General features: G+C 44.7%; 2 protein-coding genes across 2 annotated transcripts in view; one reads left to right on the top strand and one right to left on the bottom strand.

Moving 5' to 3' along the window:
- Window positions 1-3,193, top strand: part of LOC309553944 (sulfotransferase 6B1-like) — a gene marked incomplete at its 5' end in the record, with an annotated part of 15,727 nt that extends 12,534 nt beyond the window's left edge. Inside the window, one exon of the mRNA XM_082255450.1 lies at window positions 2,808-3,193. Within this exon, the coding sequence (XP_082111576.1) occupies window positions 2,808-2,926 (119 nt within the window). The 3' untranslated portion in view covers window positions 2,927-3,193. The remainder of the gene's footprint in view (window positions 1-2,807) is intronic.
- Window positions 3,194-39,361: 36,168 nt separating this feature from the next.
- On the bottom strand, window positions 39,362-70,541 carry CMAS (cytidine monophosphate N-acetylneuraminic acid synthetase). The gene is made up of 8 exons (XM_082254776.1): window positions 70,263-70,541; window positions 61,523-61,665; window positions 60,997-61,149; window positions 55,974-56,104; window positions 55,659-55,753; window positions 44,974-45,139; window positions 41,614-41,770; window positions 39,362-39,644 (listed from the first exon to the last, which is right to left on the bottom strand). The coding sequence occupies exons 1-8, from the start codon at window positions 70,451-70,453 to the stop codon at window positions 39,469-39,471; spliced, it is 1,212 nt and encodes a 403-aa protein (XP_082110902.1). The 5' UTR covers window positions 70,454-70,541; the 3' UTR covers window positions 39,362-39,468.
- Window positions 70,542-72,089: the final 1,548 nt, after the last annotated feature.

Here is a 72,089-nt window from a genome sequence, read left to right as displayed (position 1 = left end):
CAAGTCGCCTGGCAAGTCGTAATAGTGTGAACCGGCTCTTATAGAGAGCTGATAAGAGGAACATTTTTCTGGCCACTTGTTATGAATTTGTATTTCAAACACTTCTTCTTTCTTTGATTTGAAGGAATCCTTTCCATCCTCCTATGTCCATTATTAAACTGGCTAATAAATCTAGTGTTAGGTAAGGTTTATTATCCTTAACACCCTTTTCTTTCGTTGTTGGAACTAAATAGGTTTGATAAGCATCCTTAAATACTAAAAAGGAAGGTCATATAAAAGGTTTACTCAGGTGAAGGTATTAAGGATGCTTACCAAACCTATTTAGTTCCATCAATGAAAGGTGTTAAGTATGAGAACCACAGTAACACCTGATTTATTAACTAGGTTCATAATGGATACAGGCGGATAGAAAGTATTTTATAAAAACACTAGGCCATCCTATTGCAGGATCCACAATTAGGACCCATTCTTCCCCCAAAACCAAAATGTGCCTACTTTAGTATTAATAATTATTAACTTAATTTTCAAAGCCTTATAGTCTATAGCAAAATTAAGAAAAAAAAATAATGTGGGGTGAATTTATTTGGAAATCTTTAAGGTACCTTTTAATGTGAAAAAAAAAAAGTGTTTGAAATGCAAATTTATAACACATGGCCAAAAAATATCTACCAACAACGGTAAAGCGCTCCCCATATAAGCTCTCTAGAACGGTTATTACTGACCTGTCAATGTGGTCTCCTTTACATGGGGCGAAACATTCGCATTGTGAGTTAAGTTTGGGGGAACAATTTTAGGCTTAAAAAACAGGACAACATAGAACAGGGGGGTGGATTTACTTAAACTGGAGAGTGCAAAATCTGGCACAGCTCTGGATAGAAACCAATCAGCTTCCATTTTTTTTTCAAAACTTATTTGAACAATGTGAATTTAGAAACGGATTTGGTATAATGCACAGCTGCATCAGAGTTTGCACTCTCCAGTTTTAGTAAATCAACCCCAAAGTGCCCCCAGACATGTCACCGACAAACACAAGTCCACTGAGGGTCTGCAGGTGTGAGTTATTGAGGCAATATCCAACAATTAGCCCAAAGCTTTAAAAAAAAAACTCTGCGAATGTGAAACATTCTTGATATTCACTTTAAATACGCTATCCACAGCAGGGAGATAGAAGTGAACACAGTGATCTGCGTAGCCATGGGAATATAACATTTGTTTCTGTTTTCATACTATATCCTAAGTTGCTACAGTTATTAACATAACAATAACCTTGACATTTCAATAAAGATTGCTTTTTAAATTCTTAGTAACTTTTATACAACTAAATAGGTCAGTTAGACTTTACACTCCCCCTGCTGATTAAATTCACATATTGTTCAACTCATCAGTTACTTTTTTTTTTTTTTTAATCTTTCAAAATGAATTGCTTAATTCTTAATTGAATTATTGCAATAACAAAAAATATTTTTTAAACACATAATAGTCTTAAAAAAAAAAAAAAAAACCTTATCTTGCTGATTTTAATTCATTTATTGCATAGTTTTTATACCGGTATCCTAATAATAGTTTTCTTTTTTCGATTTTTAAGAAACAGTGTTGTGCGGTAAAGATAAATGTTTTGTGTTATTCATAAGATCCCCTGCGTCTTGTGCATTGACACCTGTATAGTAGTATAGGGACCATTTATTCCCTTCCCTTCTTCTAAAGTATGACCAGGCTTGAGAAAGGGCCTGACATATGGCGTCATCCTCAGTAGTCATGCCATGATTCACTTGCTGCTCTGCTGAGAATTGATGCGATTACACCAGTGGCGGCTGGTGCTCCATCTCCATGGTCTGGGCAGCAGACGGACCACACCCTACCCCCCCACCCCCGGACCACACCAGCTCCAGCCCTCAAAGTCCCCCACCAGCTCCAGCCCGCATTGTCCCCCACCAGCTCCAGCCCGCCGGTCCCCGGTCCCCCACTAGCCCCAGCCCACACTGTCCCCCCCCCCCGGTCACCGGCTCACTCACCCTGGGCAGGCAGCAGTGGCAGCTTCACCCCAGTCTCCTCCCTCCTCCTCCTTTGCTTCTTGGCCAATAGCATTGCTTTTCCTTTCGGCCAATCGGGAAACGGGTCTCAGGACCTGCTTCCTGATTGGCCAGGAGGAGAATCATTGTGGCATTAGTGACATCATCCCGCGCCAATAAAGAGGCGTAAAAAACAGCACACAGGAGAGGATGCAAGCACTGGAGGGACCTTTGGAAAGGTGAGTGTGACAGACCCAACCAGGACAGGGGCTTTTGTAGTAGACTGAAAGGTAACCTCTTGCCTACTGACTATGGGCCCCTGGCTTTTGAGGGGGCTATATTTTTGGGATGTGTATGCCTGGGTGACCCTTGGAGTGGTCTTGCTTCAGACTCAAGTCCATGTCCCTTGTTAAGTGCTAAGCCTAACCTAAGCTAGTGTCGTCTAGTCCTCTAGCTACAAAACCTGGTTCCTGGGTCCAGACCAGAGGAAGCTGTATTTTGACAAAGGCACCCAAACTGGTGTCAAGTGGTCGGATGCTTCCTGCAATCTGGGACTTCCAAACCACCACAGTCAGTATCTCTGCCTTCATTTCTGCTTTACGTCTAGTGATTACTTGTACACATCTCCGTGTAAATCCAATGCGAGGGAGAACAATGGAAATCATGGCGAAACAATCTAACTTCTTGAGTTTTAAAAGACAGAAGGCTCAAAAGACGCCACCTGTAATTGAAATATAATATTTTGTTGGAGCAACCTTTTATTATTTTGTGTAACCCCTGATTTCTCTCCTGTCACAGGCACTGTCGGGGACTGGAAACAATATTTCTCCACCAAGCAGAACAGGTTGTTTGATGAGCTCTACAACACCAAGATGAATGCCAGCTGTGTTGCCAAACACATCCACTACGAGAACTGAAAACCTCTCTGACAGATCAAACTGTATTGTTACTGAGACACTTGCTCCATTACTTCATACCAGGCAGACTGGCACAGGAAAGGTCAAAAACAAGGCATATGCATTTACAATTTTTAAAGGATTCCTTCAGCTTATAGTGGGACTCCCGGGGGGTTTACCAGTTAACAATGGCGGCCACAGCCCTGAGATGTAACAGTAGGGTGACCACATGAAACTTCTGAGCTCTGAGTGGCGACTTAGGGTAAACCCTGGGGCCTCTTTATAAACATGGACAACTGTCTCACCACTTCAGTTCTGATGTTACATTTCCCCTAATGTGTGACAATGTTCAAAAAGGAAACCTTGACATCAAAAAGCTATCCAAAATTAGCTAAAAAACTCACAAAATGTAAAGGAAAGAAAAAAGAATGCCACCTTGCAAAAATACCACTTATCCACTGATTTTACTGAATTACAGCTGGTTTAGGATGCTGCAAATTGGCAGACAGAACCTTATCATAAATTACCAAAATCTTTCTACGTTTGGGTTATTTTCATTGCTGATGTAAAAAGGGTGAACATGAGCAGAAAGGCTGCTCGATGAATGATAATTAGATGAATCTGGCAGAATATGGACAGTTTATAAACAGGCCTCCTGCTGTCCTATCACTCTTGGTGGATTTAGTGCATTCTCCACTGAATCCACAGGGTGGCACTATATGTCTGCCCAGAGGCGAGTCATTCATGTCCTCTAAATTAAAATCTATCAATAGTATTTAACACTTTGTCTTAACATTTCTATCATTTCCCTTCTAGAATATTCTCAGGAAGTATGACATAAATGACACTGCAGATGTTTAGAATATTAATTGAATATTTATAGAGTACATAGGAATATTTTAAGTAACCCTTTGCTAAATCTCTGCTGTAATTTGGCAACCAGAAACAGGTTCTTATCATGTAAAGCGATTTCCACCCTTTGTATGCTTTTGGGGTTTTATAATCACCTTTGGAGGTACCACAGAGACGTCATATGCATGTCTTCCTCTGACGCAGATCACATGATCTCTGCTAAAGTGGCTCAAATAGTCAGGAAAGAGACAGCCAATAAGCAGTTCTGCCTAAATAGCGCTCATTCCCTTCTGCAGTGACCACATGATCAATGACGTGACATCAATCACATGGCCAATGAGACACATTCAGAAAGCGGATGACTTCTCTAAGGCTGCATTCACACCTTCATGCATGTTTCTGTATTTCTGGAAATGCATGAAAAATGCAGCAAACACGCATCACACTTGCTGTGCCATTATTTCTTATTGTCACCACAAACATATCAGTTGCAGTCTGGCGCTTTGTTGTACAATTACTGTGCAACATACACGCATTGCAAAATGTGGCTCACTGTCAAAAAAAGGTACATGAGCTACTTTGATCTGTTTGTTGTGCGCAAGTGAATGGGCTTTCCTATAATGTTGTGATAAATGCACCAAAAAAGCAATAGAAAAAAAAAAAAAATGACACATCGCACAGGGGTGAAAGCAGCCTTTCTAATTCTTTATAAGGTGATTTCAATACTTAAAAATCATATAGTTTATGGAGGACACGTGCTTAGCGCAGATTTTAGCACGTGACAATATAAGCTGAGCTGTTTCCTCTGATATTTTGATGTGCCTTTTTGGTCTGCTAAATATACCATTGACTGCGCTTTGTTATATTTGTTCAATAAATACTTGTTGGTCCTGTAGGAAAATCTTTTGAGCTAAAAACGTATCGTTCTTAACTTTTAACAATTACATTGCTTCCTGCTAGTTCTGGATTACAAACACCTTCCCAATATGTCATGGGATGGGGGAGATGTTCTGTGGTTCCATCCCAGGGTGACAATGCTGCCCCTCTATAGTCTAGGGTTGCCACTTCATCCCTTTAAACCAGGACACATATTAATTACACAGGTTCTGAGGCTAATATAATGCACATAAGGCACTAAGTGAGTTTAATTACCACTTTAATTAGCCACAAAGCCTGTGTAATTAATGTGTGTCCTGGTTTGAAGGGATGTGGTGGAAACCGTACTATAGACACAGTACAATGAGAGGGCATTGTCACCCTAGGACAGGAAGTGTGTTATTGGCAGAATCACCAGGTGAAAGTAAAGGGGGAAAAAATGGCAAAAAAAAAAAAAAAAATGGAAGATTGACACTTGTTGATTGCTGTAGGTTGCTGCACCCTTATTTTAAAGAGATGCTGTCACTGTCAATTACTATTCTAACCAACACATGAAGTTAGTAAGGTGTACCACAAGGTGGCAGCAGATTCTGATTGGTGACTGATAGTCTGCACTTTTCTGATTGTGAGATGACCATGACAGATTCAAGCACTTCAGTTGCATTGTAAATAGGAAGGATTGAGATACAATTATCTGAGCGACATTCCTAGGGTTGCAGAACTGAGACATCTCTGATCATCATCTGTTCTCCTATAGAAGGATCTGCAGATAGGTGAATGGCCTCAGGGGAGAAACTTTTTTCTGCATTCTCTGCTGTGTAGTTTGTATCTTTCATGGCAATTTATGTTTTATTTCTTTCAATAAACTATTTTATGTTCTTTCAGTATTGCTTTGACTAGTCCATTATTTAACATACCCGAGGGAGATGGAATTCTCCACTACAAGGAATGGAGAGGGGTTACAAGAAAATTAGTTTTAATCTTGGGATGGAGCTAAAAACAACAACACTTTTGTATTACATTATCCTCTATGGTACCCCTAATACCTCTTTTAAATGATTCACTATGGTACTTTTCATTCATGCTTTACATCAGTGTTTCTCAACCTTTTTTCAGTCAAGGCACCCTTTAAAAGTTATGGACAGTCTTGAGGCACCCCAATCTAAAATGTAAAAAACTATTCTAATAGTTTTACATATTTCAGCAACATCCACACGTAGGACACACAACGTTAGAGGTGATTTATTCTTCCAAAGCAAATACACTTTTGCAAACTGGTACTGACTAGTGTTCCAATGTTTCTCATTTCTCCATCACTCAGCTAATGTGACCCCAAAGCTGATGGAGTGGGAGAGGGACAGGGGAGGGTCAAACAAGGATGATATACAAGCGACTGACTTCCTCCTTATCAACTGATGATGTCATTGGTCGTTGGAATGCTGGCTAGAAGGTTGTAATGGTGCACAATGAAAACCAGTGGCTTTGTGTAACTAAAAGTTGGCCTTCATCCACACGCCGGCTTGTATGCAATTTTTTGGGAAATTTTTAGACATTTTGCCAAGGCACCCCTGAAGAAACCTCAAGGCACCCCAGTGTGCCTGGGCACCCTGGTTGAAAAAGACTGCTTTACATTATCCACTGTTACTGCTATGCTTGCTTTACATTGGCCACTATGTTTCTACTTGTACCTACTTTACATTATCCACTATGTTACTCCTCATACCTGCTTTAAATCATGTTCTGTTACTCCTCGTACTTGCCTTACTTGCTTCCACAGTGGTTCTCCTAATTCCTAACTTTAATTTATCAACTATGTTACTCCTTGTACCTCCTTTACATTATCCACTATATTATTCCTCATACCCACTTTTTGTTATCCACTGTTACTTTTCATACTCCTCGGACCCACTTTACTTAATCTACTATGTTACTCCTCGTGCCTGCTTTAATGCTATGTACGATGCTAGTAATCCTACTCCTGTAACTTGTGAATGGGAATTTAAATATGCCCACCCAAGGATAAACTCAAGCTCATAGTTATCACAAACATATAAGATAAAAGTTATATAAATAATTGCATTCACAACATAAAAAAAATAATCCTCCCAAAAGATTTTTTGTGAGGAGATTGGACCTTACAATTATAGTATGAGCAAATATACTGAATATTTAAAGACACAAAAAAACTAAGTACAAAACAGTCACGTTTCACAGATTTCTTTCTGCCTCCTCAGGACTGGGAAATACGTTTTCTTGTATTAGTTCAAGAAAGATAAGGGTCCATTTCATATCACACAAAATCCCACACATACAGTCAGGTCCATAAATATTGGGACATGGACACAATTCTAATCTTTTTGGCTCTATACACCACCACAATGGATTTGAAATGAAACAAACAAGATATGCTTTAACTGCAGACTTCCAGCTTTAATTTGAGGGTATTTACATCCAAATCAGGTGAACGGTGTAGGAATTACAACAGTTTGTATATGTGCCTCCCACTTTTTAAGGGACCATAAGTAATGGGACAGATTAACAATCATAAATCAAACTTTCCCTTTTTAATACTTGGTTGCAAATCCTTTGCAGTCAATTACAGCCTGAAGTCTGGAATGCATAGACATCACCAGACACTGGGTTTCATCCCAGGTGATGCTCTGCCAGGCCTCTACTGCAACTGTCTTCAGTTCCTGCTTGTTCTTGGGGCATTTTCCCTTCAGTTTTGTCTTCAGCAAGTGAAATGCATGCTCAATCGGATTCAGGTCAGGTGATTGACTTGGCCATTGCATAACATTCCATTTCTTTCCCTTAAAAAACTCTTTGGTTGCTTTCGCAGTATGCTTCGAGTCATTGTCCATCTGCACTGTGAAGCGCCGTCCAATGAGTTCTGGAGCATTTGGCTGAATATGAGCAGATAATATTGCCCGAAACACTTCAGAATTCATCCTGCTGCTTTTGTCAGCAGTCACATCATCAATGAATACAAGAGAACCAGTTCCATTGGTAGCCATACATGCCCTCGCCATGACACTACCACCACCATGCTTCACTGATGAGGTGGTATGCTTTGGATCATGAGCAGTTCCTTTCCTTCTCCATACTCTTCTCTTCCCATCACTCTGGTGCAAGTTGATCTTGGTCTCATCTGTCCATAGGATGTTGTTCCAGAACTGTGAAGACTTTTTTAGATGTTGTTTGGCAAACTCTAATCTGGCCTTCCTGTTTTTGAGGCTCACCAATGGTTTACATCTTGTGATGAACCCTCTGTATTCACTCTGGTGACGTCTTCTCTTGATTGTTGACTTTGACACACATACACATACCTCCTGGAGAGTGTTCTTGATCTGGCCAACTGTTGTGAAGGGGGTTTTCTTCACCAGGGAAAGAATTCTTCGGTCATCCTCCACAGTTGTTTTCCATGGTCTTCCGGGTCTTTTGGTGTTGCTGAGCTCACCGGTGCGTTCTTTCTTTTTAAGGATGTTCCAAACAGTTAATTTGGCCACATCTAATGTTTTTGCTATCTCTCTGATGGGTTTGTTTTGTTTTTTTCAGCCTAATGATGGCTTGCTTCACTGATAGTGACAGCTCTTTGGATCTCATATTGAGAGTTGACAGAAACAGATTTGAAAATTCAAATAGCACACTTGAAATTAACTCTGGACCTTTTATCTGCTCCTTGTAAATGGGATAATGAGGGAATAACACACACCTGGCCATGGAACAGCTGAGCAGCCAATTGTTCCATTACTTATGGTCCCTTAAAAAGTGGGAGGCACACATACAAACTGTTGTAATTCCTACACCGTTCACCTGATTTGGATGTAATGCAGTTAAAGCACATCTTGTTTGTTTCATTTCAAATCCATTGTGGTGGTGTATAGAGCCAAAAAGATTAGAATTGTGTCGATGTCCCAATATTTATGGACCTGACTGTATAATAGCAAGTGATGTGCCTGGACTCTACTGTACCCCTCCCCTGGCCTGGGGGAGAAAATGAATGCTCAAAGGAAAAGCAAACAGATTGATCCCCAGTTTGCAAGTTAAACACAGTATGGAGCAATATATTTATCTTAGTTCAGATAAGGGGATTAGGAAATTCCAAGAAGAAGCTGCATCTTCACAAACACTGTCACTCCAAAAGGCCCAGTCACCTCCCAGGTAGTTGGTTTAGGACTGCACACGTAAGCCAGCCATCAGTATATTTGTTCATACTCACGTGTTACATGAGTAGGATTAGTATATACAGTATCTCACAAAAGTGAGTACACCCCTTAGATTTTTGTAAATATTTTATTATATCTTTTCATGTGACAACACGAAAGTAGTGAGTGTACAGCTTGTATAACAGTGTAAATTTGCTGTTCCCTCAAAATAACTCAACACACAGTCATTAATGTCTAAACAGCTGGCAACAAAAGAGAGTACACCCCTAAGTGAAAATGTCCAACTTGGGACCAAAGTGTCAATATTTTGTTTGGCCACCATTATTTTCCAGCACTGCCTTAACCCTCTTGGGCATGGAGTTCACCAGAGCTTCACAGGTTGCCACTGGAGTCCTCTTCCACTCCTAAATGACAACATCACGGAGCTGGTGGATGTTAGAGACCTTGCGCTCCTCCACCTTCTCTTTGAGGATGCCCTACAGATGCTCAATAGGGTTTAGGTCTGGAGACATGCTTGGTCAGTCCATCACTTTTACCCTTAGCATGGCAGTGGTCATTATGGAGGTGTGTTTGGGGTCGTTATCATATTGGAATACTGGCCTGCGGCCCAGTCTCTCCGAAGGGAGAGGATCATGCTCTGCTTCTGTATGTCACAGTTCATGTTGGCATTCATGGTTCCCTCAATGAACTGTACCTACCCAGTGCCAGAAGCACTCATGCAGCCCCAGGCCATGACACTCCCACCACCATGCTTGACTGTAGGCAAGACACACTTGTCTTTGTACTCCTCACCTGGTTGCTGCCACACATGCTTGACACCATCTGAACCAAATAAATTAATCTTGGTCTCATCAGACCACAGGACATGGTTCTGTAATCCATGTCCTTAGCCTGCTTGTCTTCAGCAAACTGTTTGCGGCCTTTCTTGTGCACCATCTTTAGAAGAGGCTTCCTTCTGGGACGACAGCCATGCAGACTAATTTGATGTAGTGTGTGGCGTATGGTCTGAGCACTGACAGGCTGAGCCCCCACCCCTTTAACCTCTGCAGCAATGCTGGCAGCACTCATTCATCTATTTCCCAAAGACAACCTCTGGATATGACTCTGAGCATGTGCACTCAACCTCTTTGGTCGACCCTGGCGAGGCCTGTTCTGAGTGGAACCTGTCCTGTTAAACCGCTGTATGGCCTTTACCACCATGCTGCAGCTCCCTTTCAGGGTCTTGGCAAACTTCTTATAGCCTAGGCCATCTTTATGTAAAGCAACAATTCTTTTTTTTCAGATTCTCAGAGAGTTCTTTGCCATGAGGTGCCATGTTGAACTTCCAGTGACCAGTATGAGAGAGTGAGAGCGATAACACCAAATTTAATACCTGCTTCCCAACCACACCTGAGACCTTGTAACACCAATGAGTCACATGACACCAGGGAGGAAAGATGGCTATTTGGGCCCAATTTGGACACTTCCACTTAGGGGTGTACTCACTTTTGTTGTCAGCGGTTTAGACGTTAATGGCTGTGTATTGCGTTATTTTGAGGGGGGACGGCAAATTTACACTGTTATACAAGCTGTACCCTCACTACTTTACATTGTAGCAAAGTGTCATTTCTTCAGTGTTGTCACATGAAAAGATACAATAAAATATTTATAAAAATGTGAGGGGTGTACTTTCTTTTGTGAGATACTGTATATCAGGAAGATGTATATTAAAAAAGAATAGCGCGCAAATACAAAAGAAATTACTACCAAATCTGAAGACAATCCATAAATAAAAATGGGGATTTGGTCCCACCATATGGCCATATCGTGATCAAGCCCACTACTGCGTCAAAGTACCCCATTATCAGTGGGTCCTACACTATCCATGAAAAAGAGATGAATCCAGCCCTTCTAACCCTTGGAGATAATACTCCTTGCTGGGAAAGATGTGCAAATGCACTACAGGGGACTCCTCTTATATCCACTTGATGGGGGACACTGATTGAGTACAGGTGTGTGTGGGGGGTGGGGAGGGTTGCTCAACCTCGGTGGTCTGGTCCGACCGAATACATAATAAACAGGCAAAAACTTTGGGGGAGCATACCCATGTATTTCTAAAGCTGCTGCAGCTATGAACCAAAAGACATGTATATTAAAAAAGAATAGCGCGCAAATACAAAAGAAATTACTACCAAATCTGAAGACAATCCATAAATAAAAATGGGGATTTGGTCCCACCATATGGCCATATCGTGCTCAAGCCCACTACTGCATCAAAGTACCCCATTATCAGTGGGTAATGGGAAAAAAAAAAGAAAGAAATGGGAATGGGAAATGGGTAATGGGTAATGGGAAATGGGTAATGGGAAAGAAAAAAAATTGGGAAAAAAAAAAAAAATATTCTACATTCACATAGCCATAAACAAAATGCATATAAAAGTACAGTGCCTTGCAAAAGTATTCGGCCCTCTTGAACTTTGCGACCTTTTGCCACATTTCAGGCTTCAAACATAAAGATATAAAACTGTAATTTTTTGTCAAGAATCAACAACAAGTGGGACACAGTCATGAAGTGGAACAAAATTTATTGGATATTTCAAACTTTTTTAACAAATAAAAAACTGAAAAATTGGGCGTGCAAAATTATTCAGCCCCCTTAAGTTAATACTTTGTTGCGCCACCTTTTGCTGCGATTACAGCTGTAAGTCGCTTGGGGTATGTCTCTATCAGTTTTGCACATCGAAAGACTGACATTTTTGCCCATTCCTCCTTGCAAAACAGCTCGAGCTCAGTGAGGTTGGATGGAGAGCGTTTGTGAACAGCAGTTTTCAGTTCTTTCAGCAGATTCTCGATTGGATTCAGGTCTGGACTTTGACTTGGCCATTCTAACCCCTGGATATGTTTATTTGTGAACCATTCCATTGTAGATTTTGCTTTATGTTTTGGATCATTATCTTGTTGGAAGACAAATCTCCGTCCCTGTCTTAGGTCTTTTGCAGACTCCATCAGGTTTTCTTCCAGAATGGTCCTGTATTTGGCTCCATCCATCTTCCCATCAATTTTAACCATCTTCCCTGTCCCTGCTGAAGAAAATGAGGCCCAAACCATGATGCTGCCCCCACCATGTTTGACAGTGGGGATGGTGTGTTCAGGGTGATGAGCTGTGTTGCTTTTACGCTGAACATAACGTTTTGCATTGTTGCCAAAAAGTTCGATTTTGTTTTCATCTGACCAGAGCACCTTCTTCCACATGTTTGGTGTGTCTCCCAGGTGGCTTGTGGCAAACTTTAAACAACACTTTTTATGGATATCTTTAAGAAATGGCTTTCTTCTTGCCACTCTTCCATAAAGGCGAGATTTGTGCAGTATACGACTGATTGTTGTCCTATGGACAGAGTCTCCCACCTCAGCTGTAGATCTCTGCAGTTCATCTAGAGTGATCATGGGCCTCTTGGCTGCATCTCTGATCAGTCTTCTCCTTGTATGAGCTGAAAGTTTAGAGGGACGGCCAGGTCTTCGTAGATTTGCAGTGGTCTGATACTCCTTCCATTTCAATATTATCGCTTGCACAGTGCTCCTTGGGATGTTTAAAGCTTGGGAAATCTTTTTGTATCCAAATCCGGCTTTAAACTTCTCCACAACAGTATCTCGGACCTGCCTGGTGTGTTCCTTGTTCTTCATGATGCTCTCTGCGCTTTAACCACTTGCCGACTGCCGCACGACTATTTACGTCGGCAGTCAGCCCCTCACAGGCAAAGCGACGTAGGGCTACGTCGCTAGCCTGTAAGGGTTTTGGGAGCGAGCGTGCGCCGCCGGATGCGCGCTCCCACTCGGTCACGGACCCCCCCGCGCGTGTGCCCGGCGGACCCAATGTCAGCCGGGCACTCGCGATCGTCCGTGACAGCGGGAGAAAGGCAGGCGGCTAGTGTAAACAAAGCCGCATGTCAGTCTCCCCTGTGTAAGAATCGTGATCAAATGGTTCTACTATGTAGGACCATTGATCATTGTTCTTACAAATCAAGCCATAGCCAATCACAGTTAGAATCACTCCCCTAGGACACACTTAACCCCTCCCTCTCCAATACAGTTAACTCCTTCACTGCCAGTGTCATTTTTACAGTAACAGTGCATATGTATAGCACTGATTACTGTAGTAATGTCACTGGTAACCCCAAAAGTGTCAAAAATGTCAGTCAAGGGTCCGATCTGTCCGCCCCAATGTCGCAGTCCCGAAAAAAAATCGCAGATCGCCGCCATTACGCGTTAAAAAAAACAACAAAAATTACAAAAATCTTTCCCTTTGTTAGTAAACGCAATAATTTTTGCGCAAACAAATCAAAATACGCTTTTTGCGATTTTTTTTACCAAACATATGGTTAAAAAAAAAATTTGCCCAAAATGTTAAAAAATTTCGATTTTTACTTTTTTTTGGGGGGGAATTTCATATAAAAAAATGTGAAAAATATTGTTATTTTTGCAAAATTGACGCCCTTTTTCTGTTTATAGCGCATGATCAAAAATTCACACAGGTGATCAAATGCCACCAAAAGAAAGCTCTGTTTGTGGGATAAAAAGATCGCCAAATTCGTTTAGGTACAGTGTCGCATGACCACGCAATTTTCCATTAAAGCCACGCAGTGCCGAATCGCAAAATAGGCCCTGGTCAGGAAGGGGGTAAAATCTTCTGGGGCTTAAGTGGTTAAACGGACCTCTGAGACTATCACAGTGCAGGTGCATTTATACGGAGACTTGATTACACACAGGTGGTTTCTGTTTATCATCATTAGTCATTTAGGTCAACATTGGATCATTCAGAGATCCTCACTGAACTTCTGGAGAGAGTTTGCTGCACTGAAAGTAAAGGGGCTGAATAATTTTGCACGCCCAATTTTTCAGTTTTTTATTTGTTAACAAAGTTTGAAATATCCAATAAGTTTCGTTCCACTTCATGATTGTGTCCCACTTGTTGATTCTTCACAAAAAATTACAGTTTTATATCTGTATGTTTGAAGCCTGAAATGTGGCAAAAGGTCGCAAAGTTCAAGGGGGCCGAATACTTTCGCAAGGCACTGTACATGGAACTGGTTTTGAATAGACATTTCAATGTTCTATTTCAGTGGCGGCCGGTGCGTTGGGGGCGCAGGGGCGTCCCCCCATTCGTGCGTCCTGCCCCTAATCTGCATGCGGGGCGTCGGACCCATGGAGTTGAATGGGGATTTTTTTTTCAGTCACCTGATTAGAGCCAAAGGCTCTAATAGGCTTCAGCAAAGGGTGGACCCGGGGCGCAGAGCAGTGCGCCCCGAGCCCACCCATTGTGTGACAATAGCAAATTTTCATTCGCTATTGTCACACAGATCCTCCTCCTGGCCAATCAGGAAGCGGGTCCAATACGCGCTTCCTGATTGGCCGAAAGGCAAACCCCATGCCATTTGCTGAGGAGGAGCCGCGAGGACTGAGGACTAGAGGAGACGCCGGGGGACTGAAGAGAAGCCGCCACTACAGGTAAGTGCACTGGCCCGGGGGGGGGGGGGCTTGGCACGCTGTTCACTCTGCATCGAAAGGGGGCACGCTGGTATCTCTGCATCGAAAGGGGGCACGCTGGTATCTCTGCATTGAAAGGGGGCACGCTGGTATCTCTGCATTGAATGGGGGCACGCTTGTATCTCTGTATTGAATGGGGGCACGCTGGCATCTCTGCATTGAATGGGGGCACGCTGGCATCTCTGCATTGAATGGAGGCACGCTGGTATCTCTGCATTAAATGGGGGAACGCTGGCATCTCTGCATTGAAAGGGGGCACGCTGGTATCTCTGCATTGAATGGGGGCACGCTGGCATCTCTGCATTGAATGGGGGCAAGCTGGCATCTCTGCATAGAATGGGGGCACGCTGGTATCTCTGCATTGAATGGGGGCACGCTGGTATCTCTGCATTGAATGGGGGCATGCTGATCTCTGTGCATTGAATGGGGGCACGCTGGCATCTCTGCATTGAATGGGGGCACGCTGGCATCTCTGCATTGAATGGGGGCACGCTGGCATCTCTGCATTAAATGGGGGCACGCTGGTATCTCTGCTTTGAAAGGGGGCACGCTGATATCTCTGCATTGAAAGGGGGCACGCTGGCATCTGTGCCTCAAAGTCATGCAATTTTTTACAGCATTTTTTCTAGTTTTATGTATGTGTGGACCCCTTTTGGGGTATACATTCCAAACTACACTTTGTAACCTGCTGTTTGCTGTATGTTTTGAAAACTTTTCATTAAAAAAGAATTGAAAAAAATATATATTTTATCCACAGATATAATAAGGCTCCCAGACCCAACGTTTTCAGTTATTTAATTACAATTATTTATAAACCCGTTTATACAGATTAATGCAATTAAATGCTGAAGTTGACAAACAGCATCCTAAAGTAGGCATTCTAATTATCTAGATGGCAAAAGGTAAAGATGGTGGAATAAGCACGTTGGAATTTTGATGGAAGATTTTTGTGAACAGTCCAGCAAGCTAATCAGCACACATAAATAATAAATAGTAGGTTAGAGCAATAAAATTGTCTGGTGGTGGCATACACACATTAGGTGTTGTTTCATGTAACTAAACCAACAGCATACCAAGAAAATGAGTTACTTCCTGGTACTATTTGGGCAAATATCCAGACTCAGCACACACCCTCAGTACCTGACCTGCCACTCCATCAAGTCCTGTTGCATTATTACAATTATTAGGCCTCATTCACACAATCATAAAAAAAAAAAAATGCATATACAAGTGTTTTTTAACCAATTCAATACAGGGCACGTTTACCCTTTTCCTGCTCAGGCCAATTTCTTAGCTTTCAGTATTGTCGCATGAATGACAATTGCACATATATAACACTACTGTATACCCAAACTACATTTTTATCAATTTGTTCACACAAATAGAGCTTTCTTTTTGTGGTAATTATTCACCACTGTTTTTTTTTTTTTATTTTATTTTGCTAAATAAATGAAAAAAGACTGTAAAGTTTGAAAAAAAGTGTTTTTCTTTGTTTCTGTTATAAAAATTTGAAAATAAATAACTGTTCTTCATAAATTTAGCCCAAAATGTATTCTGCTACACTTCTTTAACCACTTTACCACCGGAGGATTTTCCTGCTAAAAGACCAGGGGTTATTTTGCGATTTTTTACTGCGTGACTTTAACGGACAATCGCGCGGTCGTGCGACGCTGTACCTAAACGAATTTCACGTCCTTTTTTTCCCCACAAACAGAGCTTTCTTTTGGTGGTATTTGATCACCTGTGCGATTTTTTGATCACGCGCTATAAACAAAAAAAGAGCGTAATTTTTGCAAAAACAACAATATTTTTCACTTTTTTTTATATGAAATTCCCCCAAAAAAAAATGTAAAAATCAAAATTTTTTAAAATTTTCGGCCAATTTGTTTTACGCTACCTATGTTTGGTAAAAAAAATCGCAAAAAGCGTATTTTGATTGGTTTGCGCAAAAGTTATCGCGTTTACTAACAAAGGGAAAGATTTTTGTCATTTTTGGTGTTTTTTTTTTTAACGAGTAATGGCGGCGATCTGCGATTTTTTTTGCGGTACTGCGACATTGCGGCGGACAGATCGGACCCTTGACTGACATTTTTGACACTTTTGGGGGTACCAGTGACATTACTGCAGTAATCAGTGCTATATATATGCACTGTTACTGCAAAAATGACACTGGCAGGGAAGGGGTTAACAGTATTGGACAGGGAGGGGTTAAGTGTGTCCTAGGGGCGTGATTCTAACTGTGTAGGGACATGGCTACTAGTGTAAAAACAAAGATCAACAGTTCTACATAGTAGAACTGTTTGATCTTCACTTTTACACAGGGAGAACTGACAGGTGGCTTGTTTACACAAGCCGCTCTGTCTTTCTCCCGCTGTAGCGGCGATCGTAGTGTGACCGGCGGACATCGGGTCCGCCAGTCACACTCCCGCACTCCTCCGTGAACGAGCCGAGGCGGGCGCGCGCCTCGGCGGGCGCGCGCCCGCCCGCTATTGGCTCTGGAAGGAGTGACAGGCGAGCGACGTAGACCTACGTCACTCTGCCTGGCCGGGGCCGACTGCCGCAGTAAATATACTGTGCGCAGTCGGCAAGCGGTTAAAGATAAAATAACCCAGATCAGAGTATATTATTTAGTCTGTGTGAAAGTTAAAGAGTCCACAAACTATGGTATATATCTGAAAATTGATAAATTCTAACCAAAATGTATACTGCTACATTTCTTTGGTAAAAAAATAACCCAAATCAGTGTATATTATTTGGTCTGTGTGAAAGTTATAGATTCTACAAGCTATGGTACCAATCATTGAAAATGTATCTCACCTGATGTACTGACGGCTTTTCCCATTTCATGAGGCCCTAAAATGCCAGAACAGTACTAATACCCCCCAAATGACCTCTTTTTGTAAAGATGACAGTCCAAGGTATTTAGTAAGAGGCATGGCGGGTTTTTACATTGTAATTTTTTTTTCTTTTTTTTGGAAAATTAAGAAATTAAAAAAAAAAGTTTTTTTTTTTTTGTTTTTTTTTTTTACATACTGTCACCAGAGCAGTACTGCATCATCATATAACTAGTGTGGTGGTGATCAGGGACACTGACTGGTGACAGTTTTAACCACTTTCCGCCTGCCCCTCGCATGTATACTGCGGCAGGCTGGCTTGGCTGCGCGGATTGCCGTACCTGTACGGCGATCCGTGACAGCGCTCCGGCAGGCGAGCGCGTGCCGCAGGCGGTGTGCTCTCGCCCCCACTAGGCAGTGGGGGTGCCGATCCACGGGACTGGCGATTGCCGTCGGCCATCCGCGATCACTCCTCGCTCCCCGCTGAGAGAGAAGGACGGTCAGCTGTTGTAAACACAGCTGACCGTTGTTCTCTCTGAAATGATCACAGAGCGCCTGTGATCCTTCTATATAGGATCACAGGTCTCCATGATCATTTCACAAGTCCCTCCCCCCACAGTTAGAAAACACTCCCCTAGGCTCACAATTAACCCTTTGATCACCCCTAGGTTAGCCCCTTCCCTTCCAGTGTCATCATTACAGTAACAGTGCATATTTTTAGCACTGATTACTGCAGTAATGTCACTGGTCCCCGCAAAAGTGTCAAAAATGTCAGTTAGGGGTTCGATCTGTCCGCTGCAATGTCGCAGTCCCGCTAAAAATCGCAGATTGCTGCTATTACTAGTAATAAATAAATAAATAAATAAATAAATAAATAAAAACAACATAAATCTTTCCCCTAGTTTATAGACACAATAACTTTTGTGCAAACCAATCAAAATATGCTTATTGCAATTTTTTTAACCAAAAATATGTAGCAGAATACAAATTGGCCAAAAGGCAGTGGCATAGCGTGGGGGGTGCTGGGGGGGGGGGCACTGGCACCGGGCGCAACATTTAGGGGGGCGCATCCCACGCCCGCCATCCGCGGGATCATAGTGTCCAACGCTCCCCCTGCCCGCCCGCACTCCTCTTGGCTCCGTGACTAATTTTGTGCAGGACGAGCAGGGGGCTGGTCATGGGTGAAGATGCTCTGTGGCTCGGTGCATGTGCAGCACCGCTTCCGGAGTCTCCCCCTGCTGTCCGGGCCAGCCCGCTATCTCTCCCCTTCGCTCCAGATCGCCTCCTCGAGTCGCCAGTGTTTTTACACAGAACACGGTAAGTGATGTGCTGCCTGCCCCCGGGAGCCCAGGGAAGCTGACATGGGAGGTGAGGAGGTGGGTCAGTGTAGGGGCTGTCACTATAGGTGTCAGTGTAGGGGGGTTCAGTGTAGGGGGGTCAGTGGTCAGTGTAGGTGTCAGTGTATGGGGGGTCAGTGTAGGGGGTGTTATTGTAGGGGGGTCAGTGTAGGGGTTCAGTGTATATGGAAATGTAGGGGGGGTTCAGTGTAGGGGGTCAGTGTAGGGGGGTCAGTGTAGGTGTCTGTGTATGAGGGGGGTCAGTGTAGAGGGTGTCATTGTAGGGGGGTCAGTGTAGGTGGGTCAGTGTATGTGAAAATGTAGGGGGGGTCAGTGTATGTGTCAGTATAGGGGGTTCAGTGTAGGGGGGTCAGTGTATGTGGGGGTCAGTGTAGGGAGGTCAGTGTAGGGGGGATCAGTGTATGTGGGAATATAGGGGGGGTCAGTATAGGTGTCAGTGTATGGGGGGGGGTCAGTGTAGGGGGTGTCAGTATAGGTTTCATTGTGGGGGGGTCAGCATATGTGGAAATGTATGGGGGGTCAGTGTAGGGGGATCAGTGTATGAGGGGTCAGTGTATGGGGGGGTAAGTGTAGGGGGGTCAGTAAAGGTGTCAGTGTAGGTCTCAGTGTATGGGGAGGTCAGTGTAGGTGTCAGTGTATGGGGAGGTCAGTGTAGGGGGGGGTCAGTGTATGTGGAAATGTAAGGGGGGGTCAGTGTAGGGGTCAGTGTATGGGGGGTCAGTGTATGTGTTAGTGTAGGGGGGTTAGTGAAGGGGGTCAGTGTAGGTGTCAGTGTAGAGGGGTCAGTGTAGGTGTCAGTGTATGGGGGGGGTCAGTGTAGGTGTCAGTGTATGGGGTGGTCAGTGTAGGGGGGTCAGTATAGGTGTCAAAGTAGGGGTCAGTGTATGGGGGGTCAGTGTATGAGAGAGTCAGTGTTGGTGTCAGTATAGGGGGGTCAGTGTAGGGGGGTCAGTGTATGGGGGGTCAGTATAGGTGTCAGTGTAGGGGTCAGTGTATGGGGGGGTCAGTGTCGGTGTCAGTGTAGGGGGTCAGTATAGGGGGGTATGTGTAGGGGGGTCAGTGTATGTGGGAATGTAGAGGGGGTCAGCGTAGGGGTGTCAGTGTAGGGGGGTCAGTGTAGATGTCAGTCTATGGGGGGTCAATGTAGGGGGAGGTCAGTGGAGGGGGGTCAGTATAGGGGGTGTCAGTGTAGGGAGTTCAGTGTATTTGTCAGTGAAGGTGTCACTGTAGGGGGTCAGTGGGTGGAATTAGTGTAGGTGTCAGTGAAGGGGTCAGTGTAGGTGTCAATGTATGGGGGGGGGTCAGTGTAGGTGTCAGTGTATGGGGGGGTAAGTGTAGGTGGTAGTGTATGGGGCAGGTCAGGGTAGGGGGTCAGTGCATGGGGGTATCAGTGAAGGGGTCAGTGTAGGGGGGAGTCAGTGTACGGGGTTCATTGTAGGGGTCATTTTAGGGCTCAGTGTAGGGGGGTCAGTGTAGAAGTCAGTGTAGGGAGGGTGTCAGTGTAGGGGGGGTGTCAGTGTAGGGGGGGGTGTCAGTGAAGGGGGTTCAGTGAAGGTGTCAGGTAGGTCAGTGTAGTGATCAGGTCTGTTAGTGCAGGAATCAGGTAGGTCAATGTATCGATCAGGTCTGTTAGTGCAGGAATTAGGTAGGTCTGTGTAGTGATCAGATAGGTCTCTGTAGGTGTCAGTATAGTAATCAGGTAGGTTAGTGTATGAATCAGGTAGGTCTCTGTAGGTGTCAGTATACTGATCAGGTAGATCAGTGTAGTGGGCAGTGTATTGATCAGGTAGGTCTGTGTAGTGGTCAGGTAGGTCAGTGTAGGTGTCAGTATAGAAATTAGATAGGTCAGTGTAGGTGTCAGTATAGAAATTAGGTAGGTCAGTGTAGTGATCAGGTTGGTTAGTGCAGGAATAAGGTAGGTCAGTGTAGGAAGAGGGTAGGTCAGAGTAGGTTTCTGTGTAGTGGTCAGGTAGGTCTGTGTCGGTGTCAGTATAGTAATTAGGTAGGTCAGTGTAGGAATAAGGTAGGTCTCTGTAGTGGTCAGGTAGGTCAGTGTAGGCAGGGCCGCTGTTAGAAATCATGGGGCCCCGTACAGCCTACCTGACAGGGCCCCCCCTCCCCCCCCCGCCCGCCGCAGTGTCCTGCCAATCATAAGTGGTCGAGGTATTCCCTGCTCCACGAATAGTTCTGGCATGTTCAGATTAGGATCCAAACACACCTGAGCTCATCCCTCCTAATGAAAATGCTGTAGCTGCCTGCCAGTTTTTAAGGCGGACCCAATGGGACCCTCCATTGTCATTTTAGGTCTGGAGATTATGTAAATGGTGGTAGTTCTGTTTTTTTTTTTATGTCACCCGATATCAGTGCAACATTTTATGAAACACAACTTTATTTAAAAAAATACAATAAAGTTAGTTAAATGGCATATATATATATATATATATATATATATATATATATATATATATACACATACATACATACATACATACATACACACACATGGTAGAAAAGCAATTTATTACCCAATTATTTTGGTAAAATGTAATAGATCAGGTTGTGCAGAGTATATAGATACCCAACATGTCAAGCCTTAAAATACCTTGAGTATACATGTAACTTTCTCTTGTGTATATACAGTTTCTTTGTTGTTTTTAATACTGTATAATACACCAAGCATGTACCATGTCAGTATGTATAATTATTGCTATCCCAATACCAATAAAGCACTTCTGTTCTGTTGAGAATTATTGCTCTCACTCCGCCATGCGCAATGTTATGTAACATGTCTAGTGCAATGGACAATTTTCATAAGCACCCTTGACGCATGCATTTATGTCCCTATGTGAGGGGGCAGGGGGGTTTGTTGGGGAATTTTAGGTACTTGTGTATAACTTTATTTTATTTTTTCTTTATGTTTTTAACATTTTATTTTTTCTAAACGTTTTTTTTTTCATCACATATGGGACAAAAAGTCCCCTATGTGATGCATTTTTTGGTGACAGGTTCTCTTTTTTGAGGCATCAGAGGTCTAAAGATCAGCTGCAGCGTGTTTTACACAACACTTCACTACTACTGCAGCACAATGGTAGCAGTGCCTTTGCAGCATAAGGGGTGGAGCGGTTGGAGGATGGTAAAACTGTGGCACAGTTACACTTTTTTTTTTACTGCCCCCCACCCCTCAACACAAAAGTAAACAGTTAGCAAAAAAGCACAAAAAAAACAGCATCCCACTGTGCTTATGTGATCACCATCATTATCGTGATGATGATCACACAGTACAGAAGCTGTTGTATGCCTGTCTGTATACAGTATGGATGTGTCTCTGTACCTTTACCTTGTAAAATTGTGAGTCTGCCTGTGCATCGGGATCCCTGCATTGCCTGCACTCTCAGCCACTTCTCTATTGAATCATCTCCCGCCGCCCGGCTGCAGTCCAGGCTTCTGCTCTCCTTAGTACTTACTGAGGGAGGAAGGGAGAATCACTCCGCCAGAGATAGGCTGTCTTCAGCCGCGGCCAGCAGGAACTTTACAAAAATGCGGCGCCGGCTGTAGACACTTATGACCCGAAATGTAAAAAAGAGTCCCCCTCTGTTAATTGCTTCCTGGGCCCCTCTGCTGCACTGATGGGGCCCAGGTAAAATATATATAATGTTACAGGAAGCCTAGGAGCATTGTCAAATGCTTTTGTCTGGGCAAATGCTTTGACCATCGTTTAAGGATAAAGCTGCCCGGGCCCCCCTGCTGAGCCGAAATGGCCGGGCCCGGTACAGAAGGGCTGGCTGTACTGCCCTATCAGCGGCCCTGAGTGTAGGAATAAGGTAGGTCTCTGTAGTGGTCAGGTAGGTCAGTGTAGGAATAAGGTAGGTCTCTGTAGTGGTCAGGTGTGTCAGTGTAGTAATCAGGTAGGTCAGTGTAGGAATAAGGTAGGTCTCTGTAGTGGTCAGCTAGGTCAGTGTAGGTGTCAGTATAGTAATCAGGTAGGTTAGTGCAGGAAACAAGTAGGTCTGTATAGTGGTCAGTGTAATTGTCAGGTAGGTTTGTGTAGTGGTCATGTAGGTTTGTGTAGTGGTCAGGTAGGTCTGTGTAGGTGTCAGTATAGTAATCAGGTAGGTCAGTGTAGGAATAAGGTAGGTCTCTGTAGTGGTCAGCTAGGTCAGTGTAGGTGTCAGTGTAGTGGTCTGTGTAATGGTCTAGTAGGTTTGTGTAGGGGGCGCAAATTACTTACCTTGCCCCGGGCGCTGACAACCCACGCTACGCCACTGCTAAAAGGATGAGAAAAATTGATTTGAAAAAAAATTTCTTGGGAATGTCATATAGCATAAAGTGAAAACTATTGGTTTTTTTTTTTTTCAGAATTGTTGCTCTTTTTTTGTTTATAAGGTGATCAAATACCACCGAAAGAAATCTTTATTTGTGGGGAAAAAAGGATATATGACATATGACATCCAGTCATGATGGGAAAGCCAGCACCTAGCCGTCATTTGTCTATAGACCTGGCGGGACGGGCTTAATTATGGGTCTGAACGCAGCAGCATTGTTTTCAATGCAGTCATTCACACAGTTGCATAAATGGTGACACAGACACAAAATCAGTTTATACAGATCAATGCAATTAAATGCTAAAGTTGACAAACAGGTTGCTCAAGTTAACATTCTTATCATACAGATGAGTAAGAGCTAAATTTAGGTGTAAAATATAACATGCTGCAAAAGGTGGAAAAAGCACGCTGGAATTTTGATTTGATGCAATGACTAATGGAAACTTTTTGTAAACAATCCAACAAGCTAATCGGCACATGCCCTCACTACCTGACCTGGCACAACATTGGACCCATTTTGTTTAGAGTATGTGGGGGAAAGGATGGATTGTCCGCTGGATCGGGCGCTGGAGCTGGGCCCACTTGTTTGGGCACAGGACACTGTCATCACATTCCTTGACAAGCGCACCTCCAGTGCCCAGGGGTCACGAGACTGCACCGGCTCCCCCTGGGCCGGCTTGTGACGTCTGGGCATGCACACTCATTTTAGAGGTGGCCGTATTGGTGGGCAGCTTCTGGCTGGGTCATGACGTCAAGTGTGGCTCATTACGTGGACCCTTCTTATGTGAGGCGGTGCCAGGATGGTGTCCTCTCTCTTCCTCATTTGGCTTGATCCTAGGATCGAGTGGTAGCAAAGGTGATGAGCTGCTTTCAGAGCTGCTGTTAGAAATCACGGGGCCCAGTACAGCCAGGGGAGGACTGGGCCAGGGGGCGGGGGGGCAATTGCCCCCTGGGCCACTCTGATTCCACTGTAAAAAGGCTGCACCGCTTCTGCCACAGACATGCCTAACGGATTCCTGGTGAAGAGAAGTAAAAAGTCTCTGCGGGATGAAGACAATGACAGAGCACAGGCCCCCCTCCCAGCATGGATGGTGTAAACTGTGTCTGAGCAGAGGCTGGTTCCATGCCCCACTTGGGGCTCTCCTCCTCTGGCCAGCCCCAACCGAGCTGTCCCAGCTCCCCCCAACCGCCCCCTGCTGGCCAGGTTGGGAACCCAGATTTAGCCGGTGAGTAGAGAGTACATGGAGCAGGGCTTCAGCCTGGAATGGGGGTCAGGAGGAGGATGAGAAGAGGGAGAGCGGGAGGGGGGCTGAGTCGCTGCACCATGGGCCTCTGCTTTTTGTACTTGCCCCCTGGGCTGAAAGTTGCCAGTCTGCCCCTGAGTACAGCCTACCTGGCAGCCTCCCCCGAATATGTTAAGACAGTATTTTCACTAAAAATACACTAAAATCATTATTAGCGGATGCAAACATACCAGAGAACCTGTTAAAATGTGAAAACATTTTACAATTATTTTATTTTACAATTTTTTTAAATATCTATTACAATGTTTAATTATTATTTTTTTTTTACAATTTGTTATTTTTTTACAGGACAGGGAATCCTTCAGTGCTGCGGGAGGGAGGGGGGGGGGCACAGTGAAAGGGGGGTACACGAGGAGGGGGGATCAGAAGCAGGCAGAACGGAAGGGGGATCTGTGTTCGAGAAGCAATAACAGGAATGATGCCCTGTGTCTGTGTCACTCCCTGCAGCAGCTGAAAGCTGGCAGGAGAGGTAGAAACTGGCTTTCAGCTGCTGCAGAGAGTCGCACAGGGCTTCCTTTTGTAGTTGCCCCTCCACTCGACCGCACCAATTCCCCATGCTGTTGGGGCCCCCCTGTGTGCCCGGGCTCCCTACAGGAGGATGGGTGGTTACGCCCTATCAGCGGCCCTGGCTGCTTTAGGTATGTTTCTTTTAATGATTGCCTATGGTCCTTTGTTGTCCTTTGATGACATATCAGTGAATAAAAAAAAGAGAAGACAGAAAAGCGGGACTATATCGGCATCAAACAAAATGAAGGGATGCATACAAATGTTCACACTTTAGTTAAAAAATATACAGCTTAATTAAGAACTAAAAAAGACAGAAAACATGACACCACATATTATATAAACATATACATAAAAATTAGATCCATAATTTCCACCTTGGGTGGTTAGTACAGTATACCAAATTATTAGGATCTAAACATGTGTGCAGTTTGACGGTCCCCGGTAAGCCAACGCGTTTCGCAGTTTGTAGCTTCCTCAGGGCACCACAAAGACCAGAAAGACACTGCACTAAAGAGGTGTGAAAAGAAAAATCATGTATTATAATCACATCATATGCTCCATGTAAGCAATCATTTATAGCTTTACATAATGCTGACCTGATAAAAGCCTGGCAGAGGGCTTAGGGCAGGCTGGAGAACTGTATTCCTGGGTAGGCATCGGGATCCCTTATATATCAGTGAACAATGTGTGGGGATTTTTATGGTTTACAGATACTCTGAGAGACTTTTTAGTCTACCTGCCTGATATATAGGAAACACCAGGCTATTGATTTGGAATCTGTAGAGCCATGAGCATGTGTTCGATGTTCAAGGTATGCTTTGATTTAAAGGCTGCGACTGTCCTTTGTAACTGCATACATAAGCCTGTAGGTGTGCTGATTACATTTTGTGTTCTATGTTGCTGTGTTTACAGATCTCATGGAGAGGACTATAGTGCTTGGGCCTTTTGGCGTTTTGATATATGGTGTATTATACATTTGAGCGGCTATGTACTGCATTGTTTTCACACTCTCTACATATTGACAATTTTATAACAGCAGGTAAATATAAGCTCATTTAAACAACCAAAGTATAGTCCGCATATTTTATTGTAGGTATATTCTTGTGCTCTATTGTAAACTTATTTCATGCTATATCTTTTATAGATTCTATAAAATCCTACTTTGTGGATGAAGTGGAAAATATCTATTCCCATATTAAAAAGCAGCATAGGGGTTTTGCCACACAGGGGTAACAGGGGTAAGATCTATGCATATATACAGTATCTCACAAAAGTGAGTACACCCGTCACATTTTTGTAAATATTTTATTATATCTTTTCACTGAACAACACTGAAGAAATGACACTTTGCTACAATGTAAAGTGGTGAGTGTACAGCTTGTATAACAGTGTCTCAACATACAGCCATTAATGTCTAAACCGCTGTCAACAAAAGTGAGTACACAATAAGTGAAAATGTCCAAATTGAGCCCAAAGTGTCAATATTTTGTGTGGCCACCATTATTTTCCAGCACTGCCTTGACACTATTGGGCATGGAGTTCACCAGAGCTTTACAGGTATCCACTGGAGTCCTCTTCCACTCCTCCCTGACCACATCACGGAGCTGATGGATGTCAGAGACCTTGCGCTCCTCCCTCCTTCCATTTGAGAATGCCCCACGACGCTCAATAGGTTTTAGGTCTTAAGACATGATTGGCCAGTCCATCACCTTTATCCTCAGCTGCTTTAGTAAGGCAGTGGTCGTCTTGGAGGTGTGTTTGGGGTCGTTATCATGTTTGAATACTGCCCTGCGGCCCAGTCTCTGAAGGGAGAGGATCATGCTCTGCTTCAGTATGTCACAGTACATGTGGGAATTCATGCTTCCCTCAATGAACTGTAGCTCCCCAGCGCCGGCTGCACTCATGCAGCCCCAGACCATGACACTCCCACCACCATGCTTGACTGTAGGCAATACACACTTGTCTTTGTACTCCTCACCTGATTGCCGCCACACACGCTTGACATCATCTGAACCAAATAAGTTTATCTTGGTCTCATTAGACCACAGGACATAGTTCCAGTAATCCATGTCCTTAGACTGCTTGTCTTCAGCAAACTGTTTGCGGGCTTTCTTGTGCATCATCTTTAGAAGAGGCTTCCTTCTGGGACGACAGCCATGCAAACCAATTTGATGCAGTGTGCGGCGTATGGTGTGAGCACTGACAGGCTGACCCCCTACCCCTTCAACCTCTGCAGAAATACTGGCAGCACTCATACATCTAGTTCCCAAAGACAACCTCTGGATATGACGCTGAGCTTGTGCACTCAACTCCTTTGGTTGACCATGGCAAGGCCTGTTCTGAGTGGAACCTGTCCTGCTAAACCGCTGTATGGTCTTGTCCACCGTGCTGAAGCTCAACTTCAGGGTCTTGGCACACTTCTTATAGCCTATGCCATCTTTATGTAGAGCAACAATACTTTTTTCAGATCCTCAGAGAGTTCCTTGCCATGAGGTGCCGTATTGAACTTCCAGTGAGCAGTATAAGAGAGTGAGAGCGATAACACCAAATTTAACACACCTGCTCCCCATTCAGACCTGGGACCTTGTAACACTAACGAGTCACATGACACCGGGGAGGGAAAATGGCTAATTGTACCCAATTTGGACATTTTAACTTAGGGGTGTACTTACTTTTGTTGCCAGCAGTTTAGACATTAATGGCTGTGTGTTGAGTAACTTTGAGGGGACAGCAAATTTACACTGCTATACAAGCTGTACTCTCACTTCTTTACATTGTAGCAAAGTGTAATTTCTTCACTGTTGTCACATGAAAAGATATAAAAAAATATTTAAAAAAATGTGAGGGGTGTACTCACTTTTGTGTGATACTGTATATGCAAGTATTTAACTGATCATTACACAGGAACTTTTATTCTAGAAAACGTGTAAAAACATCAGTAAAAATTGTATGGCAGTGTGAATGAGGCTATACCACGTAAATCCTTTTTCTGATAACTTTGAAAAGTAAGTGATTGAGGTATCTACCTCCTCTGCCACCGGAGGCAGCCGCTACCGTCCTTCCGTCCGTCTCCGATCAATCGCTTCGGGAGCCTCGTGGGGTGAGCGTGTGAGCACGCCGGCTACGTACTACTGCTCTCACGAGACTTCGGTGTATGTGGCTGCTTCTCACTCACTGCATCATGCGGACGCCCAAACGGAGAGCGCGGATTACCACAGAGCTCCTCCTCACGGCGTCATCTTCCGGCCACCGCCCTCGTCCGTAGACCAGGTCTGTGGGGGACTAATATATGACAGCTTTATAATATTCCCCGAAAGGCTATCTTTGCCTGGTGATTTATTTTTCGGTTGTGCTTTGATGACCTTTAGGGTTTTCTCTTCTGATATTGGTTTATTAGGTGACTCTATGGTAATGGGATCTATTTCTGGTAAATTTACTTTGCTTAAAAATTCTATTTGGTTTTTAGAGGTGGGCTGTTGGGTATTTTTGTCTTCTTTGAGGTTATTAAGTGATTCATAATAATCTGAAAAGGTATCTGCAATTTCTTGAGGACTGCACATTATCTTCCCAGATGGATGAATCAATTTGTGGGTTTTATTTTTATTTTGGCGTTGATGTAGTTGGGAGGCCATTATTTTATCTGCTTTGTTGCCCTGAGAGTAGTCATTTAGTTTTAATTGTTTTTTAGGTATTTGTCACGATCTGCTATAAGGACCGATCGTAACTCAGATCTTAGATTGCTAAGATGTTGATCAAGATCTTTGTCATGAGGATTTTTTTTTTTTTTTTATGTATTACTTCTAACCGGTTGCCGACCGCCACAAGTACATATACTGCGGCGGTCAGCGCCGGCCAGGCAAAGTGACGTACCGGTACGTCACTAGCCTGGGAGCCAATAATGGGCAAGCGCGCGCCGCCGGAGGCACGCTCCTGCCCCGGCTCGTTCACAGACACATCCGTGCGTGTGGCCGGCGGACCTGATGTCTGCCGGTCATTAGCGATCGTCCGCCGTGAAGGGAGAAAGGCAGGCGGCTAATATAAACAAAGCCGTCTGTCATTCTCCCCTGTGTAAAAGCACTGATCTAACGGTCCTGCTATGTAGGACCGTTGATCTGTGCTGTTACACACACAGCCACATCCCTGCACAGTTAGAAGCACGCCCCTAGGGACACACTTAACCCCTCCCTCTCCAATAATGTTAACCCATTCCCTGCCAGTGTGATTTTTACAGTAACAGTGCATATGTATAGCACTGATTACTGTAGTAATGTCACTGGTACCCCCAAAAGTGTCAAAAATGTCAGTCAAGGGTCCGATCTGTCCGCCGTAATGTCGCAGTCCCGCAAAAAAAAAAATCGCAGATCACCGCCATTACTCGTTAAAAAAGAAAAACAACAAAAATGACAAAAATCTTTCCCTTAGTTAGTAAATGCAATAACTTTTGCGAAAACCAATCAAAATACGCTTATTGTGATTTTTTTTTACCAAACATAGGTAGCAGAAAACAAATTGGCCAAAAATTTAAAAAAAAATTGATTTTTACATTTTTTGGGGGAATTTTAAAAAAAAATGTGAAAAATATTGTTATTTTTGCAAAATTGTCGCTCTTTTTTTGATTACAGCGCATGATCAAAAAAAAAATCGCACAGGTGATCAAATACCACCAAAAGAAAGCTCTATTTGTGGGAAAAAAAGAACGTCAAATTCGTTTGGGCACGACCGCGCAATTGTCCGTTAAAATCACGCAGCGCCGAATCGCAAAATACCCCCTGGTCAGAAAGGGGGTAAAATCTTCCGGGGCTTAAGTGGTTAACTTGTATATGTCTATTAGTAATTTGTTTATAGTATTCGCTCTCTCTTTCTCCCTGGCAGCTAATTGTATAACCAGGGCCGGTGCTAGACTATTTTATGCCCTAGGCAAGACCAGCTACTTGCGCCCCCGCCCCCAACAAAAATAAAATAAAAAGGGAAGGGTTTAAAAACTCCTCTATGTCATACCCAGTGACCCTGATCTGATGGCTCCTCTATGTTATGCTGTCATACCCAGTGACCCCCATATTCCTCCATGTCACACCTGGGGACCCTAATGTCCCTCTATGACACACCAAGGGACCCCAATGATCTTCCATGTGACACCAAGGGCACCTGATGTTCCTCCATGTCATACCCAGAGACCCTGATGTTTTTCCATGTCACACCTGGGGACCCTGATGTTCCTCCATGTCACACTTGGGAACCTCAATCCCCCATGGCACACCCAGGGACCCCAATTCCTCATGGCACACCCAGGGACCCCAATTCCTCATGGCACACCTGGTGACCCCGAAACCCTGTTACACCAGATGACCCCTATCCCCCATGGCACACCTGGTGACCCTGATTCCCTTTCACACCAGGGAACCTCCATGTCACACCCAGGGACCCTGATCCCCTGTTCTGGGGACACTCACTGGGCGGTATGAAGAGAGTGGCCCGCACTCTGACCTCCTTCACCGTGATCCTGCTGATTCCTTCTCCTAGGATGCTCCTCTTCTGGACCACAGTGCTCACCACAGCTCCAACCAGCTCCTGGTGAAGGGAGAAGCAGCAGTCAGAGAACTCCGCACCTCCCTAATCCCCAACCTCCTCAGACCATTTCGGTGCCTTGTCATTTCTGCTCCAGTAAAGGTGCCGCCCTCCAGTGCCAAGCTTGGAGTCAGGTTTAGCTCTCCTCCGCTCTCTGCTTAATACCGACCAAGGGAAATGAACGGCTGGCCAGCAGCTCAGTGCAGAGAGTCACTTCCTGCCCAGGGGTTACACCACTCAGCTCCAGCCAAAGAGGATCATCATGCAGGCAGCACTCCTGTGGGCTTCCTTCCTGCCTCTTGGGCCCCCCCAACAGTGGTGGAAAGCCAGGGCCTGGTAGTTCAGCCACTGCCCCAGAAACCTGGCATCTTCCTCTGTCCATTCTTCCTCCTCCACTGCCGCCCCCTCCCCTCAGCTCACAAGGATCATTCATGATGGACAAAAAGTGCAGACTCATGGCTGCACCCCTAGGTTGCAATGCGCCCTAGGCGGCTGCCTAGTTTGCCTAGTGGAAGCACCGGCCCTGTGTATAACCACTTCCATAAAGAGCAGTTACACCCCTTTCCTGCCCAGACCAATTTTCAGCTTTCGGTGCTCTCACACTTTGAATGATAATTACTCAGTCATACAACACTGTACCTAATCAAATTTTTTATCATTGTTTTCACACAAATAGAGCTTTCTTTTGGTAGAATTTAATCACCACTGGGTTTTTTATTTTTTGCGATATAAGTGAAAAAAGAGTGAAAATTTTGAAAAAAAAAAACACATTTTGTTTTAGTTTCTAATATAAAATTTTGCAAATAAGTAATTTTTTTTCATAAATTTGGGCCAAAATTTATACTTCTACATATCTTTGGTAAAAATAACCCAAATTAGTGGTTATTATTTAGTCTTTGTGAAAGTTATAGAGTCTACAAACAATGGTGCAAATCATTGAAAATTGATCACACCTGATGTACCGACGTCCTATCTCATTTCTTGAGGCCCTGAAATGTCAGGACAGTACAAATACCCCCCAAATTACCCCTTTTTGGAAAGTAGACATTCCAGGGTATTTAGTAAGAGGCATGGTGAGTTTTTTGAAGTTGTAATTTTTTCCCCACAATTGTTGGAAAAATGAAGAAATCATTTTTTTTTTTTTTTACACAAAATTGTCATAATAACAAGTTATTTCTCACACACAGTATATGCATTCTTGCAATAACACCTTTACACAGCCTGGCCACATACAGAGGCCCAACATGCAAGGAGCACCGTCAGGTGTTCTAGGAGCATAAATTACACATAGAATTGCCTAACGACCTATCACACTTTTGAAGGCCCTGGAGCACCAGGACAAGGGAATTACCCACAAAATGACACCATTTTGGAAAGCAAACACCCCAACTTATATTCTATGAGGCATAATGAGTCTTTTGAACATGTCATTTGTTTCCACAAGTTTTTGGAAAATGTGGAAAGAAAATGAAAACGCATTTTTTTTTTTTTTTTACACAAAGTTGTCAATTCATAAGATATTTCTAACACATAGCATTTACATAGCAAAAATGACACCACAAAATACATTCTACTACTCCTCCTGAGTATGGCGATACCACATATGTGGGACTTTGTCCCAGCATAGCCACATACAGAGGCCCAACATGCAAGAAGCGTGTCAGGTGTTCTAGGGGCATAAATTACACATATCATTTCATTACAACCAATCACACTTTTGAAGGCCCTGGAACACCAAGACAATGGAAACCCCCACAAAATTATCCCATTTTGGAAAGCAAACACCCCAACACATAATCTAGGAGGCATGGGCTGCAGATAGGTACTCAGGTACTCTGATGGGCTTCAGACAGGTACTCAGGTACACAAATCGGCTTCAGAAAGGTACTCGGGTACTCAGAGTACCCGAGTACCTGTCATCAAAGTACCCGAGTACCCGTCACCAGCCCATCAGAGTACCCGAGTACCTGTCATCATAGTACCTGATGGGCTGGTGACAGGTACTCGGGTACTCCGATGACGGGAACTCAGATACTCCGATGATGGGTACTCGGGTACTCCGATGACGGGTACTTGGGTACTCCAATGACGGGTATTCCGATGACAGGTACTCAAAGTACCTGAGTACCTGTCATCAGAGTACCCGAATACCTGTCACCAGCCCATCAGAGTACCTGATGGGCTGGTGACAGGTACTCCGGTACTCTGATGGGCTGATGACAGGTACTCGGGTACTTTGATGGGCTAGTGACATGTACTTTGATAAGCTAGTGACAGGTACTTTGATAGGCTAGTGACAGGTCCTCTTTATTGGGGGGGCAATCAGTGTGTTTTGGGGTGCACTGCAATCGGTAACTAGCTGTTACCGCAATCTCCTCCTCACACAGGATCAGTGTGTGAGGAGGAGAACACGGTGACAGCTAGTTACCGTGTTCTCTGTTGACAGTCTGTGACAGCCGGTCACGTGGTAAAAAGCCAATTTCATTGGCACTTTACCTAGATCGGGGATGGGCTCTGTCCGAGGGACAAGCCTCGTCCCCGATCGCCGCACTGCTCGCCCCCGGGGGCGCGCATTGAAGAGAGAACGAGCGGCTCGCGCTGGAGCCGCTCATGTGATCGGCTGTGTTGACACAGCCAATCACGTGGTAAACAGCCAATTTCATTGGCTGTTTACCTTGATCGGGGTTGGGCTCAGTCTGAGGGACGAGCCTAACCCCCGATTGCCGCGCTGCCCCCGGAGTAGCGGCGAGAGCGGGCAGACGTCATATGACGGCCGCCCGGATCAGTAAAGACTTCCTGCCGGCGTCATTTTATAATGGCCCGGTATGGAAGTGGATAAGGAAACCCCTAGCATATGCTTTTTGAGTACACTACAGGGTAGTAGCATTCACATCATCTTTATCATTAGGAACAAAAAATGAATCAAGATTGTTCTTTATCACAGACAAATATCTATCCTGGGAAAGAATATAGGTGTTGTTCCTTCAAAGGGTTGTACTAGTGCATGGTTGGCCTGGTCTGATTTTTAGTGTGATTGGCGCGTGGTCAAACCTCGTTATATTATGGATGCGGGCATCCATAATCTTTTGTAGGAGAAATTTTTCTGTAATGAAATAATCTATTTTAGAATGGGTGTTATGAACATTTGAAAAAAGTATAGACCCTTTCCGTTGTATGGAGGCACCTTCAGGGATTGTACAGGTCTTCAGTGGAAAAGACAGTAATTAATCCGGTGTAACGTGAGAATTACCTACCCCTTGAGAAAAACCTACCCTCGTCACTTCTGGCCAGGAACAGCTGAGCAGCGCAGCACTGCGCATGCTCACAGCCCCGGATACCTAATAAAAGAGCTGAGGACCTGACTAGTGCGCATGCGCACTAGTAGGAAATGATCACGGTGTCCGTGAAAAAAACCTACCCACGCCACGCTTACATTAAAACAAGTGTGCTGCAATATAAGTCATCTCCGCTCTTGTCCCTGTCACTCTCCTGATCTTGGCTAGTAAATATAAAAGCGGGTCTCGGCTCCGTGATTTATGTTCTCATACACCCGCCGCCGCTTTTATATTTAGTAGCCGAGATGAGGGAAGTGACAGGGACAGGAGTGGAGATCACTCGTATTGCAGCCCAGCTGTTTTAATGTAAACGCCGAATTACATACAGTGCCGTGCAACCGGAAGCGACGAGGGTAGGTTTTTCTCACGGGTAGGTAATTCTCACGGAACACCGGTTCTGGATGAGTGACCCTATCAATAGTCACGTGGCTCTGGAACAAGAGGGTGACTGCTACAACTTAGACAAGATTTGGAGTCATAGTGATTTAGCAACATTCCCCAGTGACACAGTTGGAAACCGCTGTTTGCCCGAATGAATGGCTATTTATACCTGCAATGGTGTCATTAGCGCGATCCAGTGTTCATCAGACCCACTCCTGCCAATACTGCCAGGTGGATACACAATTGTCATTGTGTCTCTGATGTGTGCCTTATGCATGTTCCAGTGATTGACCTATTTACTATATACATGGGGGAGTTGCATATAAGACTATCTAGTCAATAGTGAGGGTCCCTGAGGAAGCGATATATGATCACAATATATATTTGGTGAAACGCATTGGACCTTCAGAATCCTTCCTAACTAGTTATGGAACACTATTCTTCCTCCTAGTGAGCCAATGTGACTTTGAAATGTTTACATGTACCTTTTACAGCCCATTCAGACTGGCGCGACACGACTTTGTGGGGCGACCTGTGAAGTCAATGCAAGTCGCCTCCAGGTCGCCCCAAAGTAGTACAGGACCCTTTTTCTAAGTCGGAGCGACTTGTGTCGCTCCTATTAGAACGGGTCCTGTACTCCTAAATGGCGAGCGAGCGACCGCGACTTGTCAGGCGAGTGGTCGCCTGACAAGTCGTGCTAGTGTGAATGGACCTTTACTGTGCTTTTATCATGTTTGTATAATAAAATATATCCTTTTATACAATGATTAGTTGTTTATGTGCTCACAATATTTGACAACCCCACAGCCTTAAAAATCCACACCCATTGGTGGAGGGATTCCTCCACTTTTTATTTTTTTTAATCCGCTCATATAATGACTAGAGTCCCAAGTGTAGACAGGGCCCTTCAGACCTTCGATGACTTTATGGTGGTGCACTTGCTGATTTTCTTGTGTGGAGAGAACAGAGTACATCCAAAGTGGACTTGCTAGATAGAAGGGAATTGAATGGTGTGGGTAGTCTTCAGTTAAATCAGGCAGGTACTATCACTGCCAAACAGAGTGTAATGGCATCACAGATTCTCCTAATCAAGTGAGGCAGAACAACAGCAGTTCAGTATTCTGGGTTGGGGAGGACTGGGCAAGTGCTCCCTCACCAATCCTGTAGTCAAGGCCCAAACCGAATGTCCTGGAACAGGCAGGCTCTTCTGGTAACCCAGCTGGTCACCTCACCAGGTTAACGCTTCACACACCTGATGCAGGTGCGCCTGGAAATGCGCCTGGGATCCCCCTCTCTCAGACTGGATGTCTGGAACACAGCGGTGGGCTCACTGGGAACATAGCACCTCTCTCTTGCATCCAGTCTCTTCGCCTGCCTCGTGATGAACTGAACTGCTTAGCAGACAGGATGGATGCCTCTTCTCCTCCTCTTGCCAGTGAATCCTGGGGTGTGTAGTTCTGTCCTCATATAAAGCTATGGAGCCGTTTTTGGTGGGGACTACATGCCCCAGAATTCTCTGCTGAGTGCTGCTGATTAGCTCTCTTCTCCCTGCCAATGAAGATGCAGGGGAGGGAGCTGAACAAACAGAGTCAGCGTCAGTGAGGAGAAGGGGGGGGGGGGGAAATCCCCCACAGGAGCTGACAGGCATTTTCTGTCTCAGAAAGAAAGCCTCGGTCAGCTTGGCTAATGGGCCATACACACTATAAGATTTTCTGAAGACTTTTTCCTTTAGACTTACCAAAACCATATAATATGAGTTCAGACATAAACCCTTTCAATTTGTATGCAGTCAGGCCGGCCCTTGCACTACATAGAAAAGGTAAATCTGAAGGAAATCTACCAACAAAAGTTGGATAGTGTGTATCCAGCTATAGCGTGGGAGATGCAAGGCACCCGCCATACATTCCCCCCACCAAAGAATTGTTGGTCCTCCAAAGGCAGTAACAGTCCTTAACCTGGTACATGCTTGCAAATACATGCAGAGAGAAAACAGGTTAATGCAACAAAAAACAAGTAATTATCATTTTCATGAACCCGAGCTCAGACTCAAGCAGCTCATTTCATGACAGAGTTGATAGAGGAACCTCCCAGCAATTTTTATGAGAAGGGAGGTTGTCCTGCCACAGGCCATTTTAATTGGGATGACCCAACCAGATTTGCCAGGGGGAGAGTTAGGGTCGCTCTCCACCAAATCTGCGGTGGTAAGATTTGGCACTTCAAGAGACCAGGGTGTTGCGCTGCCAAACAGATATTAAAGGGTTACTAAACCCAGGACCCTGCATTCACTATATCTGGTCTCCCACAGTACACGGAAATGCAATTATTTAGTAAATATAAACTGCTAAATACCTTTTCTCATCAGCAGTATATAAAAAATAAAATAAAAAAAAAAAAGAAACAGGCGAAGAGCCTCTAAGTGCAGTACATTTATTACGATAAAAAGGCACACAAGTAGTGGCAACTCACATAATAGTGAATGAAAATAGGCTCAATCTGGAGTCAGTCGGTGAACGTGCAGTCCAAATCCCAAGTCCGGGAGAGAAGGAGAGATGACCTTGCCGGTAGATGGAGGTGGAGGACAGGATAAAGCCGACTGCTGTCTTCCGGGACTGGTTAGAGATTAGCCGGTCCCGGAAGACAGCAGTCGGCTTTATCCTGTCCTCCACCTCCAGCAAGGTCATCTCTCCTTCTCTCCCGGACTTGGGATTTGGACTGCACGTTCACCGACTGACTCCAGATTGAGCCTATTTTCATTCACTATTATGCGAGTTGCCACTACTTGTGTGCCTTTTATCGTAATAAACGTACTGCACTTAAGAGGCGCTTCGTCTGTTTCTTTTTTTGTAATGTCCACAGAACTGTTCTTCCTGTGTGGTGGAGCTGGCCCTTTGTTTGCAGATCAAGACCCATCTTTCATTCCTATTATCTTCAGTGTCCCCTCACCTGATGGACTCACATATGCCCTTTGGCTATGCATTTTAGGTAATCTGTTTCGATCTTGTTTATTTCCTGTACCCTTATTTTGTTATACCCTCACATCGACTCTACCACATCAGACCAGAGCGCCAGCTAATCATCCATTTCATCAGCAGTATATAGCAATGTACTATGAGGCTACATGACCCCCTGACCCTTTGTCTAGACAGTGCTGAGACTCAGTTCTTCACTGGGGCACTACCCCAGACATAGGAATTTAGCTTGGCTGTAAGTTCTGATTGGTGACATGCTGCTGCCTTCTACTGGAGAATGAGTGCCAAGCTTCTGCATCTGTGTCTTTAGACCAGTGATGGCGAACCTTGGCACCCCAGATGTTTTGGAACTATATTTCCCATGATGTTCATGCACTCTGCAGTGTAGTTGAGCATCATGGGAAATGTAGTTCCAAAACATCTGGGGTGCCAAGGTTCGCCATCACTGCTTTAGACCAATAAAAAAAAAACAGCTTGCAACTTATAAACCTTAGGCCAGGTTCACATATGTGCAGACGCGGGTTCGTGCCTGGGGTCCGGTGCGGGTTTTTCTCTTTTGATGTGATTTAGGTCTGAATTTTTGCCTGAATTGCACCTGAACTTGCAGAGGAATACCCCTTAGGTTCAACAGTGAGTATAACATGCATGCTTTACTGCTGTGGGTTTAGCAACACTTGAAGCAGTTACAACAGTTTTTTCTTCATTTTTGGATAAAGGATTTATATAAAAGATAAAAAGATGATCTATGTAAGCATCTCTGTCAGTGTAAAATGGTTTGTCTCAACCTATAATCTCAACCTAATTTTTGCTGAACAGCCTGGTCTGTTAAAGGAAGTTAAAATATATCCGACTTACTGGTAGGATCAACAGGTGAGCATAAAAGCCTAAAGATAGAAACTAATAATGCAGCAACCACATCTAAGAATTGGTAAGCTGCAATATATTACATTTTTATTTTGTGTTTAATATCGCTTTAGGTTGACAAAATAGTTGAAAATCCTGGAAGGCGAGAGCAGAAGAAAGGCAAAGACTTCCATTTTCAAACTTGCTTCAATGTATTACAAGCAGTCTAAAAAAGGTAGAACGGTCAGTGCTCAGTGAAAGCATCGGTTTTGTGTGGGCTTTCCTAATGAAAAAGGTGCTTTGAGAGCCAGAGCCAACATTTCAGAAGAACAGCGCAAACACTTAACAAGGACACAAATCAGTCATGATCAGGATGGTTATTTATTATGCTGTAAAATGAAACTGTCAATGATTTCAATTATTATCAATCCCAAATGATAAAAACCTTTGTACATATAAAATGTCCATAATTACAGCGAAAACAATAATTAGAATAAATTAACAGCCAATCGCATAACTTCCCAGCACAAAGTGCCAACAATTCAGATTTTTGTAAACAAAATAATCATGGCTCAGGACCTTCTGAGATTCTGCATCCTACTTATAAAATATCAGTCAGTCAAAGTCATGTATGCCAAAAGCCTAAATCCATGTCATGTGACCACTTCCGCACCTTACATACGTCACATTTACCTTCAACAGTTCAGTGTCACCCCACAGCCGCCAAAGATGGAAAATGACAATAGCCTGAACTTAGCTGGAGGCTACATAAGCAAACCATTAACAGACACGGTCATTTGTTGGTTAGATTTGATCTGTTACAAAAAAAAGTTTACCACTGTGTAGGGTGAGGGTTTAAGTGGATGCATTTTGGGTGGGTCTATAATAGAGAATACAACCAAACTAAGGCGTGCTAAACTGCAAAAAATAAAATAAAATAAAATAAACCCAAGCAAATTTCACAAGGCGAGACAGAAAGCCTTTTCTGTGTACTTCTTTGATCCTTCACTTTGTTTCTGGACTTGCCACCCCTCACCTATAAAAAAGCTACAAGACACCTATTGGACACAGTAAAATTGATGACTTAGCATGAAAGCACGGAAAAAGGTAAGCTTTCAGCAGCAAAGTGAAGCCAGTTTCAGAAGGGTGCACTGGACTGTTCCCAACTAGCCAAAGAGATGAGTATCAGGCACCCTGCGATTCCTCCTGGGCTGGACTTTTGCTTATAAACCTTTAAAATGGACAACAAATAAACAAACAAGCACATTTGTATATAAAATCCTTCCTATGTAAAGCAGCAGGTAATTTCCATTAAAAAACAAACAAACACAAAGTAAAGATGTAAAGCAAATAGAAAATAAAATCATCCTAAAATCTGACAAAACAGATGGGAAACTAAAGTTTGTGATTTACATAGACAAATATTAAAAAAAAAACAAACAAAAAAAAAACATCAGATCCAGTATATTCTGCCACAGGGCTGGCAGCAAAAGGCAAACGGAATGAGCAGCATAAAAAGGTAATTGTGAAATTGTAAAAATGGACCATTTCTGAGGCGGAATCAATCTTCGCCCCTTAGAGAGAGAACCCCCTGTCCACTGGTCACAAGGGACAATCATTGCCATGGCACGGAGCCTGTCACTATGTAAACTTTGTTTTTTGCAGCACTGACACTTCATCTGCAGTTCCCGCTCCATAGAATCTCAGAGAACGACCCCCTCAAGGCTGCATTTATCTTCCGGTCTCCATTAGAGTGATAATGTGATCAGCAAACTCCTGAATGGCTCCATAGCCGCCTCCATGCTGGCAGACAAAGCTGTCTGTCATCCTGGCCGCTGTGCAAGCATCAGCAGGGACTCCGCAAGTCCCAGACAGCTTCAGGCACTCCACATCAGAATAACTGCAACCTGCGAGGTTGAAAAGATGGAAAAAGATAAATTAATAAGGAGGTCGACTACCTTTATGGTTCATTGTGTCATGGCATGGGAGTTCAGAACAGGCTTGCGGGAAGGGTGGAAACACAAATTGCAGAGAAATCTCACCATTGTGGGAGGGGGAAAAAACCTTGTGGGAGGAGAGAAGACACAAATAACCCCAACTTTTTTTTTTAATTTTACGAAAGTGTCCAAACTGGTTTAAAAAAGAATCTTCTATGCCCTTGGTGAACAACCTGCGGCCCTTTGACACTTTTTGTGTGGCCCTCGAGGTCCATACAGACACTAATCTATCTGTGTTGCCCTGTTATAGTTCTGATTTCCAGCAGTCTCATGTAATATGTCTCCAGTCTATAACTGTCTCTGCAACAACTCCTATAGCATGAATATAGTGTAAATCGCACTAAAATTAAAATGACACAGTAAATGCCGCTACTTCAATAAAACGAAAATAAGAATAAAGTGAAAATAACTTACATGTGCAACACCAGCAGCACAAAAACAAAACAAGTGAAAAAATATATTCGGAAGTGATGAAACGTGTCGGGGTGTGGTTACACGGCAACCGGATTGTCAGTCATGAGATTGTAAGAAGATTCCCGGAGATTCTATAGCCAGCGTGGAAGTGGTGAGAACACGGGGGATCGGATCGATCGCATATGTCTTATGTTTTAAAGCATTATTTATTGTATTACATGTGGATTGTAGCTCATTTTATTTAATGTTTGAGTGTGTAAACTTATCACACTAGTGGAGCTTTTCTTTCTACATGTTACCTATGGAGTGACTATTAGAGGAGAGGGTAGGAAAGGATTAAGCCCACCTAGAGGATTCTACATACCGCTCTAATTGTTAGTGCTTTCGCCCAACCATGCGAATGGGGGGCATTAATATATGTGGCGAGTGTCCATCTGATGGGAGTGGTGATTGATGTCACACAGCGGTGGTGGAGATTGCAGTGATTTGTGATATTTTAATTCACGGGACTTCCATATATTCAATTTATTTTTGGACTCACATATTTTATTTTACCTATTTTTTGGATTGTGCACTTTATCAAAAGGATAATAGTTTTTGGACACTGTTATTTAACTCCCATCTATATATAGTTTCACTTATTGTTTTATATTTGTGCTGTTGGTGTTGCACATGTATGTGTTATTTTCACTGCATTAACTTCTATAGCATATTCACAGTCTCTGAATATCTCCATATCAGGTCTACAATCTCTGACCATCTCTTGCATCATGTCTGTGGTCTCTCTATCATGTTGCATATGTGTGGTCTCAGATAAGTCGCTCAATTGTTTGTGTGGATCTTTGCTGGGGGCCGCACTTAAGCACCTCCCCCCTCAGGTCAAGAAAGTTTAAAATCACTGTTTCTTTATATTCTAGAAACCCTTACTGAGCCACAAAACTTCATATTTTCATAGTTCTTATAGAAAAAAAAGCCCATTTATCAAGTGCACAATAATGCTATCTTTCAGGGGTGAAGACTCGGACTATGCTAAAAGGACAAACCTGAATTCAGCTTCTTCCAGCAGTAAGAGGTTTGGAGATACATAACACTGAAGGGAAATCTCACCATTGTGGGAGGGGCAGAGACAAACTACAGTAAGTAATCTCACTATTGTGGGAGGGGCAGAGACACAAACTACAGTAAGTAAGTAGCAGGAGATATATACCTAGAGCAGCAAGTTGAAATAATCAGCTGGGTACTACTGGGACTGACTGTACATTCTAGCAGTGTTCATATTTTCAGAACGCTATGCAGGAAGTCTCCGCCTAGGGCGATGAGCAGCAATGGCTGAGACGACAGCCAGGAGAACAGATAAAGAAACTGCAGGAACCCGACAGATGTCACAAACACGGTTCTGTGTGAAGTATGCATCTTCTAAAAGGTAAAGACAAAACCATGCAGTTATGGGAGGGAGGATACTGACCCATATAGGCCACCTGGCTCCAGGAAGAGAGGCCAAACTCGCCCATCCATTTCTCCACAACCTCCTTCTTTTTTGACACGTTTCCTTCAACCAAACATGGCAGATTTAGATTTGACACCAACACTGGACTGATGTCCCGCTCGGAGAGGAGACGAACCTGAATAAAATCAGAGAGACTGTTTATAACTTTGTTTTTAAGTTTACACCATCCTTCTTTCACGAAACCATCTGTTACAAGCTACAAGGAAAAGGTTGAACAGGAGCCACAAAGACACATAATCTAATATACTCAGCCAACCGCACAAAAAATGTAAAAGAGAAATAAGTGTCCACTCAATCTAGAATGTCAGTCTTAAAGTAGTTGTAAAGCCACTGTTTTTTGGCTACAATCCACTGTGTTACATTAAATGATGTTCCCATGGTTTGTGTTTTTTAAAAAAATATGGCACGGTATGCCTTTACCATTCCCATTTCATATCGCCGCTCATGTGACTGCTCGCCACTCTCCTCTCCCAATCTGATAACTAGATGGGTTGATGAGAATCCCCCACTGACGTTAGCCAGGAGAAGGGGAGGAAAACAGTGGGTGGTCACGTAAGCGCTGAGCCACGCTATGAAGGTAGACAGTGGCATATTTAAAAAAAAAAAAAAAAACCCACACATACACTGGGAACATCATTTAATGTAACAGTGGATTGTAGCAATAACACACAGTTATGATAGCATCAGGAGGGGAGGGCCAGGAGCAGAACAGAACTGTCACAAGCTGACAGGCAGGGAGGGGAGAAGGAGAGAGGGAGCAAGGAGAGACAGCAGGATGAAGGAGGCACCTAAACTGACCATGGTAATCATGGATCAGCAGCCATGATAAATGCAGTCGTTTTTTCAGAGGGAAGGGCAGTACCAGGCAGGATCAACCAGGTTTTTTTCAATTGAACAGACAAGGAATCACTGCTCAAGGTGGTGTAATTGCCTGATGACTCACACAGGTTCATGCCCCGGCTCGCCTCCGTGAAAACTTGATAAAAGAAAAGGAATTGGCAGCACTCCAGGTTGAGTCAAAATCCAGATTTATTGACTGGACATCCAAAAATGACAATCGTGACAAGGTAGACGCGTTTCACACACTGACTGTGTGCTGATTAAGCACACAGTCAGTGTGTGAAACGCGTCTACCTTGTCACGATTGTCATATTTGGATGTCCAGTCAATAAATCTGGATTTTGACTCAACCTGGAGTGCTGCCAATTCCTTTTCTTTTATCAGGTTTTTTTCAGATGATAGAAAGGACCAAATTACACATTTAACATGCTTTAAAATGAACAGGATCATTTTTAAAAAAAATTTCTTTAGGATTACAACCGATTCAAATGCACTTTAAGTGCATTTGCGGCCAAAATAAATACAAAACACATCACCATTTTTCTAGGTCAATAGATTTCTGAAGGTGCTATTTGACATGAAATTTTCACCACTTGTCAGTAACAACCCATGCAATCCATACATACAAAGAAACCAAAACAAATAAGTTCAGAAATAAAGTTGTGTAATAAAATGGAAAGACACGGGGAAAAGTATTGAACACGCTAACTAAAATGTATTCGTACAAAATCCAATGTTGGTAATGACAGCTTCAAGACACCTCCTGTATGGAGAAACTAGTCGCATGCATTGCTCATGTGTAATTTTGGCCCATTCTTCAATGCCTTTTTGCATCCCCCTTTCTTCATGCGTTTAATACTTTTTACATGTGTGATTCCATTTTATTACACATAACCTAATTTCTGAACTTATTTGTTTTGGTTTCTTTGTATGTATGGATTGCATGGGTTGTTCCTGACGTGGTGAAAATGTCATGTCAAAAGGACCTATAGAAAAAAAATCGATTTACCTAGAAAAAAAAATGTGTTGTGTTTAAGCCCCGGTTCACACTTGTGCGTGTGCGGGGTTCGCATGTAATGTCGGAGCGCACTGCTCCGACATTACATGCGATCAGCTGTGCGGTGCGAGTTTAGCCATACAAACTGTATGGCTAAATTCGCATCGCTCCCGCAGCAAACACGCACAGGAGGCATTTTTGCAGCCGCATCAGGATCGGATCGCACAGCGGTTCACACTTGTGCGATCCGATACTGTGCGAACTGCACGATCGCACTGCGATATGCGATCAAACTGGGGGTGTCGTTAAGATTACATTGACACCCCCAGCGTATCGCATATGGCAGTGTGAACTGCCGGGGGTGCGTGTGCGATGCGGGAACAGGCTGCGAATTCACAGCCTTCCCGCATCGCATATATGTGAACCGAGCCTAATACCCATTTTACCCGCTGTGTGTGTCTCTGCATTATGTGCACATTTCTCCAAGTTTTATCGTTAAAATAAAACAAAAACAAACACTTAAAAAATAAATAAAAAACACACACACACACACACACACACAATCTGCCAGAAATCCAACAAGCTCCTAACTTTCTACAGTAAGACCCGGTTCACACTCATGCGAGTGCCGGGTTCGCATGTAATGTCGGAGCGCACTGCTCCGACATTACATGCGATCAGCTGTGCGGTGCGAGTTTAGCCATACAGTTTGTATGGCTAAATTCGCATCGCACCCGGTGCAAACACGCACAGGAGGCATTTTTGCAGCCGCATCAGGATCGGATCGCACAGCGGTTCACACTTGTGCGATCCCATCCTGTGCGAACTGCACGATCGCACTGCGATATGCGATCAAACTGGGGGTGTCGTTAAGATTACATTGACACCCCCAGCGTATCGCATATGGCAGTGTGAACTGCCGGGGGTGCGTGTGCGATGCGGGAAAAGGCTGCGAATTCGCAGCCTTCCCGCATCGCAATAGTGTGACCCGAGCCTTAGCGGTCACTCTCTTAAGCAGTGTTGCCAGTTCTCCCTTGCTGGACTTCAATACACCTCCCGTCCACTTACAGTATATCCATAATCCTTACCTGCTCATATCCCCTCCCCATTAGAGAGCAGCCGGTATGCAGAGAAGAACCAGGTAGGGCTGACAACACTGCTTCAGTACAGCAGAGTGTTGTCAACTCAAACAGGAAAACTCAAGGGTTTCTGGCAGATCTATGCATTTTTCTGTAGCAGCATTTGTAAAGGAACAAAATATGAGCATATTAAAAGCCAACTACAGTAAAAATCCTAGTAAGAATCCAGATTCGCCTGATGGAGCCTCTGATTAGCTTGTTCTAGGTATTGTAGGTCTCACTCAGAATGGGATATACAATTTGCCTCTAGAATGAGCAAATTTGATTGATTCATTCTACTGTCAACCTATACTGCATATCTTCACCTCCTCTCTTGCTCCCCCTTCTTTATGTCCGACATACCTGCACATCTTTGTCAATCAACATTCGGATTCCATCTACATCTCGCAGACTGTAGGAGATCAATTCATGTTCCTGATTCACATAGACTCGCCCGTCTGTCAGACATCCATCAACATTACACACCAACAGCTTTACCACTGTTGGATTCTTGCCAAAATAGCCATACCTACAGGACCAAAGAAAAAAAAAATGACCAAACTGTAAAGTTAAGGATAGGGATAAAACTATTTACTACTGTCAGGGGTGCTTACAATGATCAGTTAGTTATGTAAAACCTTCATCCCAAAAGGAAAAAAAAAAAAAACACACGGTTTTCGGTAACGGTTTATAACAGAATAGCTGGAGGTTGGCTTCAATTTGTTAGCGTATTTAAATCTGCTAGTTCATCTAACACTCCCTCCCCCAGACTGACAATGCAGCTGTCCAAAAGGTGCATTTTTTATCCTCGCTGATCTATTCTTCTGTTTTTGAGGTACAAGCAGTGCACATGCAATTACAGTCAGAAGCACTGCTCTATAAAGGACTAAATCTCTCAAGAGAAAATTGTGCCTGTATAGATGAGTTCACATGCATACCGATTACCATCAACGCTGCAGTCAGTTTTAACCTGGTCCCGATGTCATTCACTTGGTGTTTGTGTGGACAACGCTGTGATTAATGGGAGATTTCAGAGCTTCTATTGTACCAGTGCTGGATGGATCAGCATCCAGCATAGCAACACTCATAAAGGAAGTGGCATCACAAGATGTTTTACATTTTTACACGGACTGTCTGACAATTACAAGGTATCTAGATGAACACAAACAAGGTATGGAATATTTTTTATGGATTGGGCTTAGTCACCCCTTATTTTCACATCCACTTTAAAAGAAGAATTTCTGGTTTTAGCCCAGCTTGGACCCAATGTAACTTTGTATATACCATGCCTGTGAGATCCCTGTATAACAGCCTCAGATTTTTTTTTTTTTTAACAAAAAAAAAAAAAAAAAGAAAAAAATGCACATTGTTTTTGCAGGTAAAAAATGTTTAATGTAATATATATATATATATATATATATATATATATATATATATATATATATATATATATATATATATATATATATATTATATATATATATATATATATATATATATACATATACACACACACATACACATACAATGGAATTTTTGTAAAATCTTACCTGTAAAATTCCTTTCTCTGAGTCCTCCGACAGTCGCCGCCTCTCCATATTCGTCACTATGGGGTTATTGACCTTTGCTCCGTAGGAGTAGCTAGGCAACAGAATAGGTCAATATTAAAGCTTTTAGCATATCCCACCCCCAGGTGGTGGTCCCCTCAGTCAATACCCTCCTGCTTCCTGTATCCATACCTCAGTTTCAGTAGAATAGCAGTAGAGTACATAAACAAACCCCAAAAGAGGGGCGGGGGCGGCGACTGTCGGAGGACTCAGAGAAAGGAATTTTACAGGTAAGATTTTACAAAAATTCAGTTTTCTCTTACGTCCTCCGACAGTCGCCGCCTCTCCATATTCGTCACTATGGGGACGTCCCAAAGCAGTGCAAAAACATGAGGGGTGGGAAACGCAGCCGCGCCCAAGGCAACGCAGGACCCACATCAGAGAAAGGAACCTTACCAAAGGAAGGAAACCAACTGGGCAACATGAAAATAAAGTTTTGCTCAACAGGAGCAACAACCCAGGAAGAACAAATAACCTAGGGATAAAAAACATCCCAAACAGCCAAGGGCCCAAAAAAACAAGGGACCCTAAGGTACTGCCGCACTAAGAACCTTGCGGCCAAAGGAAGCATCTGCTGATGCCTGAACATCCACCTTGTAGAACTTTGAGAAGGTGTGAACGGACGACCAAGTCGCCGCCTTACACACCTGGGCCACAGAAGCCCGATGATGACAGGCCCAAGACGTACTCAGAGATCTTGTAGAGTGCGCCTTCACAGGCATAGGGGGAACTTTTCCCTTCAAAGCATATGCCTGTTCAATGGTCTGTCTGATCCATTTGGCGATGGTAGAAGCCGACGCCGCCAAGCCCTTCCGAGGCCCCTCAGGAAGGACAAAGAGGGAATCCGTCTTGCGAAAAGACTTAGTCGCCGACAGGTAAACCCTGATCGCCCGAACATCATCCAAGGAATGTAAGGCCACCTCCTTCGGATGCTTAGGCTTCGCGCAAAGTGAAGGCAAGACAATGTCCTCATTGAGGAGAAACTCCGAGATCCTTTTCGGAAGAAAAGAAGGATTAGGTCGCAAGACCACCTTATCCAGGTGGAGCACCAGATATGGAGACCTGCAGGACAAAGCTGCCAGCTCCGATACTCTGCGAGCCGAAGTGATCGCCACCAAAAAGGCGACCTTCATGGACAACAGAGGCAACGAGATCTCCCTGATCTTTTCAAAAGGAGCATGTTGTAACACGGACAGAACGAGGTTCAAGTCCCACGGAGGCAAAGGCTCCCTCCGAGGAGGGACCAGGTGTCGCACCCCTTGAACAAAAGTGCCAACCAGAGAATTAGACGCCACAGGGCGTTGAAAAAGAATGGCCAGCGCAGAAATCTGACCCTTAATCGTGGACAACGCCAAACGCTGGTCCACACCTGCTTGAAGGAAAGACAACACCCTAGACACCGAGTATGAGCGAGGGGAAAACCCCCTGGACTCACACCAGGCAAAATAGGCCTTCCAAGTACGGTAGTATATCTTCCCCGAAGAGGCCTTTCTAGCATTGATCAAAGAATGAATGACCTCCGGGGAGAGACCCCTATCCTTCAGGACCTCGGTTTCAACAGCCAGGCCGTCAAAGCCAGCAACTGTAAAGCAGGATGGAATATCGGTCCTTGAGACAGAAGGTCTTCTCGAAGAGGCAGACGCCACGGAGCGTCGACCGCCAGATTCACGAGGTCTGCGTACCAAGACCGGCGGGGCCAGTCCGGCGCCACCAGAATCACCGTTTTTGGTTCCGAGGACAGCCTGCGAAGGAACCGGGATAGCAACTGAATTGGTGGGAATGCATACATCAGTCGATACGGATGCCACGGAGCCACTAACGCGTCTGACGTGTCTGCCCGAGGATCGCGCGTCCTTGCCACGAACCTTCCCACCTTGTTGTTCAGACGAGACGCGAACAGGTCCACATCCGGAAGACCCCACTTCGCGCACAACATCTGGAAGACATCCGGGTGGAGCGACCATTCCCCCTGGTCCAGAGTCTGGCGGCTCAGATAATCCGCCTGCCAGTTCTCCACCCCCGGAATGTGAACTGCCGTTATCGCCGGGACGTGCGTCTCGGCCCAAGACAGAATGTCGGCTACTTCCCGAGCCTGCTCGGGCACTCCTGGTGCCCCCTTGGTGGTTGATGTAGGCCACCGCTGTGGCATTGTCCGTCTGCACCCGAACCGGACGGCCCTGAAGCCTGTCCGTCCAACGTCGAAGGCAGAGATATATCGCCCGCAATTCCAGAATGTTGATTGGAAGGGAGGACTCCCCCTCCGACCAAGTACCCTGGGCGGACAGAACGCCCAGAACACCACCCCAGCCCGACAGGCTGGCATCCGTGGTGATCACCGTCCATGAAAACGGATGAAAAGACTTGCCCCCCGACACCGCCGGGGACTGTAGCCACCACAGAAGATCCCTTCTGGTGCGAGGACTCAACGAGATCCGAAGATCCAGAGATTGTGGTCGCCCGTCCCACCTGGACAGGATCTCCACCTGGAGACCCCTCGTGTGAAACTGGGCAAAGGGAATCGCCTCGAAGGCCGAGACCAAACCTAAACACCTCATGCCCGTCCGGAGGGATGAGCACGGAGCGTCCCGAAGGGACCTGACTTCGTCCTGAAGTGTCTTGAGCTTGTCTTCCGGTAGGAAAACTTTCGCCTGAACAGAGTCCAGGATCATTCCCAGATAGGGAAGACGAACCGACGGGCACAGCGTCGATTTTGGGAAGTTTATCGTCCAACCAAACTCCTGCAGAGTCTGCATCGTGACGGACAGGTCCTTCACCAGACCCTGACTGGTTGCAGACCGAACCAGAATGTCGTCCAGATACCCCAGGATTGAGATACCCTGGGCTCTCAGTAAGGCCAGAACTGGTGCAAGCACCTTGGTGAAAACCCGCGGAGCCGAAGCGAGACCGAAGGGTAACGCCACAAATTGGTAATGATCCTCCGCAATGGCGAATCGAAGGTACCTCTGGTGACCCTCGAAAATGGGGATGTGTAGGTACGCATCCTTCAAGTCGATGGAGGCCATGAATTCTCCCGGAACTAGAGCAGCCACCACCGAGCGCAGGGATTCCATGCGGAACTTGCGAACCCGCACAAAGCGGTTCAGAGCTTTTAAGTCCAGAATTGGACGTACCTTGCCCTCCTTTCTGGGCACAGTGAACAGATTTGAATAAAACCCCCGAAATCTGTCCCGACGAGGCACCGGAACCACCACTCCCTGAGCCCGCAGGTCCTGCACTGCCAGGTGCAGATCCCGCAAACGCTCCGGAGACAGCTGTAGGTTTGAGGGAAAAAACCTGTTTGCCGGCCGAGATAGGAACTCGATCTTGTACCCGGACCGAACGATCTCCTGAACCCACCTGTCCCGAACGCGGGCCAGCCAGGGTTGAAGAAAACCGAGCAAACGTCCCCCCACCCCAGAACTGGGTGAGGGTGTCCCTTCAGGCCGCATTGTTATGGGCAGCGGACCCGGACTGGCCGGACTTCTGCTTACCTGCCCACGGCTTTTTCTGGGAGCCTTGTCCTTTGAAGGGCTTGCCCTTATAGTGCGACCGAAAGGCACGAAAGGACCCCTGAGAGGGTCTAAACGAGGTATTCTTCTTACCACAAACAAACTTAGACTTGTGAGTCTGGGGCAAAAGAGTGCTCTTACCCCCAGAAATACCCTTTATCAGTGAATCCAGGGAGTCGCCAAAAAGGCGCGATCCCGTATATGGCACTTTGGATAAAGTTTTGCGAGAAGATTGGTCCACAGACCAACATTGCAGCCAAATCAAACGGCGTGTCAACACCGCCACGCTGTGCACACGTGCAGCCAAAGGAATCGCATCTAATTCCGCATCACACAAATACATGACACCCTAATGAATCTGATCCACCATAGCCAACGTCGTCGGCGGGGCAGAATCAGCCACCAGGACACGCCTGAGCACCTGCGTCCAATCCGCGACAGCCTGAGCTGCCATAAGGGAAGCAAAAATAACTTTTAGCATGGAACCGGTAACCGAGTAAGTATGGCGGGCAAGAGACTCCAGCCTCCTGTCCGTAGGGTCCCGGAACACCGGGGTATCCTCTGCTGGAATCGCAGTGGATTTATTCAAAACCGCCACCGCGTGATCCACCGGAGGTGGTACACACCAGCGTTCGTCAGTGGCAGGCGTGAAAGGATAACGCAGCTTAAACCTACTGGGCACAGCAAAAGGCTTTTTCAGAATGCGCCATTGTTCACTAACAGCGCGCTGAAAATCCTCAGTGCAAGGGAAAACCTGCGACATTTTGAGTCTCCGCTGCGTCCCATAAGAGGCCAGGACGGCAGGAGGACATGGTTCATCCTGCAAATGCAGCGTTTGTTTGATAGAAGCAACCAATTCATCCATGATTGCAAGCTCTTCAGACGAGCCAGGGGGAGAATCATCAACCCCTTCAACCTCTGCCTCCCCTTCCGACCCTGCAAAGTCCAGGGACGAACGGGACCCCGATAAGGGGACCCCAGCCATAGCAGCCCCATCACCATCGCCCTCTGAATCAGAGGAGATTGAAACTCTGGGCCGTTTAGTGGATTGAGCAGCCACAAGCATCTGTACCTGAGCAGCCAGGTTAGCCACAATGGTGGCCAAATCACCCCCCTCAGGGGGAACAGCAGCAGCCCCTTGGCCTCCCAGCAAAGTGGGAGGAAATTTGCTTTCCTGAGAATCCATGCCCCCAGAAGTGTGCAGGAGAAAAAAAGGGTAACTGCCCCTTTAAAAGCGCGGCGAGCGCAGCCCACCGCTCACACACACCAGCATAAGCCGACCCCCACAGGGAAAATTACAAACTCAGGCAAGGAATACAGGAATAAAGAGAGTAAAAACCTGGAGAGATCACTGCTGCTGCTGTATCGATCGGTGTGCCCAGGGAAAAGGAAGTGATGCAATAGAAGCCGCTCCTATAAAGCCTATGGAAGGCTACAAAAAAATGGCCGCCGGGGGAGGAGGTAAATGCAGTGCTAACATGAGGCCGGAGCGATCGCCGCCAAAAACGCCGCTCCCAGCATACAGAAAAACCCTCATATGCCTGCAGCTATTAATAAAATGGCGGACCGCAGCAGCGGTCGCCGCATGTTGCACAAAACATGTACCACAGCATGCCCTACAACATACAGCATGTCACACAGAGAATCACACAGTTTGTAACACAGAACAGTGTATAACAGCCCCCCTCCTTGCAGCCCACAGCAGCATCCAGACAGGGAGCCCAATAGTGTGAACAGACATGCAGGGTTACACAGTCCCAGACTGACACCCACCAAACAGACAGGTCCCCACACAGAGTACACTTACCTTCTGAATGGCGTGGGGAACCCGCACAAGCGATCAAGCCACTGCACATAGGACAGGGAGAGTCGCAGCCAGGACGCAGTAGAACTGCGGTGCGAAACCGCATGGCGTCCAGTGAGGTAGCCACCTCACCACAGCATCCCTGCAGCGAACAGGGATGGGTCGTTCACATATGCCAGGAAAAAAACCTGACTGAACGCTCGATGGCAGGCTGGGAAGCCACTGGCCCACAACCTGCGACCAGGGGGGCCAGCCCGAGACCCAGCCCGCACGATCCTCTTCACCAGAAGAACTAACTAATGCTGACAAAAGTAACAGCTAAGAGAGAATAAAAAAACTCAAATAAAATCAAAAAGAAGATAAAGGCTGAGACAAAATGCCCCAGCACAGAAACAGCCAGCTAACTCCTGAAAGCTAGACAATGAAACTGAGGTATGGATACAGGAAGCAGGAGGGTATTGACTGAGGGGACCACCCCCTGGGGGTGGGATATGCTAAAAGCTTTAATCTTGACATATTCTGTTGCCTAGCTACTCCTACGGAGCAAAGGTCAATAACCCCATAGTGACGAATATGGAGAGGCGGCGACTGTCGGAGGACGTAAGAGAAATATATACAGTAAAACCTTGGATTGCGAGCATAATTCGTTCCGGAAACATGCTTGTAATCCAAAGCACTCTTATATCAAAGCGAATTTCCCCATAAGAAATAATGGAAACTCAGATGATTCGTTCCACAACCATTTATTCATAAGTCCTTCAGTTTATAGCCCATATAAAAAGATTATAGCGTTGCCATAGGTTGCATAAAATGTTCATCCACAAATAGCCGCTTCCATAAGGGGATAAGAAGCAAAATCCAGCAGGAGCATCAGAGTATAAAAGAGAAGAAAGGCGCCTCTAAGTGTAGCAATATGGTTCCATTTAATGAAGGTACAACATTTAGCAACTCACGTGGTTGATGAATAAAACAGGCACATCTAAGTATGCAGGCATCTGGGGTAAAGCTGTCCACATAGACTATCTTCTGCACCACTGGCTGCCAGTCTGTAATCCTGACCGGGAAGACCACCCTGCAGTAAAGCGATCTGAAAGCGAGGGGCAGCATGGAAGAGATGACGTAGATGGCGGTGAGGAGGACGGTCTATGTGGACAGCTTTACCCCGGATGCCTGCATACTTAGATGTGCCTGTTCCAATCATCAACCATGTGAGTTGCTAAATATTGTACCTTCATTAAATGTAACCATATTGCTACACTTAGAGGCGCCTCTCTTCTCTTTTATACTTAGCTGTGACTTGAGGCTACTTGTATATCAAGACATCGCTTGTATATCAAGTCAAATTTATTTGAAAATTTTGCTGGTCTTGCAAAGCGCTCTTAAACCAAGTTACTCTCAAACCAAGGTTTTACTGTATATATATATATATTTTTTTTTTTTTTTTATATATACATACATTTTTTTTTGGAGCCTGTAAAGCTTTGCACCTATGATCATCGTGGGATTAATGCCAGGCTCCAGACTGTCGTCTAGCTTTCTGTCTGCACTGCACCCAATAAGGGCAGGCAGTAACTGAATGACAGGATGCTCAATTAATTACCTAGAGCGTTTATCAGCGTCCTGGTAGTTCATTAAGAACTACAGGCCCTCAGCTGCAAAGGCTGACAGTACATGTCAGTACACGGCCGCACCTTATTTGAATTGTGACAGCAGCTGCGGGGAGAAGATCTCCAGCCTGCTGTCACAGGAGGGGGGGGGTGGGCGGAGATCGAGGCAAGAGCAGGCAGATGCTGAACATGTTTACACCCTAAGCTTGTCCTTCTCCAGCAAGGAGAGTAAGATAAAATGGGGATGATTTACTAAAGGTAAAAAGACTGTGCACTTTGAAAAGTGCAGTTGCTCCAGAGCTAAGTAAATCTACACTTTACAAAGAATACCCAATCACGTACAAGGAAAATTGAAAAAAAAAAAAAAAACCCCAAAACAAAAACACACACACACACACACACACACACACACACACACACACACACACACAAGTTTTGCTTGCACGTGATTGTATGACGGAAGTCAGCAGAGCTTCTGCAAATTTTCTATGCTCTGGAGCAACTGCTCTTGCAGAGTGCATAGTCTATTTGCCTTTAGTAAATCAACCTCAATGCATCTTTGGCTCCTTTCAGAAGAGAAAGTAAACACATGGGCAGATTGCACAGTGACTGATCACTGTGATAGCCAAATCAGAAGCCATCATAGCGATTAGGTGACCCAGAACCAGGAGTGCCAGGTCCCGATCATTAGTACAGGACCAGGGGCTCTGGGGCTCCCGGTAAGAGCCTGGTCTCTGTGTTGGGAGCTCACTGTGTGGGGTGTTCCCAGCACAAAGTCAGGTACACAAATATGCGGTCCGATAGATAAGGGCCCACTTCTGTGAGACCACATATCTGCACACAGTCAGCATTAAGGGGTTAAAGTTTATCCAGAATGTATATTTCCAAAGGTTCACTCAGTGCTCCAGTGACTAACATCCATAAGACAGCAACTCATCAGATTGAAATGTCTTTCTATTTCTAGATCAGCATTAAAATAATTTAACCCTTCCAGAAAGCTGGTCTTTACAGGTTGCTCTCTATCTGGCAATTGTCAGCTTTTACAGAAATTCCATAGGTAGGGCAATATGCTTAATTGGTTCAAGCTGGAAAAAAATAATAAAACACACACACACACACACACACACACACACACACACACACACACACACACACACCTCTTTACTTGGAATTTTTCAACCCTTTCCAGCCAAGCTTACACATATATGCAGCCTCACAGAAGTTGGTCCTCATATATGCACTGAAGTGTTTTTCCAGGGAGCGCATAGCATAGCACACTCCTAGCACAGAGACCAAGCTGTCAGGATCAGGATCCCAGTTCTTGATCACCGATTGCCTCTGATTGACAATGATCAGTCTCTGTACAGCCCATGCGAAAAGGGAAAGGCTGGCGCCATGAAAATCATCTAAAACATTATGGTTTATTAATGCAGGTGAAAAAACAGCCATAAAATCCAACACGTTTCATGGCATGACCCATGATTAAGGCCGGACTGCTGAAACATGTTAGCTTTTTATGGCTGCTTTTCCCCTGGATTAATAAGGAATAATGTTTTAGCCCATTTTCGTGGAGCCAGCCTTTCCTTTCTTGCATTGACGGAGTATGGAGATATGCAGAGTCTTCCCAGGCTGGGTGCACAGGAGGTAGTAGCTTGCATGCACCTGCTCAAATTCTCCTCTGTATGGCCTGCCCCTGTGTTTTCTACTCTTAAATGAAGAAAAAAAACACATTGTATATTTTTCTCCTTGAGAAAAGGGTGTAAAAAAATATAATAAGTGTCAGGGTTATTACTATACAGGTTTTATATAGCATCAACATTTGAGCTGTGCTTTACTTTATAAAGGGAGACAGTACAGTCACAATTCAAATGGGTTAGGAGGCCCCTGCTCCTGAGAGCTTACAATCTAATAGTTAGGGTCAAAGGTCATAGTCAAAGGTCACCAACATATGGCAAAGTTGCAAAACTGTTTTAATGCGAGGGATGTTTTAACCTCCATCATGAAGGGGTTAAAGTATACATCACTGGAGGTTGGGCCGTTCCATAAATGGACAGGTGGCCTACCTCTAGGCTGGCTCAGTTCTAGGATTTAAAATTCTCCCTTTATAGCATTGTATATATACGAGCTGCTCACGCTGCTAGGAAATCTAGTCCTGTGTCTGCTGCGATGAGTACTGGCTGGGAAGGAGCCCTTCAATGCTCCAAACAATAACAGATAAGAGCAGAAGATCTTGGCAGCTGCACATCAGAACAAGACCTGCTGTATGTAGCCAAGTGGCAGTCTCAGCCTGGACCATCGCTAGGCCAGCGCGTTTCACTCCGCCCACTGGAGCTTACTCATGGGGAAATGAGTAAGCTCTAGTGAGCGAAGTAAAATGCATTGGAGGGTGGGGGACCTGGCAGGGGTGCAGGCTGAGACTGCCACTTGTCTACACACAGCAGGTCTTGTTATGTGTGGCTTCGGGGATCTTTAGCTCTCCCTTTACAGCAATTAGTGAAATGATCACAAATATTAATTTCACCTTTTAACCCTTTGTTCTGCGATGGGCCAGTCGATATCAACATCAATATCCACACTGTGCTCCGGCTTCATTTCATAGTAGGCCAACTTTCCATCCTGAAAATGAGAATAAAAGGCTAGAAGTCACAGGCCAAATGGTAATACATCTAATATATGATCATGGACACTGCTGCAGTATGAAAATGCCACCTTCCCCTAATAATCTCTACTCCAGCCATCAGTGTTTGGCATCACTCATTTTCACCCAAAGGAGAGCAGCATAAACATTACAGTAACAGCTCTGCAAGTGAATTGTGAGCACAGAACAGGCTCTGACCTGTAGTAATCCCTGGGTGAGCAGTTCTCTGGTTGCAAAGTAAAAGGATCCATTCTCATACAGCTCTCCATTCCAGTCCTGGCGGCGGGGGCGACGTGCTGGGACAAAGTTCTCGGCTACTGTTGACTCTCCTACAAAAAATAAATTATTTTTTTTTGAGGAAAGCATCCAAACCTGCTTTTGAAGCAATCTGACAGATATACAGTAAAACCTTGGATTGCAAGCATAATTTGTTCTGGAAACATGCTTGTAATCCAAAGCACATTTCCCCATAAGAAATAATGGAAACTCAGAGGATTCATTCCACAACCATTTATTCATAAATACTTCAGTTTATAATCTATATAAAAAGATTATAGCAATGTGATTGTTTAACCATAAAATGTCCATCCACAAATGGCAGCCTCCACAAGGAGATTAGAATCCAGCAGGAACTACAGAGTATAAAAGAGAAGAGAGGTGTCTAAGTGTATCAGTATGGTTACATTTAATGAACGTTCAACATTTAGCAACTCACATGGTCGATGATTAAAAGAGGCACATCTAAGAATACAGGCATCTGGGGTAAAGCTGTCCACATAGACCATCCTCCACACCGCCGGCTCTCAGCGCCGTCAGTCTGCAGTCGTGACCGGGAAGACTACCCTGCAGTAGAGCGACCTGAAAGTGGGGCTTGAAGTGCCCGTAGAGTGCAGTGTGGAAAGGATGACATTGATGGCAGTGCGGAGGATGGTCTATGTGGACAGCTTTACCCCAGATACCTGCATACTTAGATGTGCCTGTTTTAATCTTCAACCATGTGGGTTGCCTAAATGTTGTACCTTCATTAACCACTTGCCGACTGGGCCATAGCCGAATGACTAAACAAATTATACTATCTTAATCAGCGCAATTATAAAAAAAAAAAAAAAAAAAAATCAATACATATGAATACTAAATAATAATTAATGGATTGTGGCCAGTGCTCTACAAGTGCCTTCACCTCACTCCAAACAATCTAAATACAAAAAGGAGTACAGCGCAATCTTCGGTTTGGAAATAGTAATCTCAGTGCACCAAAAATAACTACATGAGTGAAAAACATAACAAACATGAATCATCTGTGTTTAAATGTAACTGAGTCATAGAAAAAAAAAAAAAAAAAACCCATGATACAAATACATTAATATTACAATGTGTTTTAAAAGTGAGTCAGCATGAAAAGTCCAAAAAACAAATGTTTAGTCCTTCAATCAAACCTAAACATAAAAATCTTGCCACCTCTCTGATAACTGAAAAGCAGGTGCTCAAACAGTCCACCACCAGTGTTAGTTAGCAGCTCACCTCCAGCTTAGGTTCCTCTCCGTTTTACCAGAGAGTCTAGGTGTGCTGTTCTCCCTTAAGGAATAAAGGAGCTCTGTATGGATGGATGAATGGATGTCTCTCGATATATCAGGATCCCATGCTCGCATATTATATGGCCATATAAAAACAAAAGTCAGATGCCAGCTCCTTCCTCTATACATGTTGAATCTCAATAGACATCTTCAGTGGGGTCATAGCCAAATGATGGCTATAACAGTCGACTTATTGTGGGAGGGCGTACAATGACGTCCTCCCAGAATCGCACTACCCCTGGGATGTGCGCACATGGAAGTATCCGTGCTCGACCCGGCGCATCATGGATCATGGTAAAGGGCCAATGACAGCAGCCCTTTACCATGTGATCGCTCAGTCCAATGACGAAGCGATCATAATGCAGACAAACAGGGGTCATTCAGGGGGTTCAAGCTCTCTCCTCACATTGATACAGGGTATGTGGAGAGGAGAGATCGTGCTCAGAACCTTAAGTCCAGAAATTGTTACAGTGCCACTAAAGTGCGCATCTGTGCCACTACAGTGCTAATCCGTGCCACTACAGTGCCATTACAGTGCCCATAAGTGAGTGCTCATCAGTGCCACCCTATCAGTGGATCCTCATCAGCACCTGTCAGTGCACATCAGTGCAACCGGAAGTGCAGCCTCATTAGACCAGCCTCATCAGTACCGCCACATCTGTCCTAGAGTCCCTATCGCACCTGAGCCCAAAGTCACCAGTATGGCGAAAAGGTTTTATTTCAGTGAGGAGGCATACTAGCTGCTTAGCTTGAGTGACTAAATCAGTGGGGAGCTCTCGTAGTCCGAGTCAGATTCTGATTCGGCATTTGAACCCTGCTAAAGAATCGGAGGAAGAGGAAAATGTGCCCATGAAACGAAGGAGTTCTGGCGAGGAGCAGGCTACCACAAGTATTGCAGTGGCATCATCCAGCAGCTCCATGCCATCCACCAGTAGCATCCTCTAGTAGCACAGTGCCATCCATGAAAAATGGAGTATCACTGCAAGAAAAGCCAAAAACGAATCGGGTGTCATCTCAGCCGCAAAGGGTTAGGACCCATGCCAGCCTTCCCAATGCCCTTCAAAACCCTCTGTGGCTTCCTCCTAATTCAGGAGCAGCAAACATTCCCCCTTTTAACACCCTGCCAGGTGTTCAAGTTAATACAGAGAACTTTGCCCCTATTGATTTTTTCAAATTAATTTTTACTCAAGACCTTCTATCTTCCAACGTGGCCCAGTGCAACCTCTATGCACAAAAGTTTATCTCAAGAAACCCAGATTCAAGTTATGTCCATCCCTATGTGTGGAGAGAACTAACCATGGAGGAATTTAAAATATTTTTTGGCCATCACAAAAAAAAAAAAAATTTTACTCCTACTGGTCAACCAACCCTATCCACCACATGCCAATCTTCTCATCCATTATGCCAATATCAAGATACCAAATGATTATGCGGTTCCTTCATTACAACTACAAAACCCAGTGCCCTTCCCGAAATGACCCAGCATACGACAAATTATTTAAAATTGGGCCACCTCTAAATGTTTTACTCTTGGTAAAAAAAAAGCCTACCATATTTTCCCCCATTTTTGGGGGATTTTTTTGATGTTCAAAAGTAGTCTTATACGCCAGAAAATACAGTATTTCTTTTTTAAGTTTGGCTATGTATAATACCTATATTATTAAGCCTAAATCTACCGAGACCCCCATATCCTATCTTCATTACCAAGACGAAATTATCACCACTCTTTTGTACCCTAAAGCCCACCAGAAAGCATTCATTCAGATTCAGTGAGCAGACGCCACAAACGCCATTTTCCTGAAAAACTCCCCCCCCCCTTAAAACAGGTCAAAAACATCAAAAGAGATGCCGGGTGTGCTCCAGAGGAGGAGTTAGAAGGAACACTGCGTATTATTGCCCCCAGTGTCCTTCCCAACTAAGCCTCTGTATAGGTGACTGTTTTCGCCGTTACCATACCTCTCTACAATATTAGTGAAGTATGGTAAATGTGATTCTCAAATCCTGTCACTTACCTCCACACCCCTTATGCCACTGCACTAAATTGTACATACCTCTGTCTTCTTCTTAGCCTGTAATACTACCACGCTTCTGCCCAACGCTAAACTGTACATACCTTTGCCCGCTCTTGAACTGACCGAGTTAAAGTGTCTCGAGGATGCATATACCTGGTCATGACCTGAGTCGCAGTGTACCTCTGGCCTGCAGCACCCCTATTCCAATGGTGTGGTGGTCTGTCAGGAAATTATATGTGTAATTTATGCTCCTAGAACACCTGAAGGTGCTCCTTGCATGTTGGGCCTCTGTATATGGCCAGGCTGTGTAAAAGTCTCACACATGTGGTACAGGTGGTGCCATACTCAGGAGTAGCAGAATATATTTTGGGGTGTAATTTGTGGTATGCACATACCATGTGAGAGAAATAATCTGTTCATATGACAATTTTGTGAAAAAAATAAATAAATAAATAAAAATAAATCTTCATTTTGCAAAGAATTGTGGGAAAAATGAAAACTTCAAAAAACTCGCCATGCTCTTACTAAATAACTTGGAATGTCTACTTTCCAAAAAAAGGGGTAATTTGGATGGTATTTGTACTTTCTTGGCATGTCGGTGTCTAAAGAAATATTGGCTTTCAGTACATCAGGTGTGATCAATTTTTAATGATTGCCACCATAGCTTGTAGACTCTATAACCTTTAAAGACCAAAAAATACACCTATTTGGGTTATTTTTACCAAAGATATGTAGCAGTATAACTTTTGGCCAAAATTTATAAAGAAAAATTACCAATTTGCAAAATTTTATAACGGAACCAAAAATGCCATTTTTTTTTTTTACAAAATGTTTGCTCTTTTTTCATTTATAGCGCAAAAAATAAAAACCGCAGTGGTGATTAAATACCGCCAAAAGAAAGCTCTATTTGTGTGAAAAAAAGAACAAAAAATTCATATGGCTACAATGTTGCATGACTGAGTAATTGTCATTCAAAATGTGAGAGCACTGAAAGCTTAAGACTGGTCTGGTTAGGAAGGGGGTTTAAGTGTCCAGTGGGTAAGTGTTTAAATGTAACCAAATTGCTACACTTAGAGGCACCTCTCCTCTTTTAGTGTCGGTTCACACTATGGCGATCCGACTTCGGGGGTGACCTGTGAAGTCGCGCGCACCGCGACTTTTGCACGGACTTCACATAATGGAAGTCAATCCAAGTCGCTCTCCGATGTCGCCCCGAAGTAGTACAGAAACTATTTTTAAAGTCGGAGCGACTTGAGTCGCTCCTAATAGAACGGTTTCCGTAGCACTAAATGGACCGCGACTTGTCAGGCTGACCAGTTGCCTGACAAGTCGCGGTAGTGTGAACCGGCACTTATACTCAGGTGGGACGTGACATGACTTATATATCAAGACATTGCTTGTTTATCAAGTCAAAATTTATGAATACATTTTGCTTGTCTTGCAAAACGCTTTCAAACCAAGTTACTCTCAATCCAAGGTTTTACTGTATACCTTAAAATCCCTTTATGGGCCAAAAAACAGACCCCATCATCACAGCCCGTATAGTAAAGAACCCTTTTCAAGTGCACAATAATGATCTTTTCTTCCAGGTGAAGGGTAAAGACTGGAGTCATGATGAAAGTACAAACACCTCACCTGTCTTCACCTCCTTCCAGCGGAATAAATGATGCCGGACCACAGAGAACACCGAGTCGTAGCCTTGGTTCTGGATCATGTCCACCACCTTGATGAGGTCTGAGGGGTGCAGACACGGAGATGTGGCTTGTATGTTCCCAACTATGTCCACCTCTGTGAAGGAAAACACACTGTATCCTAATACAGCACCATATGATGATAAAGAATATATTCTATACTGCTGCACTGAGAAAGATAGCGAAATGGTTGACAAGTCTCCACGAATCATAGCAGAGGCCAAAATGGCCAAAAAGAGGCCAAAAGCCAGGATCAGCAATGGTGAAATGCTTTTAAGTCAGAGCCTGTTACGTCACCTTGCCCATTCAGGACAAAGACAGGGTCCCCTTAAAAATCCACTCTAACCCCTTATATGCATCTTACCAGCGCTTCCTCGCCCCCCCCCCCCCCCCCAATTACACCCTCATTGGTGACAGTTCAGTGTAAAATGAATAAATGGGTGTCATGTGAAACATTCTGGATGACGAACCTGGGTGATGCTGCAGGAACTCCTGTATTGTCTCCAGGGAGCTGGTCGTGTCCTTTGACACCTCAGGGCTCCTCCGATGAACCTTTGCTCCATACTGCTTAGCCACTTTCTCAATCTCATCGTGGTCTGTTGACACCCACACACTGCAAGAGAGAAAAACCCAAACCAGTGAAAAAGAGATCACACCATAACACCGATTCACCTGTAAAAGTAATTCATCCATAGGACGGAGGCAGGAACGTGGATTGGGGGGGGGGGGGTCCCACATGTCATCCTGTATGGGGCCTAGGCCAGCAGGGGGGCGGGGGGGGGTGCAGGAAACTGGGTGAATCAGATGTGAGGGAGGGACAATTACCTGAATCGATTCCATGTATGGCTCTCTGCAGTAGCTGAAAGCTAGCTTCTTCTCCTCTCCCTCCCGACATCTTTCAGCTGCTGTAGAGAGCCATACATGGGATCGATTCCAGTAAATGCGCCCCACCGCACCGATCACCCTCCTTGTGCACCATGTGTTTTCCCTATACTGCCCAAGCTAGTTTTGCGAGGATGCATTTCAGAGGCGTGCATATTTTAAATCCAGACATGTTGGATATTGATTTACTTCATGCAACCTGAGGTTTTATATATCACCAAAAACTAGGTATTTTAGGTTTGCGTACAAGTAGATTTTTCGATAAACGGGCGTGCAAATGTGTGACAATAATTACAATGGCCACCATTTTATTCTCCAGGGCCTTTGTTTTACAAAATATATAATGTTTGGGGGGGGGGGGGGGTAGCAGTTTTTTCTAGCAAAAAAAGAAATTTTGCCATGTATGTGAAAAACCTAACAATTGTCCTGGTAAGCAAGTGATGTTCTACCTTTGGAACTAGAGGCAGGAATGGGTGCTTTGAAGTGGTTGTAACCCAACCCCTCCCCCTCCCCCCCCCCCAAAAAAAAAGGGAAGATCTCCTGTCCCTTAAGGCACGAGATATAGCACAGTGAGTTTGCATTGTCAATTGTCCCTTTCTATGTTGTACAATACCTAGCTGATCCTGCCCGTTCCTGTCTTCCCCTCTGTAAACTGACCATGTTTATCATGGCTGCTGACCTCCGATAGTGTGGTCAGTTTACGCGCCTCTGCATCCTTTTTTCCTCCACAAATAGAGATTTCTTTTGGTGGTATTTGGTCACCTCTGCAATTTTTATTTTTTGTGCTATAAACAAAAAATGTGACAATTTTTTCTTTTACTTTCTGCTATAAAACATTCCTATTAAGAGAAAAATTGCATTTTTTTAATTATTAAAGGCCAATATGTAATCTGCTACATATTTTTGGTAAAAAAAATCCCAACAAGTGTATATTGATTGGTTTGCACAAAAGTTATTGCGTCTACAAACTAGGGGAAAGATTTATGTCATTTTTATTTATTTATTAGTAATGGCGGTGATCAGCGATTTTTAGCGGGACTGTGACATTTTTTGGCGGGACCAGTGACATTACTACAGTTACAATTACAGTTACTGTAATAATGACACTGGCAAAGAAGAGGTTAACACCAGGGGCGATCAAAGGGTTAAAGGTGTCCCTAGGGGGTGCTTTCTAACTGTGTGTGGGGGATGGGCTTGCTGAATGAACACAGAGACCTGTGTTCCTAAATAGGAGGAACACAGGATACCGGAGTTCATTACGGACAGAACAGCGGTCTGCCATGTTTACATTGGCAAACCACCATTGTTCTGTCTCCACGAAGAGCGATCGTGGGTGCCCATTGGACATTGCTGCTGCCGGACCCGCCGATTGGCTCCCCCTGGGGCCAATCGGCGCATGCACGCTCCACTAGCTGTCCCACAAAACGATGTACAGGTACGTCGTTGGCGGGACAGAGACGACCTGCTGCAGTATAAGTCGGCAAGCGGTTAAATCAATGTTTGTTTTCAGCCACAGTGACGAGTCAAAAAGAACTGGATGGAAAATCTTCTCCAACAAATTAATTTCTAACAATATACCGTATGTGGTTTTAATTCCAAAATCAAATGGTGAATGCAAACAAAATCTTACAAATGACATTCAAACTTTGAGAATTTTTGTATGAGTTTTCATTTTAAAAATTCTACTACTTTATACCCAGCGCCCATTTTGTGGCTGCATTCATTTTATTCCAAGCATTTTCCTTTTATTTTCACCTGGTGATACTGCCAGTAACATACTTCCTGCCCCAAGGTGACAACATTCACTCACTGTCCTGTATTTATGAAGAAGCAGTGTTGTCACAATACTAAAAATGGAGAGTACAAAATCAGGTGCAGCTCTGCAAAGGAACCAATCAGATTCTAGATTTTTTGTCAACACCTAATTGAACAAACTGAAGATAGAAGCTGATTGGCTACCATGCAGAGCAGCACCAAATTTTTTACTCTCAAGTTTTAGTAAATCAACCCCACTTGGACTGGACTAAAGAACATCTCCCCCCTCTCCTCATCTGTAGTCCACAGACATACCTAGATGGGAACAATATAACTGATAATAGTGCAGCACGGGAGTAGAAAGAGTACAGGAAGGTACCTCCTCAAAAGATTTCTGGCAGGAGCAACACAATTTTTTTTTTTTTTGCACTTATTAACCACATCCCGCCCGCCCTATAGCAAATTGATGGCGGGATTGTGGTTGTATTATCCTGACCGGACGTCATATGACGGCGGCAGGATAATACAGCTCTGCGCTCCCCCCGGGGGCACGCAGAGCGGCGATCGGTGATGCGAGATGTCAGCCTGACTCCCTGCATCTCCGATCTCGGTAAAGAGCCTACTGACGTAGGCTCTTTACCATGTGACCAGCCGTGTCCAATCACGGATGGTCACATAGTAAACAGGAAGAGATGTTGATCGGCTTTCCTTAGTTCGTGCCTGACAGGCACGAGTAAAGTAGCGCTGATCGCGGCTCCCCTGACAGGGGGGGGGTCGGCACTGGTAATCAGATCATTGATTACCAGTGCAGACCCCCGGGGGGGGGGGGGTGCCACTAGAACCACCAGGGATGCCCACCATGACCCCAGGGATGGCAATCAGGGCTCAGCCCTCCCCACCACTGTTGCCCTCCCCACCAGTGCCCTCCCTATCAGTGCTGCCCCACAGTGCCCTCCCTATCAGTGCTGCCCCACAGTGCCGCCCATCAGTGTCGCCCACCAGTGCCGCCCATCAGTGCCCACCAGTGCCGCCCATCAGTGCTGCCTATCAGTGCCCACCAGTGCCGCCCATCAGTACCCATCAATGCCGCCTATCAGTGCCCACCAATGCTGCATATCAGTGCCACCTATCAGTGCCACCTATCAGTGCCACCTATCAGTGCCACCTATCAGTGCCGGAAAAAACTTATTTAATTTACAAAATTGTATAACATAAACAAAAAAACCCAGGAGGTGATCAAATACCACCAAAAGAAAGCTCTATTTGTGGGGGGAAAATGACATAAATTTGGTGTAGGTACAGTGTTGCATGACCGCGCAATTGTCATTCAAAATGCAACAGCACTAAAAGGGGAAAATTGGCCTGGGCAGGAAGGGGGTGAAAGTGCCCAGTATTGAAGTGGTTAAACAGAAAAAAAAAAAAATATCAAATAGCAAAACACTTTCAGTTAAATATTTAAAGTGGTAATAAATCCAAAAGCAAACATTTACGATATTGCAGCTTGCCAATATGTGGTGGCTGCATTAGTTTCCTTTTTTGGGCTTTTTATTTTCACCTGGTAATCCAACCAGTAAGCTGTCCCGCAGATGTACCAGTTAAAGGAATCAGACAAATAATTTGCAACTGCCAGGGGTACTTACACTGATCTGCTTTTATTTATTATCCAAAAGGGAACAAAATGGTTTGCTGCAACTGCTTATAAAGTATGACCTTGAGTTTGGCTACAATTTGTTAGTGTATCTAAATCTGCTGCTACATCCAACACCTTCTGCCCAGACTGAGCCGGTGTAACGTTAAAAAACCATACCCCGTGAAGAAACCATACCCCTCGTCACTTCCGGTCTGAAACAGCAGAGCAGCGCAGCAGAGCGCATGCTCAGAGCCCCGGAGACGTAATTGAAGAAGAAAGAAGTTCACAAGTGCGCATGCTCGGAGGGTATGATATGTTAACGGCACTAATACTTGCGGCGGTAAAATTAAAACAGTTCTGCTGCAACATCAATCATCTCCTCTCCTCTCCCTGTCACTTCCCTGATCTCCCCTAATAAATATAAAAGCGGCGGCGGGTGTATAAAATGTAAGTGACGGCGATCTGTGCTCCGTGATCCGCTTTTATATTTAACCGAGATCAGGGAAGTGACAGGGGAAGGAGCGGACATGAGGCATGATGCAGAGGAGCTGTTATAATGTAACCGCCGCAAGTTAAACTACCGTGAGAAATCCATACCCTCCGGAAGTGACGAGGGTATGGTTTTCTCACGGGTATGGTTTTTTCAGGGAACACCGGCTGAGGTTTTCTGTGCTCCCCGTGCCCATTCCTCCAGAGTGGAGAGCACTCCAATACAGGACGTGTGTGGTATTGGCCAGATCACCAGGCAAAAACAAGAGCGGAAAAAAATACTTAAAGGGTTACTAAACCCAGGACCCTGCATTCATTATATCTGGTCTCCCACAGTACACAGAACATGGAAATGCAATCATTTTAGTAAATATAAACTGCTAAATACCTTTTCTTATCAGCAGTATATAGCAGTCTTGTGAATTCTATCAGTGTCTGGTTAAAGCTTTTAGGGGGAGTTTTCATTCTCCTCTGACTGTCCTATGAGGCTATGTTCACATCTAGGTGTTGCTATTTTTACAGGCGTTTTTTGGGGTTTTTAGGTTGACAAGTGACCAATCAAAAAAAAACGCCTGTAATCTGCCAAAAAAGAAGCTCAGGTACTTTGAGCGACAGATGTTTTGCTTAAGGCGACAGAATGCTCATCTGTGAACAGGGGCCATTGAAAATAATGGGATTTGTCTTGTTGGGCTTTTTTAGAGCTGAGGCTTAAAGCAGAAAATCCGCAGAGCGGTGATAAGTGATGCGGCGTGTCACTCTGACACACCGTATCTCCAATATTGGTAACGAGCCTACTGATGTAGGCACTTTACCATGTGACCAGCTGTGTCCAATCACGGCTGGTCACATAGTAAATAGGAATTGCCATTGTTCGGCTTTCGTGAGTTTGTGCCTGACAGGCACGAGTAGAGGAGAGCTGATCTGCGGCTTTCCTGGCGGCGAGGGGTCTGCACTGGTAATCAGAGCATTGATTACCAGTACAGACCCTTGGGGGGGGGGGGGGGTGCCACTAGAACCACCAGGGATGCCCACCCATGAACCCATGGATGCCCACCCATGACGACCAGGGATGGCAAGCCCGCCAGTGCCCTCCCCATCAGTGCCATCTATCAGTGCCGCCCACCTGTGCCCATTATTGCCCACCAGTGCCGCCTATCAGTGCCCAGCAGTGCTGCATATCAGTGCCACTCCATCAGTGCCTGTCAGTGTGGCCTCATCAGTGCAGGAAAAAAACGTATCTATTTACAAAATTGAATAACAAACAAAAAAAAAAAAACTTTTTTTTCCTTCAAACTTTTCGTCATTTGTTCAGCAAAAAAGCAAAAACCTTGCGCTGATCAAATACCACCAAAAGAAAGCTCTATTTGTGGGAAAAAATGACATCAATTTGGTTTAGGTACAGTGTGGCATGACCGCGCAATTGTCATTCAAAATGTCACAGCGCTAAAAGCTATAAATTGGCCTGGGCGGGAAGTGGGAAAAGTGCCCGGTATTGAAGTGGTTAAAGTCTACACACCACTGTGGTTTCTGTATTCTGCCATATCAACATTGGTGTATAGACTTTACATATCCACTGTACACTGAATATGTGGAGAGATAAAGAGTCGGTGCTCAGTTCATAGTGCAATAAATATAGATAAGAATTATCCATTTTTGTTATTTTTTTTTAATAATAAACTTCCGGGTCGTCAGCAACTTCAGATCATGCGTGGTCTTTCGTATCCGATTTTTCGCGGATGTACTGCATACACATTAAATGAAAATTGGTCATCTGGGGACGGACAATAAAAATGTTGGTGTTTGTCCCTCCATTTTTTTGTCGTTGAAAATGAGGGCATCGGCTGCTGAAAGTTGTGTACACATTAGCCGAAAATCGTACGATTTTACCTTGGACGGGAATTTTCGGCAGATTTTCTACTGGCGTGTACCCCACTTTAAGCTGCATGACCCCTGACCCTTTGTTTGGACAGTGCTGATTGGCTCTGTGCTGATAACATGTAACCCCCCCCGAAAAAAAAAAGAAAACAATCTCTAGTAGTACACACCAAACTTAGAAGGTGCAGAGTGACTCCAAGACTCCGTGCTATCAGGAGATGGATTTGGGTCAGTAGACGATCACAGAAGACAGGATCAAACAGTATGTTTGCACAATGCAGAGTTTTAATGCCTTAGTGCCGGTTCACACTTATGCGATGTCAGACATTGTATGTGATTCGCAGGGCACTGCTCTGAAAATACCATGCAATGTTTGTGTGTTGCAAATTCAGTCATACAGATTGTATGACTGAATTTGCATCGCATCCGGGCCAAAGTCGCACAGGACCCTTTTATTGGTCCTCACCAGAATTGGATTGCATGGGTGTTTACACATATGCAATCCGATTAATGTCCCATTTGACAGTCCGTACTGCGATATGGGAACTGATCTGGGGGTGTCGTTAACCACATAACGACCGCCCACCGCAGTTTTACTGCGGCAGGCAGCCGCTCCTGGGCAAAGCAATGTAATATGTTGCTCGCTCAGGAGACTCTAGGGGGTGAGCGCATGCCACCGGCGGCGCGTTCCCACCTCCGCTTGTCGGCTGGGGAGCCAGTGCGTGTGACCGGCGGCTCTAATGTCCGCCGCCCACTTGCGATCTCCCGCAGCTGAGAGAGAAAGACAGACGGCTGATGTAAACCCAGCCGTCCGTCATTCTCCCTGAAGTGATCACAGAGGCTATATAGGATCAATGTCTCTGTGATGATCTAACAAGCCACGCCCCCTGACACATTTAACACCTTGATCACCAATAAAATTAACCCCTTCCCTGCTAGTGTCATTTTTTTACAGTAACAGTGCATATGTATAGCACTGATTACTGTAGTAATGTCACTGGTACCCCCAAAAGTGTCAAAAATGTCAGTTAGGGGTCCGATCTGTCCGCCGCAATGTCACAGTTACTGTTGTGGGTTTAGGAACACTTTAAAAAGAAAACCAATGCAGCCACCACATGTAAGGATTGGTAAGCTGCAATATATTACAGGCTTGGTTAACCACTTGCCGACCGCTCACATGGAACGTACTGCGGCAAAGTGGCTCGTTCCCGTCCAGCAACGTAGACCTACATCGCTGGACTCCTCCCCCTGTAGGAGGCGCGCTCCCGCTGTTTTCATTCACAGCGGGAGTCGGGCCAGGGGAGGAGCGGCGGCGATCGCCGCTGCTCTGCCCCGATCGTCGGGGAATCTAGTGAGGAGATCCGCCCGCCTGTGTAAACAGAGCGGGCGGATCTCCATAGTGACAGGGACTGACAGATCGGAGTGTTCAGCATAGCTGAACATCCGATCTGTCCCTGTCTCACTCAGTCACCTCCCCCCCACACGTCAGTAAGCACCAGGCATACATTAACCCCTCCCTCTCCAATAAAATTAACCCCTTCCCTGCCAGTGTCATTTTTACAGTAACAGTGCATATATATAGCACTGATTACTGTAGTAATGTCACTGGTACCCCCAAAAGTGTCAAAAATGTCAGTCAGGGGTCCGATCTGTCCGCCGCAATGTCGCAGTCCGGCAAAAAAAAAAAAAAAAAAAAAAAAAAAAAAAATCGCAGATCACCGCCATTACGCGTTAAAAAAAAAAACACCAAAAATGACAGAAATCTTTCCCTTAGTTAGTAAACGCAATAACTTTTGCGCAAACCAATTAAAATACGCTTATTGCGATTTTTTTTACCAAACATGGGTAGCAGAAAACAAATTGGCAAAAAATTAAAAAAAAAAATTGATTTTTACATTTTTTTGGGGGGGAATTTCATATAAAAAAAATGTTAAAAATATTGTTATTTTTTCAAAATAAACGCTCTTTTTTTGTTTATAGCGCAAAAAGTAAAAATCGCACAGGTGATCAAATACCACCAAAAGAAAGCTCTGTTTGTGGGAAAAAAAGGACGTAAATTTCGTTTGGGTACGGCGTCGCACGACCGCGCAATTGTCAGTTAAATTCGCACAGCGCCGAATCGCAAAAAGTGGCCTGGACGGAAGACAGCAAAATCCTCCGGTGGTCAAGTGGTTAAAGCTGTATTAAACGCTAAACAATTCAAAAGAGAGCAAATAAAAAAAGCTTATCCTTGGGGGCTTGCACAAAACATTAACAATAGAATTGCAGCAAATGTTTATTGCAAAGTGCAGTGTGTGCGGTACAGATAGATAGATTCCTGTAGTGTTAGCATACAGTAATAACTGGGATTACAAGGAATGTCCTCTTCCTCCTATATACTGTATGGGAATCCTCTTTGAATCCAGCACAAATGGTGGGAAGCGCTGTGGGAAAGAAAAGCCCACATGAGTGGGCGGGGTAACCCATCTTCTATAAGTGGATTGGTCCCTTTAAATGGGCAGGGCAGCCTCTTCTGCATTAGATTGGCTCCCCGAGTAAGCGGGGCGCTCTGCATGGTAACAAGGGGGCGTGTCACTGACCTATCGAACTGTCCGCAGTCTATGGCGGCCCGCAGTACCCAGGCGATGAGCGGCTTCCCGGCCAATCTCCGGATATTCTTCAGCGGGATGCCCTTACTGCCTCCCCGTGCCAGGACTATCGCCGCCAGGTGTCCCCGCTGCTTCTTTTTCTTCTTCTTGTCCGGCCCGTCCATGACTACCTCCGCCGACATCTTCCTGCTGTTCCGTGCACGTCAGCTGCAGCGCCAAGGATTTATTGGGGAGGGCGTGGCCTGCGGCTACATTACCTCAGAAGGGGTAAGACAAAAGGCGGGGCCTTAGTGTGAGTCAATGAGGGAATGGGCGGGGCCTTGTGGAGGAACTTATCCATTCATTATGGGACAAGTTTCTCCACATTGCACACCAAGGAGGATGTTTGCTGAATGTGTGTCCTGGGGCTATGGGAGGTTTATGATGAATAATGTTTAGGGATCTGTGTATTTAGCATATTACAGCTTACAAACATTATAACTCCCCATTTTTAATGAATACACTGCTCAAAAAAATGAAAGGAACGCTTTGAAAACACATCAGATCTCAATGGGGAACAATATCATGCTGGATATCTATAGTGATCTGGACTGGGTAATGTGTTAGGAAGGAAAGGATGCCACATCGTTTAATGGAAATGAAAATATCAACCTACAGAGGGCTGAAATCAAAGACACCCCGAAAATCAAAGTGAAAAAATGATGCAGCAGGCTAGTCCATTTTGCTGAATGTTCATTGAAGCAACTCAAAATGCTACTCAGTAGTTTGTATGGCCCTCACGTGCTTGTATGTATGCCTGACAACCATGGGGCATGCTCCTAATGAGACAACGGATGGTGTCCTGGGGTATTTCCTCCCAGATCAGGACCAGGGCATCACTGAGCTCCTGAACAGACTGAGGTGCAACCTGGTGGCCCTCAGATGGACCAAAACACAACGTCCCAGAGGTGTTTTATTGGATTCAGGTCAGGCGAGCGTGGCGGCCATTTAATGGTATCAATTCCTTCATCCTCCAGGAACTGGCTGCATACTCTCGCCACATGAGGCCGGGCATTGTTGGGAACCCAGGACCGACTACACCAGCATAGTCTGACAATGGGTCCAAGGATTTCATCCCAATTCCTAATAGCAGTCAGGGTGCCATTGTCTATCCTGTAGAGGTCTATGCGTCCCTCCATGGATATTCCTCCCCAGACCATCACTGACCCACCACCAAACCGGTCATGCTGAACGATGTTACAGGCAGCAGAACATTCTCCACAGCTTCTTCAGACCCTTTCACGTCTGTCACATGTGCCCAAGGTGAACCTGCTCTCATCTGAAAAGCACAGGGCACCAGTGGTGGACCTGCCAATTCTGGTGTTTAATGGCAAATGCTAATCAAACTCCATGGTGCCAGGCAGTGAGCACAGGGCCCACTAGAGGACGTCAGGCCCTCAGGCCACCCTCATGAAGATTGTTTCTGATTGTTTAGAGACATTCATGCCAGTGGCCTGCTGGAGGGCGTTTTGTAGGGCTCTGGCAGCGCTCATTCTATTCCTCCTTGCACAAAGGAGCAGATACTGGTCCTTCTGATGGGCTAAGGATCTTCTATGGCCCTGTCTAGTTCTACTAGAGTAACTGCCTGTCTCCTGGAATCTCCTCCATGCTCATAACTGTGCTGGGAGACACCGCAAACTTTCTGACAATGGCAAGTAATGATGTGCCATCCTGGAGGAGTTGGACTGCCTGTGCAACCTCTATAGGGTCCAGGTATTGCTTCATGCTACCAGTAGTGACATTGACCCTAGCCAAATGCAAAACTAGTGAAAAACAGTC

This window comes from Pelophylax lessonae (genome assembly GCF_965119305.1).
Source record: "Pelophylax lessonae genome assembly, chromosome: 4".
NCBI classification, from domain to species: Eukaryota; Metazoa; Chordata; class Amphibia; order Anura; family Ranidae; genus Pelophylax; species Pelophylax lessonae.
The sequence above is the reverse complement of the archived record's forward strand: the minus strand, read 5'-3'. Positions and strand labels throughout refer to the sequence as shown.

What these genes read in the sequence shown, in the direction of transcription:
- CMAS (XM_082254776.1), bottom strand. Translation starts at nt 70,453, where the DNA reads ATGTCGGCGGAGGTAGTCATGGACGGGCCGGACAAGAAGAAGAAAAAG. An exon ending in GTTCCTGCAGCATCACCCAG is followed by an intron (nt 61,150 to 61,522) that starts GTTCGTCATCCA and finishes TTTCCTTCACAG; the next exon opens with AGGTGGACATAGTTGGGAAC. An exon ending in GAGCCAGGTGGCCTATATGG is followed by an intron (nt 39,645 to 41,613) that starts GTCAGTATCCTC and finishes TCAACCTCGCAG; the next exon opens with GTTGCAGTTATTCTGATGTG.